This window comes from Nicotiana tomentosiformis, chromosome 2, assembly GCF_000390325.3.
Source record: "Nicotiana tomentosiformis chromosome 2, ASM39032v3, whole genome shotgun sequence".
NCBI classification, from domain to species: domain Eukaryota; kingdom Viridiplantae; phylum Streptophyta; class Magnoliopsida; order Solanales; family Solanaceae; genus Nicotiana; species Nicotiana tomentosiformis.
Window position 1 is genome coordinate 98,482,244 of NC_090813.1, and position 70,744 is coordinate 98,552,987.

The window sequence follows — 70,744 nt, forward strand, 5'->3', positions numbered from 1 at the left end:
GCACAATCGGTACCAATCAAAGATTAGGGTCGAAGATGATCAATTGGGGTTTGAACCCGCTGCTCGAAGGGATATTAATCGAGATACTGACCGTATAACGGAAATCATAGAATCAGTGAATTGATACATAACCTCGGACAAAATAACAAAAGAAGTGATCGAGGTCAAGGGTCCCGGGGGCTAATGATCAAAAGTAGGTTTAACAGGCCTGTCGGATCTAAGGAAGCGCCTCGGTTATCGGAGTATAACTTCAGCATCGACGCATCCGCCATCGTGTCGGCTAACGGACACATCAAAGACACTAAATGGCCTCGACCAATGCAGACTGATCCTGCCCAGAGGAATCCCAATCAAATGTGCGAATATCATGGCACCCATGGCCACAGAACGGAAGATTGCAGGCAACTAAGAGAGGAGGTAGCCTAGTTATTCAACAAAGGGCACCTTCGAGAATTTTTAGGCGACAAGGCGAAGAACCATTTCAAAACCAGGGATTTCGGCAAGCAGAACGAACAAGAAGAACCACAGCACGTCATTCACATGATCATCGGCGGTGTCGATACCCCTCAAGGGTCGGTGCTTAAATGCACTAAGACATCGATTGTAAGAGAAAAGCGATCTCGAACTCAGGATTATGCACCCATAGGAACTTTGTCTTTCAATGATGAAGATGCAGAAGGAGTCATACAACCTCATAACGATGCACTGGTAATATCCGTACTTATGAATAAAACTAAAGTTAAGCGTGTGTTAATTGATCCAGGTAGCTCGGCCAACATCATTAGATTGAAGGTCGTAGAACAGCTCGGTTTACGGGACCAGGTCGTACCTACAACCCTGGTTCTAAATGGATTCAATATGGCATGTGAAACCACTAAAGGCGAGATAGTTCTACCGATAAACGTGGTCGGAACCATCCAAGAAACTAAGTTCCATGTAATCGTAGGCGACATGACGTACAACGCCCTTTTTGGAAGGCCATGGATCCACAACATGAGAGTTGTACCTTCGACCGTACACCAGGTCCTTAAATTCCCAACATCGAGAGGAGTCAAAACAGTGTACGGAGAACAACCTGCCGCAAGAGAAATGTTTGCCTTCGAGGAAGCGAATCCAATATCCTCGCCTTCGCCAGTAAAGGGATCGGGCTCAAAAGGGGAACGAAATACCAAATAGCAATCACAGACATTGACCTTAACCCGACCAGATAATCAGAAGATCGATGAAGATGATGATCAAAGGATCCCCCGATCCTTCGTGATTCCTGATGATTCCGATGCTACCAAATCAACGATTGAGGAATTGGAGCAAATCACACTAATCGAGAACTGGCCCGAACGGAAGGTATACCTCAGAACGGGATTGACCCCCGAACTCAGGAAAAAACTTATTCAATTTCTTATCGATAACATTGATTGCTTTGCCTGGTCTCATTTAGATATAAGAGGGATCTCAACGGACATAACGACACATCGGCTAAGCTTGGACCCTAGGTTCAGACCGGTGAAGAAAAAGAGAAGACCCCAGTCCGAAGTAAAGCACGCATTCATAAAGGACAAGGTAACCAAATTTCTCAAGATAGGGTCCATTAGGGAGGTAAAATATTCCGAATGGTTAGCCAATGTAGTTGTAGTGCCTAAAAGAGGGAACACACTTAGAATGTGTGTAGATTATAAGGATTTGAACGAAGCATGCCCCAAAGATTCCTTTCCGCTGCCCAACATCGATCGCATGATCGATGCCACGGCCGGCCATGAGATCCTTACTTTTCTCGATGCCTATTCCGGGTATAATCAAATTCAGATGAACCCGGAAGACCAGGAAAAGACTTCGTTTGTAACCAAATATGAAACATATTGTTATAATGTGATGCCCTTCGGGCTAAAAAATGCAGGAGCTACTTACCTACGCCTAATAAATAAAATGTTCGAAGAACAAATAGGTAAATCAATGGAAGTTTATATTGATGACATGCTAGTTAAGTCCCTGCGCGCAGAGGACCATTTGACCCATTTGCAGAAAATGTTCGAGATTTTAAGGAAATACAACATGAAGCTCAACCCCGAGAAATGTATTTTCGGGGTCGATTCGGGTAAGTTCCTCGGTTTAATGGTGTCAAATCGGGGGATCGAGATTAACCCCGATAAAATCAAGGTCATCGAAGATATCACCATAGTGGACAGCGTGAACGTAGTACGTACAGAGGCTAACGGGATGGACAACGTGAAAGCCGTATAGAGGCTAACTTAAATTGACTAATATAATGATCGTTTTCATCTATTAACCATAAATGCGGGAACCATTTTTGATAAATGAATTGATCCAAAAATTGAAGTGGAGTTCAGTTTACATTAGATTGTCTAATTAAAATTTTACACTAGCAGTGAAGATTAATAGGTTGGAGCAAACAATTTGCTTGATTTTGTAGGTAATCCACATTTGCTATAAATAATTATTTTAATTTGCTTATAAGTGGATTAATAGTGTAATTACACGTCAATACATTAAATTTAAACCCAGAAAATAATGATATAATTATTGCATGCGACAGAAGGGTATTGCCGCTAAAGTAGAAGATGAGGAGAAGATAAAATAGAACGGCTGAAAACTTGACTTTACTTTTTTTTTTTTTTTTGACTTTACTAAAGTTAATGCTACGCATACGGAGGAAAAATTATAAGGAACAGAACCTGGTGGGCTACAAAGAAAATTATTTTTCCCCCTGTTTTAACTTCTATATTTTTCATTTGTTTATCAAGAAAATAGAAATTTTCCTACCTTTCAATTTTCTATCCTTCTTTTCCCTCTATATTTGCCTATTAAGAGTGTAGACGGTCAAAATAGATTTTGGCCTTAGTATGATTGATCGAGGTCAAAACGTAATAGATCGGAGTAAGACTTCGAGATGGGTTCCGAAGATGGTACAAACAAGCTTCGAGTCTGAGGGACCGATCAATGTCGAGCTTGATATCATTATCAAGCTCGAATCCAAATCGAACTATGATGCAAAGTAAAGTTATCGAGCTTATGATTCATAGACCGACCAACACTAACCCCGAATCAATGCAAGGATCCGAGTCAGAATCGAACTCAAGTCAAGATCGAGAGCTCGAGTCAAGACCGAAAACTCGAGTAAATATCGAGCTCATAGACAAGAGCCGTTGCAATCCCACTAGAGGAGAGAACCCTAATAGAAATTATGAAAAACTGATTTATAATGGGTCTCCCACTATATATTTTTAATTATATCTAAAGTAAGATCCCTCTACTATAAAGGGGATGGTTATTATTTCTATAAGGATCAAGTTTTTGCTTACATTGTAATTCAAACACCATATTCTCCTATAGTGAAGAGTTGTTCTTTTAAGCTTCCTAAATTGATTCAACCGTTCAGTCCTAAAAATCATCTTCTTTGCAACCTTGTTTACTTTGCACTCTTTGCAATCCATATTTGATATTTCTATTTATCCTTACGGTTTGTATTAAGCTATACCACATATCCTTAGAACTATGTAAAAATTTAACTCTATCCATTTTTTGGGTAAACAGTTTGACGCCCACCGTGGGGTAAGGATAACAGTGGTTATCTCATACGAATCTGCAAAAAATACACCGTTTTGCGCTTGTTTCCGAAAGTATCTCGGGTTTCAGATTAGCAACGACTAACTACCAATCAAATGGCCTTACATATCGACAACGAAGCTGGTCTTCAAGATGAGAACAACAACTTGATACCCAGTGCCAAAAGACCACTTGTTAACGCCGTTGGAGCTCGGATCGGAGTACCGATAGATATCAATTCACATGTGGCCATTAAGGCGAACGTACATTCTGAACCTGAAATTCATGGTGGCACTCGGTCTGCAGCTCGAAACACCCATAACGTCGAGGAAAGCGGCGTCAACTTGCGCATGATTTTCGAAATATTGCAAATTCAACAGGCAGTGATAGCTCAGTTGCAGAGCCAAACCCAGTTACCGAGCAGGCCAGAGCCCGATCCACTTTGAGAAATCGCTCACAGAACGGAGCCATCCATAGTGAGATCATATGAGCAAGAATCGGGGACTACTTCCAAAATTGCTAAAATGCTCGAGGAGCTTACAAAGCGAATCGAAGCCAACAATAAGAAAGTAGAAACGTATAACTCCAGGGTCGATCAGATCCCGGGAGCTCCACCAATGATAAAAGGGTTGGATTCCAAAAATTCGTGCAAAAACCTTTTCCCTCGAGCGCAGCTCCAAAACCAATCCCCGAAAAATTCTGTATGCCCGAAATTCTCAAATATAACGGAACTACCGACCCCAACGAGCACGTCACTTCTTACACGTGTGCCATCAAGGGCAATGATTTGGAAGACGATGAAATCGAATCTGTGTTGTTAAAAAAATTCGGAGGGACCATCTCGAAGGGAGCAATGATTTGGTATCACAACCTACCACCAAATTGCATCGACTCATTTGCCATGTTAGTAGATTGTTTTGTGAAAGCACATGCTGGCGCCATAAAAGTCGCAACAAGGAAATCTGACCTTTTCAAGGTAAGGCAAAAGGATAACGAGATGCTGAGGGAGTTCGTATCTCATTTTCAAATAGAACGAATGGATCTGCCACCAGTCACAGACGATTGGGTTGTTCAGGCTTTCACTCAAGGTTTGAACGAACAAAGTTCGACGGCTTCACGGCGGTTGAAGCATAACCTGATCGAATACCCAGCCATCACGTAAGCCGACGTGCACAATCGGTACCAATCAAAAATTAGGGTCGAAGATGATCAATTGGGGTATGAACCCGCTACTCGAAGGGATATTAATCGAGATACCGAACGTATAACGGAAACCGCAGAATCAGTGAATCGATACATAACCTCGGACAAAATAACAAAAAAGTGATCAAGGTCAAGGGTCCCGGGGGCTAATGAACAGAAGTAGGTTCGACAGGCCTGTCGGATCTAAGGAAGCACATCGGTTATCGGAGTATAACTTCAGCATCGACGCATCCTCCATCGTGTCGGCTATCGGACGCATCAAAGACACTAAATGGCCTCGACCCATGCAGACTGATCCTACCCAGAGGAATCCCAATCAAATGTGCGAATATCATGGCACCCATAGCCACAGAACCGAAGATTGCAGGCAACTAAGAGAGGAGGTAGCCTGGTTATTCAACAAAGGGCACCTTCGAGAATTTTTAAGCGACAGGGCGAAGAACCATTTCAAAACCAGGGATTTCGACAAGCAGAACGAATAAGAAGAACCATAACATGTCATTCACATGATCATCGGCGGTGTCGATACCCCTCAAGGGTCGGTGCTTAAATGCACTAAGACATCGATTGTGAGAGAAAAGCGATCTCGAACTCCGGATTACGCACCCATAGGAACTTTATCTTTCAATGATGAAGATGCAGAAGGAGCCATACAACCTCATAACGATACACTGGTAATATCCGTACTTATGAATAAAACTAAAGTTAAGCGTGTGTTAATTGATCCAGGTAGCTCGGCCAACATCATTAGATTGAAGGTCATAGAACAGCTCGGTTTACGGGACCAGGTCGTACCTGCAACCCTGGTTCTAAATGGATTCAATATGGCATGTGAAACCACTAAAGGCGAGATAGTTCTACCGACAAACGTGGTCGGAACCATCCAAGAAACGAAGTTCCATGTAATCGTAGGCGACATGAGGTACAACGCCCTTTTTGGAAGGCCATGGATCCACAATATGAGAGTTGTACCTTCGACCGTACACCAGGTCCTTAAATTCCCAACATCGAGAGGAGTCAAAACAGTGTACGGAAAACAACCTGCCGCAAAAGAAATGTTTGCCTTCGAGGAAGCGACTCCAATATCCTCGCCTTCGCCAGTAAAGGGATCGGGGTCAAAAGGGGAACGAGATAACAAATAGCAATCACAGACATCGGCCTTAACCCGACCAGATAATCAGAAGATCGATGAAGATGATGTTCAAAGGATCCCCCGATCCTTCGTGATTCCTGATGATTCTGGCGCTACCAAATCAACGATTGAGGAATTGGAGCAAATCACATTAATCGATAACTGGCCCGAACGGAAGGTATACCTGGGAACGGGATTGACCCCCGAACTCAGGAAAAAACTTATTCAATTTCTTATCGATAACATTGATTGCTTTACCTGGTCCCATTTAGATATAAGAGGGATCTCACCGGACATAACGGCGCATCGGCTAAGCTTGGACCCTAGGTTCAGACCAGTAAAGAAAAAGAGAAGACCCCAGTCCAAGGTAAAGCACGCATTCATAAAGGACGAGTTAACCAAACTTCTCAAGATAGGGTCCATTAGGGAGGTGAAATATCCGAATGGTCAGCCAATGTAGTTGTAGTGCCAAAAAGAGGGAACAAACTTAGAATGTGTGTAGATTCTAAGGATTTGAACAAAGCATGCCCCAAAGATTCCTTTTCGCTGCCCAACATCGATCGCATGATCGATGCCACGGCCGGCCATAAGATCCTTACTTTTCTCGATGCCTATTCTGGGTATAATCAAATCCAGATGAACCCGGAAGACCAGGAAAAGACTTTATTTGTAACCAAATATGGAACATATTGTTCTAATGTGATGCCCTTCGGGCTAAAAAATGCAGGAGCTACTTACCTACGCCTAGTAAATAAAATGTTCGAAGAACAAATAGGTAAATCAATGGAAGTTTATATTGATGACATGCTAGTTAAGTCCCTACGCGCATAGGACCATTTGACCCATTTGCAGGTAATATTCAAGATTTTAAGGAAATACAACATGAAGCTCAACCCCGAAAAATGTGCTTTCGGGGTCGGTTCAGACAAGTTCCTCGGTTTAATCAAGGCCATCGAAGACATCACCATCGTGGACAGCATGAAAGCGGTACAGAGGCTAAAGGGATGGATTGCAGCCTTAGGCCGATTCATTTCTAGATCGTCAGATCGAAGTCACAATTTTTTCTCTCTACTCAAAAAGAAGAACGATATCGCTTGGACCCCGGAATGCCAACAAGCATTAGAGGAATTAAAACGATATTTATCGAGCCCACCACTACTTCATACTCCAAAAATAGATGAAAAAATTTCTTATACTTGGCAGTATCGGAAATCGCGGTAAGCGGTGTCCTAGTTCGAGAAGAGCAAGGTACGTAATTTCCCGTTTATTATATAAGTCGAACCTTTGGAGAAGCGGAAACTAGATATCCGCACCTAGAAAAATTGGCACTTGCACTGATAAGCATCTCTAGGAAGTTAAGATCGTACTTTCAATGTTACCTCATATGCGTATTAACTATTTACCCGCTTCGTAATATTTTGCACAAGCCCGAACTATCAGACTGATTGGCCAAATGGGCCGTCAAACTCAGTGGGTACGATATCGAATATCAACCCCGTATGGCCATCAAGTCTCAAATTTTAGCAGATTTCATGGCCGATTTCACGCCAACCCTCGTACCCGAAGTCAAAAAAGAACTCTTATTGAAATCGAGTACGTCATCGAGGGTATGGACCATTTTTACGGACGGGGCTTCGAACGTGAAAGGGTCCGGGCTAGGCATCATTTTAAAGCCACCCACGGGTAACACTATTAGGCAATCTATCAAAACTACCAGGTTCACTAACAACGAGGTTGAGTACGAGGCCATGATTGCAGGTCTCGACCTAGCTAAAAGCTTGGGAGCAGAAGTCATTGAAGCCAAGTGTGACTCTTTGCTGGTGGTAAATCAAGTAAACAAAACCTTCAAAGTTTGAGAAGATAGAATGCAAAGGTATTTGGACAAACTACAGGTCACTTTGCACCATTTCAAAGAATGGAATTTACATCATGTTCCACGAGAGCAAAATAGTGAGGCCAATGCACTTGCAAATTTGGGATCATCGGTCAAGGAAGTTGAGTTAAGCTCGGGGACTGTCGTTCAATTCTCGAGATCTGTGATCAAAGAAGGTCACGCCAAGATAAATTCTACGAGCTTAACCTGGGATTGGAGAAATAAGTATATTGAATACTTAAAGAATGGAAAGCTCTTATCGGACCCTAAAGATTCGAGGGCCCTACGAACCAATGTTGCTCGATTCACGTTAACTACATATGGAACGCTATACCAAAAGACATTCGATGGACCATTGGCAGTATGCTTAAGTCCAGGAGACACCAATTACATCCTAAGTGAGGTGCACGAGGGCACTTGTGGGAATCATTCCGGTGCCGATTCATTAGTCTGAAAAATAATCAGGGCAAGGTATTATTGGATCGATATGGGCAAAGATGCAAAGGAGTTTGTTCGAAAATGTGACAAATGTCAAAGGTTTGCACCAATGATCCATCAACCCGGAGAGCAACTTCACTCAGTCCTATCCCCATGGCCATTCATGAAATGGGGAATGGATATCGTCGGCCCTCTGCCATCGACCCCAGGTAAAGCTAAACTCATTTTATTTATGACTGACTATTTCTCTAAATGGGTTGAAGCACAGGCTTTCGTGAAAGTAAGAGAGAAAGAGGTTATAGACTTTATCTCGGATTATATCGTATTTCGATTCGGGATACCCGCTGAAATAGTGTGTGACAATGGGAAACAGTTTGTCGGCAGCAAAGTGATGAAATTCCTCGAAGACAACAAAATAAAGAGGATATAATCAACACAGTATCACCCCAGTGGGAACGGACAAGCTGAATCAATAAACAAAACTATCATTCAAAATCTAAAGAAGAGGTTGAACGACGCTAAAGGAAAATGGAGAGAAATCCTACCCGAAGTTCTTTGGGCATATCGAACAACATCAAAATCTAGTACGGGGGCGACCCCGTTCTCCTTAGTATATGGCTCTGAAGCCTTGATTCCAGTCGAAGTCGGGGAACCCAGTGCCAGGTTTCGGTATGCAACAGAAGAGTCAAATAACGAGGCAATAAACACTAGCCTCGAATTATCGGATGAAAAATGAGAAGCTTCTCTCGTCCAATTGGCCGCCCAAAATCAGCGAATCGAAAGATACTATAATTGAAGAACCAAGTTTCGCCATTTTAAACTCGGGGACTTAGTGCTAAGGAAAGTCACCCTCAGTACCCGAAATCCAAACGAAGGAAAACTAGGACCGAACTGGGAAGGACCGTATCAGGTTCTCGAAAACATCGGAAAAGGATCATAGAAGCTCGGCATTATAAACGGCAAATAACTATCAAGCAATTGGAATGTGTCGCACCTAAAACGATACTACTGCTAAGGTACAACCCTCCCATATTCATTTATATTTCGAAACTAACCCCTGTAGGAGTCCGATCAGGAGCTAGGATGGATCCTTCAACACGAAGCCCTAGGTTTGAAAGCATGCGTTGCACTCTTTTTCTCTTTGACCGGTTTTATCCCAAATAGGTTTTTCGGCAAGGTTTTTAATGAGGCAACCAGTGATCGTGCTTAACTTAGAAACCATTCGACAGTATCCAAGGCCTCTTTACAATCAACCTCGAATACTGGGGGGCATTAGCCCTCAAAGATACTAAGCCTACGGGCTACTTTTATTTCGAGTTCGAGCAAAGCACTCACTCGACCATTACGCCTACGGGCTACATTACTTCGAGTTCGAATCATTCACTCAACTACTAAGCCTATGGGCTACTTTTATTTCGAGTTCGAGCAAAGCACTCACTCGACCATTACGCCTACGGGCTACATTACTTCGAGTTCGAATCATTCACTCGATTACTAAGCCTACGTGCTACTTTTACTTCGAGTTCGAGCAAGCATTCATTCGACCATTACGCCTACGGGCTACATCACTTCGAGTTTGAATCATTCACTCGACTACTAAGCCTACAGGATACTTTTATTTCAAGTTCGATCAAGCACTCACTCGACCATTATGCCTACGGGCTACATTACTTCGAGTTCGAATCATTCACTCGACTACTAAGCCTACGGGCTACTTTTATTTCGAGTTCGAGCAAGCATTCACTTGACCATTACGCCTACGGGCTACATTACCTCGAGTTCGAATCATTCACTCGACTACTAAGCCTACGAGCTACTTTTATTTTGAGTTCGAGCAAGCACTCACTCGACCATTACGCCTTCAGGCTACATTACTTTGAGTTCGAATCATTCACTCGACTACTAAGTCTAAGGGCTACATCACTTCAAGTTTGAGTAAGCGCCCACTCGGTTATAAAGGCTATGAAGTCCAAATTTGATCAAGCTTCCTAAATCCTTGTGAAAATATTCATAAGGTATGAATAAAAGCATCAGAAGACAGGAAACAGAATCGGCTTCGAGTTCTTTGGCCCTTTTAATCTCTTCAACGAGGTCGAAACCTGGAGCATGGATCTCCTCGAGGGTCTCCCTCCGAGATCGGCACTTAGCAATTTCAGCAACCCAATGTGCTCAAGTATCGGCGGTCTCGGCTGCCTCTCTTGCTTGGACCTGGGCAGCTTCAGCATCGGCCCGATAGACGGCCACGAGTGCATCCGCATCGGCCTTTGCCTTTTCGGGGTCAGATTCGGCCTTGGCAAGTTCAAAGGCCAACCGAGCCTCGAGCTCCTCTATTCTTCTTGCTTGGACCGAGCCTTTCTCCTTCATTTTTTGAAGTTGGTTTTCGGCCGATGACAATTGGGCTCGAGCAGTTTCTTTCTCTGCAGCAAAGCGGTCCATTCCTTCTTTCCACTTCAAAGACTCCACTTTTATCACATCGATTTCCTCACGGAGTTTTTTGATCATCTCAATTTTCTGCTGCAGCTGTGAGACCAAAAAATTAGCCATCATTCTGGTATCGAGCCTATAGGCTTTTAAAAGTATTATTACCTGCTCGGACAAATCGATCTGATCTTAGTAAGCCTTGGCCAACTCAGCTCGGAGGTCTTTTATTTCTTCCCCCCTTTGGCCTAAGAGGAGTTTTAGGGAGTTCCTCTCCTCCGTAACCCGTTGAAGATCGGCCTCGTAACGACGCAGCTCGGTTCGGGACCGAGAACATGATTCTCTGTTGCAGCCTGCAAAGAAAGAAGAAACGAAGTTAGAAAAGAAAAGCAAACTTAAAGGTAACACCATATAATTTAAGGCTTACCTGATTCAAAGCTTGCTGCACTCCGTGAAAAAGATTTGATGCGTCACTTATACTGGTAGTGTCCTCGACACCAATAAACAGGTCACGAAAAGGATCCTCTCCATCATGAGGCCTATCCAATTCGAGAGCCCCCAAAGCTTGGGCCTCCCGAATCGCCCATGCGGGAAAAGCAGGGAAAGGTGGGCGAGTCTTCGATTGCTACTGCCCCAAGTGAATCACCTAGGTCATTCTCTTCGGTTCGAAAAGATTCAAGAAGAGCCCTTTCAGGCATATCCCCCATCCATTGGCTTCGATGGGAAATGTCTTAGATCTCCAACAACTCGGGGACTCTGCCCGAATCTTTCTCCAATATATCCTCAATTCGAGGCGGAGCCTTATGAACCACCATCGATCCAGCTGCCTGTGGAATGTCGGTGGTCTTCTTCGTTCGGGCCACCAGTGTAGACCCGTCGTTCTCTTCTTCTTCTTCTTCATCCCTCACACGAAGAACTGATTCTACGGTCAAAGGAATGATATTCTTGTTCGGCTTACAAGCCGTCCTCTTCTTCGATTTTTTATCTTCGAGGACGGAGGCTCTTTTCCTCTTATTATCTTTCACCGGCATTGGGACAGAGGCCGAAGCCTCTTCCTCGACGGATGAGGGCCTCAAAACTGCATCTTTACCCACACCTACACACAAAATTTTTTATTAAAGTGTGTGAAAAGCATCTTATTCAAATTATCAAAAGATACGAGAAAGGTGCTTACCGTGATGTTTGGCCTCCCATCGGCCCTTCGAAAAGTCGTGCCATGAGCGCTCGGCGTAGGAGGAGGTCGAAATCAGATCACATACCCAGTTCTTGAGATCGGGCACTGCGCCGGGTATCCAGGGAACCGCTGCATCACAAAAGGGGAATATTGGTGAAGGAAATGAAAGGATAAAATAGTAGGAGATAACAGGAGAATTACACTTACGCTTCATGTTCCACTCCTCGGGAAAAGGCATTTTTTCAGTCGGAATCAGGTCCGAATCATTACTCAAACGAATCTGCCCATCCAACCTTGATCCTTATCCTTGTCTATACTCGAGAACAGAGCCTTGATAGCTCGACGTTGGAGTTTTATTAACCCTCCTCGAAAAGGGCGAGGACGGTATAATCGAACAAGATGATCGAGGGTGAAAGGCATCCCCTCGATTTTACTCACAAAATATCGGATCAAAATAACGATCCACCAAAATGAAGGATGTGTCTGGCCTAGGGTTATTAGGTATTTACAAAAAAAAATCTATGATAACGGGGTCGAGGGGACCTAATGTGAAAGGGTAAGTATACACGCTTAAAAACCCTCACACGTGAGTAGTAATATCCTCTTCGGGAGACGGCACTACCACTTTTTTGTTCTTCCGGTTACAATCTTTTTTTATCTGCTCGATATGCTCCCGTGTTATCGAACAAATATATCTCGATACGGGCTCACATCGGCCAGGAACCGGCGAATCTTTATCGAGTTTGAAATCGGAGGTAAGAACACACGCCGCCAGAACACACTCCTCAGGCCGTGGATCCACCGGTGTTTTGTCGGCGGCAGATTGGGAAGAAGAAGCTTTTTCTTTTTGGGGGACGGTTTTTGATGTCTTCACCATTTTGGATTTAAAGAAGGTGACAAAGATTTGGTGGTTTACAAGAAGAATCTTGCAAAGAAGAATCACAGATTTGCGAATAAACTCAGAGAGTACGAAAAAGAACTTGGGAAATTTGGAAGATTGAAGATGTAAAAGTGGTAAATGATAAAAGGAAGGGCTATTTATAGATTAAAGGAATAGCGGTTCAGTATCAGCGGTGGCCGACCACCGTCTGACATGCATTAAATGCCTTGAAAGACTAAATCGACGGGACAGCTATCACATGCGTCATGGTCGAGCCCAATGTAAATATCAGCTTATAATCCGATCGAGCCATTAAAAAATTATATCGTTTATCACCACATCCTTCCCGAGAAACGAGGGGATTATCTGTATACGGTCAAAATAGATTTCGGCCTTCGTACGATTGATCGAGGTCAAAACATAATAGATCGGAGTAAGACTTTGAGATGGGTTCCGAAGATGGTACAAACAAGTTTCAAGCCTGAGGGACCGATCAATGTCGAGCTCGTTATCATTATCAAGCTCGAATCCAAATCGAACTATGATACAAAGTAAATTTATCGAGCTTTTGATTCAGAGACCGACCAACACTGACCCCGAATCAATACAAGGATCCGAGTCAGAATCGAGCTCAAGTCAAGATCGAGAGCTCGAGTCAAGACCGAAAACTCGAGTCAATATCGAGCTCATAAACAAGAGTCGTTGCAATCCCACTAGAGGAGAGAACCCTTACAGGAATTATGAAAAAGCTGATTTATCATGGGTCCCCCACTATATATTTTTAATTATATCTAAAGTAAGATCCTTCTACTATAAAGGGGATGGTTATTATTTCTGTAAGGACCAAGTTTTTGCTTACATTGTAATTCAAGCACCTATTCTCCTATAGTGAAGAGTTGTTCTTTTAAGCTTCATAAATTGATTCAACGTGTTCATTCCTAAAAATTATCTTCTTTACAACCTTGTTTACTTTGCACTCTTTGCAATCCATATTTGATATTTTTATTTATCCTTACGGTTTGAATTAAGTTATACCATATATCCTTAGAATTGTGTACAAATTTAACTCTATCCGTTTTTCGGGTAAACAAAGAGAATGTAATTTTGAATTTTGTACCAGTTAGCTGCTCGTCAGAGCAAAGGAAGAGCAGAATTTCCAATCAAAGTTTTGCATGTATTGCTTTTCTTGGTTGACATAGCTTGACATATATAAGGGTCCAATGACTCTTATTTTTTGATCGAAATGAATATATGTACTTAAATATATAATCAAATATAAGGAATCAAAAAAATAATATTTCAAGACAAACTATCAAGAGAAAAACTTCCATTCCTTTTATAAAGTGAATTTGAGTTCATGTACTGAGTCTTTAATTTGCAAGTTATATGCATATTCCCTATAATGACAATGAATAACTCACAGAGCGTTCATAAGGAATATGAGATATTGCATAATATAAAATTTAAAATTTGAAAGTTGCTCCAAAATCATGGGAACAAAGTATTTGCTCTAAAATTGAAATTACATTTACCCCGTGGTTAGTTATTAGGAGTAGTAGCTAAAATCAATGTAACTGTTATACCAAAAAAACTGGCATATTATTTATCATATAGAATGGGGAATTATAGTTTCGGAATTATAATTCCGATAAGTAAAACCTCAAAATATCCTTATTCCGAACGAACGGCGCAAACAGCTTTACACCTCTATTGACAAATTCGAGATTCAGAGTTAACGAATAGATGAATTTAATTTATAATATAGATTTTATTAAATTTAATTTAAATATGTATAATTAATTCATATAAAAAGTTATGGGTTTAGTTGAACTCAGTCTAGATCTCATCCTTTGCTTGCAATGGATATTGTCCTTTTTTGTTATATATGGATTGATTAACGATAGTACTGACTAGTGAAAACCCATGTTGAGATTTTGGTAATGACATAGAAATGAAATGATGCTAATTGAAAAACAGTTACAATATACACTCGATTATGGATCCTCTTTTGGGTAAATTGTATTGATGGAAAAAAGGCGTCACACGTGGAATCTTACTAAGTTGACAAAGAATGATATGTGGAATAATAGTGAAGTAACAACTGGTGTATTTCATTAATGAAATTAATGGAGCAAGGAAGATGTGGAGTAAACACCCACGAGACAGTAAAGAATAAATGACCGAGCCTAAACAGTTGCTGAAGAGGCGCGGGTGGAATGAATCAAGACCAAAAAGAAAGAAGATTCATGAACCAGCAGTAAATAAGGAAAGGGAATCGGAGTCGTTACAAGGCCTTTACAGTTACGAATGTGTCAGTTATGATTATCAACCATAACGAGCAATTAATACCATTAATGCTCATAATGAATTCGTCATAAATAGGAAAAAACGTTATAATTGGATACTCCTATATAAGGATATAGAATCTCACTTGTAAGGACAAGTTTCGAGCACTATTGAAATATACTTACATTTTTCTTGCTTCAAAAAAGCCTTCTACGTAATTTCAGGGATAGATTATCATTCCATTCCTTATCTCTTTTTTGCTAATTCACATTGCTATTTTTATTTCTTTTCAAGCGAATTGTTGAGGAAGTAAGGTATTATTTGGTTATCAGTAGCCCGATTTCTTCTAAATATAGGCTTTGACCAAAGATCCTATTTTTTGGTTAAACAAATTGGTTCTGTTACCGGGAATATGATAATCTTTTTACTTTCCAAATCCTTCTTTCTCACAACTAAATTATGTCAACTGGTAACGAAAATAACCAACTGAACCTTCAAGAGGGAACATCACCACATCACTCTCCAACAGAATCACCTCGCCAGTCCCAAGGAGGATCACCTGAGAGATCCACGTCACACGCTAATGATCAACAAGGGGATGAACAAACCGTAGAACAAGACGTTCTAAAGCAGTTGATTGTGGAACACGTGAATAATGCTCTTCAGGCCTTTGTTAGGTGGTTGCCTAACATGCCGCAAACCCTTCCACCAGCCAATACGGCGACTTTTGAAAACTCACGCTCGGGGATCGATAATTTTGGAAGTGGAGGAGTTCCTAATGAATCCCGTGATGGGAGGTGAGGTATACCTAATAACTCAGATTTACAAAGTTTGGTACTAACTTTGCAGAAACAGTTGAAAGAGCAGAACAATCGCATAGAGCAAATACCAGGCGTACCTCCCGTAATATAAGGTGTGGATATTGATAAGTATTCGCAGCAACCTTAGAAGCCGAGTGCGGCTCCTCTGCCAATTCCTAAAAAGTTCAAAATACCTCATATTCTAAAATATGATGGGACAACCGACCCATAAGATTATGTAACTGCGTTTACAACTGGCGTAAAGGGCAATGATTTAACCAAGAAGGAAATTGAATCAGTTTTGGTCAAAATATTTGGAGAAACACTCATGAAAGGGACATTAACATGGTATTCTCTTTTACCTGAAAACTCTATTAATTCTTTTGCTGAACTTGCAGATTCATTCATAAAAGCACATTGGGGAGCTCAGAATATTGATAAAAGGATAGAAGACATCTTTAAGGTAAAACAAGGAGATACAGAGTTACTCAGGGAATTTGTGGATAGATTTCAACGTGAAAGGATGATGCTACCACAAGTACCAGATAATTGGGTAGTTATGGCGTTCGCAAGCAATTTAAATGAAAAAAGTTCAGAAGCCACGAGAAGACTTAAGAAAAGTTTGCGAGAATTTCCTGCTACAACATGGAATGATGTGTACAACAGGTATAACACAAAGCTGCGGATAGAAGAAGACACGGTTACACAGTCAAGGGTCGATGAAAGAACAAGTTTGAGACGTTCAGAATCTGAAAAAAGGTCCGGAAAAAATAGGTACGAACCTTACATGGGACCTGCGGGACGAGATTTGTGGTCTAAACAGGAAAACATACGGTCTGATCCTAGATCAAGGCACAAAGATGCGGGTTCATCATCCAGGTTCAGAAAAGGATGAGATGCGCGAGGTAGTGATTCTGACACAGACGTAAGGATTGGAGATTACAGTTTCAATGTTAGCACTTTCAAGTTGGTAGCCGTTTTAAGAAGTAAGGGAGAGAAGGTACGGTGGCCTAAAGAAATGAGATCAAACCCGAGCAAAAGAAATTCAGATTTCTGGTGTGAGTTTCACAACGATCATGGCCATAAAACAGCAGATTGTAGATTATTACAAGGTGAAGTTGAGCATTTATTAAAGCAGGGTTATTTAACTGACGTGTTCAGTGATAAAGGAAAGCAATCCTATATGAAGAATAGACAAGAGCCTCCAAAACCTCCATCTCCAAAGAGAACAGTCAATGTGATAAGCGGGGGAGAAGAGGTCAATGGTGTGACATATATAGCTGCAAAAAAGATGTCGAAAGTCACGGTTAATCATGGAAAGCGAGTTTGCCATATTTTGGATGAAGACAGTATAACGTTTGATGATGTAGATGCGGATGGCTTGTTAATTCCTCACAATGATGCACTGGTAATATCTTTACTTGTACATGATACTAATGTAAAACGAGTTTTGATTGATCCAGGTAGCTCCGTAAATATTATTCTTCTAAGGGTGGTGAATGAAATGCAAGTTCATGACAAGGTGGTACCAAAAGCACGATCTTTGTCTGGATTTGATAATTCAAGTGTTATCATGAAAGGGGAAATAGTGCTTACTACATTTGCAGAAGGAGTTATCAAGGATACGAAATTCCAGGTGATAGACACTGACATGGCTTATAATATAATTCTTGAAAGGCTGTGGATTCATGATATGGATGTTGTACCGTCTACCTTACATCAAGTTATTATGTTTCCTTCACAATGGGGGATTCGACAAATCCGTGGAGATCAGCAGGCTTCTTAAAGTATCACTTTAGTGGCGGATTCAAGCACAACAAATGATATTACAAATGAGAAATAGCAACTACAGAATTCAGTGGAGGATATAATAATACAAACCTCAGCTGAAAGCGTTTCAGGATAGACGGATGTAGATTCAAAACCCGATGTTATTCAAGAACCAGAAGAGAATGAACATATCAAAACAACAATTGAAGAACTCGAGGCTATCATACTATTCAAGCACTGGCCAAATAGAAAAGTTTACATCGGAGCGAAACTGAACCCGGAAATGAAAGGTAAGTTAGTCAAATTTTTAGAAGCTAATACAAATTGCTTTTCTTGGTCGCATTCAGATATGACAGGTATACCACCGGAGGTGATGACCCATAAACTGAATGAAGATCCATTGTACCCCCCAGTCAAGTAAAAGAAAAGGAAGCAAGGGTCCTTCAAAAATAAAGTGATTAAGGATGAGGTACAAAAACTTTTAAAAATCGGATCAATACGAGAGGTAAAGTTCCCAAACTGGTTAGATAATACTGTGGTAGTTCTAAAAAAGAATGAAAAATGGCGGGTTTGCGTAGATTATACTGATCTAAATAAAGCTTGTCCAAAAGATTCGTTTTCTTTACCGCATATAGATCAATTAATTGATTCTATTGCAGGTCATGAGTTGTTAAGTTTTTTAGATGCATATTCAGGTTATAATCAAATAAATATGGATCCTCTAGATGAAAAAATTTTATTTATTACAGACAGGGGGACTTATTGTTACAAAGTCATACCCTTTGGTTTAAAAAATGCTGGGGCCACGTATCAAAGATTGGTGACTAAAATATTTTAAGAACACCTGGGAAAGACTATGGAAGTCTACATTGACAATATGTTATTCAAGTCAACACAAGAAGGGGATCATTTTCAACACATTTCAAGCACTTTTGAAATTCTCCACAAATACAATATGAAGCTAAATCCAGAAAAATATACTTTTGGCGTGGCTTCTGGTAAATTTTTAGGCTTTCTTGTTTCTAACATGGGCATTGAAGTGAATCCTGTACATATCAAAGCCATTGAGGAGATACCTGACATACTCACGAGCAAAAAGAGGTGTAGAGGTTAACAGGGAGGATAGCAGCTTTGGGAAGATTTATTTCCAAATCTTCAGAGAAAAGTTTTAAATTCTTTTCAGTATTGAAAAAGCAAAACCAATTTGAGTGGACTGACGAATGCCAACAAGCTCTCAAAAATCTAAAATCATATTTGTCAAATCCACCCCTACTAGCTAAACCGAAGGATGGAGAAAGGCTACTCATTTATCTTGCCGTATCAGAAACGGCGGTAAATGCGGTATTGGTGAGAGAAGATAGAGGTAAACAATCTCCAATTTATTATGTTAGCAAATCTTTGCGGATGCTGAAACACGATATCCTCACTTGGAAAAACTTGCTTTAGCATTAATTATGGCATCTAGAAAGTTGAGACCTTATTTTCAATGTCATCCTATCTCTGTAGTAACTGCTTTTCCTCTAAGGAATATATTGCATAAACAAGAACTATCCGGTAGGTTATCTAAATGGGCGATAGAACTCAATGAATATGATATCATATACCAGCCTAGAACTGCAATAAAATCACAAGTTTTAGCAGATTTTGTGGCAGATTTCAGCACAAATATAGTTCCTGAAGCAGAAAAATAACTACAGGTATTTACCGGATCTAATTTGGGGACTTGGATCTTATTTACCGATGGATCCTCGAATGTTAAAGGAGAGGATTTAGTTATTGTTTTAATCTCACCCTCGGGGAAAATCATAAGACAAGCAATAAAATGCTATCCCATTACTAACAATGAAGCGGAGTACGAGGCTGTGATTGTAGGTTTGGAACTAGCACGAGAACTCGGTATAGAACAAATTATAATCAAAAGTGATTCACAACTAGTAGTTAACGAGATGCATGGGACTTATATAGCAAGAGAGGCACGAATGCAATAATACTTGGAAAAGGCACGGGAATTGATCAGACAGTTTCAGTCATGAAAAATCGTGCAAATGCCCAAGGAGAAAAATGTAGAAGCGGATGCATTAGCTAACCTCGCGTCTGTGGCGGAAATAACAAATGTAAAAAATGCTATAGTAATACATTTGTTTCATTCGGCGCTCGAGCAAGATAAAAATGAGGTAAATTTTAACAATTTGACTTGGGATTGGAGAAACAAATTTGTTAACTTTTTGCAGTACGGAATTTTACCTGAAAACAATAAAAAGTCTCAGTTACTTCGCCGAAAAGCTTCCTAGTACTGTCTGAGTCGTAGAAATCTATATCGAAAGATATTTGGAGGACCTTTAGCAAGATGTCTCGGACCTTCTCAAACGGAATATGTGATGAGAGAAGTACATGAGGGATATTATGGCAATCACGCTAGAGGAAGATCATTGGTGAAAACTCTAATAAGAGCAGGATACTATTGGCCAAAATGGAAGAAGATGTGCAAAGTTTTGTGGCCAAATGTGATAAATGCCAACGATATGGCAACAATATGCATCGCCCAGCGGAGCTATTACATTTGGTTATTTCGCCATGGCCTTTCATGAAGTGGGGAATGGATCATGGGTCCCTTACCTCAAGCTAAAGGAAAGGTACGGTTTTTATTAGTATTGATAGATTATCTTTCAAAATGGGTAGAGGCAGGAGCTTTTAAACAGGTGAGAGAAAAAGAATTCATGGACTTTATTTGGCAAAACACTATCTGCCGGTTCAGAGTTCCAAAAGAAATCGTGTATGATAATGTCCCACAATTCATAAGCACGAAAATCACAGAATATTTTCAGAGTTGGCAAATTAAACGGATAAGATCCTCACCTCACTACTATGTGGCCAATGGGCAAGCTGAGTCAACAAAAAAGTTATTATTAATAATTTAAAGAAGATATTAAAAGAGTCGAAAGGAAAATGGACCGAAGTGCTACCAGGAGTTTTATAGGCTTATCGAACGACAGAAAACAGGCACAGGAGAGACTCTACTTTCACTTGTTTATGGTGCTGAAGCCTTAATTCCAGTTGATATAGGTGAACCAAGTACAATGTATACACAAGCAACCGAGGAATCAAATGAGGAAGAGATGCGAATGAATTTGGATTTACTAGAAGAAAGGAGAGAAGCAACACTAATAAGAATGGCGGCTCAGAAACAAATGATTGAGCGATACTACAACAGGAAAGCTAATCTGCAATACTTCAAGATTGAGGACTTCGTCCTCAAAAATGTGTTTCAATCAACAAAATCAGCTAATGTAGGAAAATTGATTCCAAATTGGGAAGGCCCCTATAGAATTCGAGGCATCGCTGGAAAGGGAGCATATGAATTGGAAACCATGGATGGCAAGATACTACCATCAAATTGGAATGATGTTCTTCTGAAGAAGTATTACTTTTAGAAGAAGAAAGTACCCACAGACAAGTATCACTCAATTACAAATTTATTTTTTTCTTTTGAATTATACTAACAATTTTAGATGATAGGCAAACAGCTAGCCCGTGCCAAATGATGATATTAGAACCGAAAGACGCGCGGAATACTAAATAAATTCCCGGTCTAGGTTACAACCTATCTGATGGAAAAAGAGGTTATGTAGTCATCATCTAAACATATGTCTCCGAGTCCCGTTTTTATTTTCCTTTTCAGGAAATGGACCACAAGCAAGGAATAATCCAGTATTCGAAATTTCATACTTCAAAGCTCCAACACTAGGGGGACTACACATATAGAAGCCTGAAACTTTGAAGAAAACTTGGAAAGGCATAAGCTTGCAAAAAAGGACATGAATTATGAGTTTTAGGCTAAAAATTAATTACAGGATAATAGACCCGATTTTGAATTTCAAAAATCTGTTACAAAGAAAGCAGTTATGAAAGTGTTGTATGCATAAATGTTTTACAAAGTGTTATGTGCATAAATGAAAAATGATGTATGAAATTTGAAAGTTCAAAGCATAAAACTTCCTCAAATTATTTCTTTTTCATGTTTGCTTCATTTTTCATATATTTACACCAATATGAAGATGAGACGTCATCTTCATCAGTATCGTTAATATAAAAGGGCCCTCTTTTATGAATATCTGTATTTATTAAAGTCACTGACTGTTTAAGCATTTTTAAGTGCAAATAAAAAGCTCAAATATCAAAGAGCAAAATAAACGGTAAAAACAATCGAAACATATATTAAACCTTGGGGAAACAAAGGTATTAGTTTATCATTAAAACCCTAAAACAAGATAGGGGTAACCAAAAAACAAAACAACCTTTCCCAGAAACTTTCCACCAAAAAGTTGTGAACAAAACAACCAAATAAAAAACAGAAAAAACTAAGGAGAAGAGGAGGCTTGAACATCAGCTTCATCATGAACGAGTCCATCACCTCTGAGATCTTCAAATTCAGGGTCTCGAGGCGTGTATTCACAAAAGCCTAACTCACATCTAGTGTCAGCATATCCTCGAGAATCTCATAATCCTTCTCCCAATGGTTAATCTCGGCTCTCAATTCTTCTTTGTCTGCTTCAGAGGCATCATAGGCTGTCTTCAGAGGAGCAAGTGATCTTTCTAAGAACTGAATCTTATCAGTAGAGGCGCAAAGATCTTCCTGAGTTTGAGTAAGAGTTTGAACCAACCCTCCCGCATAAACCTCTTTTTGATTAAGAAGTTATTTCAAACTCCTTATTTATTCAGTTACCTCAGAAAGTTGTTCAGCAAAGGAGGACTCAAGGATATCCTTATCCTTACCAACTTGACTAGAAGAAGCTTTCTCAATCGCTAATTCAGCGGCATTCATTTTCATTTGTTGCTCTAAATCATTCTTCTCCTCTGCCAAAACTTCTTTCTCCAATTGAAGACCCTCAAATTGTCCTTTCCAATTATCAGCCTCGGTGCAGTATTCAACAACCTGTTGATCCTCATGAACAACCCTTTTCATGAGTTCTGTACTGATCAAGCTGATTTGCAAAGAAAGAGAAGGAGTTATGGATAGACAAAAAGAAGAGAAAAAGGAAATATAATTAAACTCGTACCTTCAAATAAGAATGAATAATATCATTCATCAAGGTCAACGAGCTATGACTTTCCAACTTTGGCTTCTCCGCAAGATCTAACAAAGGTTTCAATCACACATCGGCTTGACCCGATTTCCTCAATAAGCTCTCACCTTCACGAATCTCAACAACAATTTTCTTCATTGGCTTCTTGCTACTGGAAGTTTCAACTTCTACATGAGGAGTAGTAGCCACGGGGATGGCAGATGAGGTAGAAGCAGCCACGGGGGTAGCATTATAAGTAACTTCAGGTAAGGGCACGCGAGGATTAATGGGGACTGATATTGGAAAGGAGGCGAGGGGCAATTCCTCAAAAACAGGGCCAAAAGCTTCATCACCTTCGAAGCCACGAGAAAATAATTTTTCAACAGAATCTTGGGGGGATTATTAACTTCTTCATCAGAGATCACCAACAGGGCACTCACTGGCTCATTTGTGAGACTGAAGGGAATTGAACTTGGTAAAGGTTCATGAGAAGGAGTATTTTCATCATCAGAAATCATGCGTCTATGGGCACGTGGCCTTCGCTCCAAAGATCCCTCTATAATGTCTTCTTCACCATCAGAGCCACGGGCTCCATCAATCTTTCTTTTTGAAGAAGAGATCAAAATTCTTTCCTGAGCAAGAGTCACGGAAAGCCTTGTGGATGAAACAGATGCGGGACTAATACCACGAATGGAAAATCCTAGCAAAGAAAAAAGGCAAGATAAGAAACTCTTGAATCAATAAGGGAAAGGAGAGGAAAGATAGTAAGCGAAAAAAGCACCGTATGTCTTCACTTTCCAACCAAATCTCTGTGAAAAGTATTTCCAAGATCTTTTCTCCATAGGAGCAACAATTAGCAACGTATCTACCCAAGCACGGAATTTAGGAATTTCCTCAAAAACTTCCATAGTTGCTGAAAAAGTAGGGACGATCACATGAGTTTCTTTTAAAAAATAAAAAAATAAGGGGGAAAAACTTACGTGTAAAATTCTATTTTTCTGGAAAAGGCATACCTACCAGAGCACTAGTGGAAGCAGCAACAAAACGGGCATACCAGCCATGGTCTCCGTCATCTTTAGGGCTAACCAATACCCTCTTATTTCTAGCCACAAGGGAAAAAACTCCTTCATGAAATAGTTTAGGAGAGTAAAGATGAAGCAAGTGCCGGAAAGTAAAAGGCATAGAAGCCAGATCTGATAAATAACGAAAGCATGCAACAACCCTCAAAACAATGGGGCCAATTTGTCCAAGACACACATTGAAGTAACGGTAGAAGTCTATGATTATTGGATCGATAGGTGATTTAAACCTTAAAGTAAAGGGGTAAGTGTAAACGAAAGAATAACCAGCTTGGTATGAAGTTATTCTCTGGTTGGAACCGAGAACTAAGACTGGAAAATCTGATTTCCAATTACATTCTCTTCGAACCAGGGAAATAAGACTAGTGGTAATCAAGGTAGGATAAAGGTCAGCAGGATTAAGGGAAGTTATGGATGAAACTTGATTTCTCATGGATTCACAATCGGATGAAAAAGAAAATTTATGGGGAATAATCTCTGCAACTGTTGGTTCACGCACTGGTTCACTCGAGTCTCTATTCCTAGAGGAAGATCTAAGAGTTAAAGGAGCCCTAGGTTTAGAAGAGGAAGGTTTAGCAGCATTGTCATGAGAAGAGGAACCGTGGTTAGACAACGAGCCTAAACTACGGAGTCTACCACCTCTCCTACTTCTAGTAGGGACCGTAGAAAGAGCGAGCTCATCGACAATAACAACCTTGCGAGGGTCTGGTGTAGAAGAAGACATGATTATATGGAGAACTAACAAAGAGTAGATGCAGAAGTAAGAAGGAAGGGTAATATAGAGAATACTGTAGAAGAGGGACTTCGAGAAATCAAAGAAGAATGAAGTATTTATAAGAAGACACAATCATCATTAAAAGAAGGTCATTATGAAGCATCATAATGAAACTGTCACTTCGTGACTGACGCAGCTGCTGTAAAACTCTAAAAAGCGCTGAAAACTTGCAGAACCAATCGTCAAGAGCCATGTGGCATATGCATTGAATAGACGTGACATACGAAGAAAACGCAATGATACTCGAAAAGCAGCGGCAAAGAATTCCCGTCATAAATACTTACCACTTCCCGAATATTCAATTGAAGAATATTCAGAAAGTGGGGGGACTATCTGTATTGGTGGAAAAAAGGTGTCACACGTGAAACCTTACTGAGCTGACAAAGCATGATACGTGGAACAATGGTGAAGTGACAACTGGCGTATTCCATTAATGAAATTAATGGAGTAAGAAAGATGCGGAGTAAACACCCACGAGACAGTAAAGAACAAATGACCGAACCTAAACAGTTGTTGAAGAGGCACAAGCGGAATGAATCAAGACCAAAATGAAGGAAGATTCATGAACCAGCCGTAAATAAGGAAAGGGAATCAGAGTCGTTACAAGGCCTTTACAGTTACGAATGTATCAGTTATGATTATCAACCATAACGAGCAATTAATTAATACCATTAATGTTCATAATGAATTCGTCATAAATAGGGGGGAAATACTCCTATATAAGGATATAGAATCTCACTTGTAAGGACAAGTTCCGAGCACTATTGAAATATACTTACATTTTTCTTGCTTCAAAAAAGCCTTCTACGTAATTTGAAGGATAGATTATCATTCCATTCCTTATCTCTTTTTTGCTAATTCATATTGCTATTTTTATTTCTTTTCAAGCGGATTGTTGAGGAAGTAAGGTATTATTTGATTATAATTAGCACGATTTCTTTTAAATATAGGCTTTGATCAAAGATCCTATTTTTTAGTTAAACATAAATAATCTTGCGTTTAATTAAGACAAAAATAGGACGGGACGAACCAGTTGACGAGACGCCTGTTTTGTCCAGTGTATTCTTTTCCAGGTCAAAATGACACGTCTTCAGGATAATCGTGCATACTCCATCCATTCATGTCATACAGCATAACGTCAAAATAAGATGAGCAAAAATATTCTATATGTACAGCTGCAGACGATAAATTTTGCCCAACTTTTTAAGAACTGTTCGATAATGAAGTTGATTCTCAACAACTTTGAGAAAACAGTAATAGGAATTATGAGACAATTGCTTTGTTAAAAATGCATGATTACTTATTTCTAGCATATTAACTAGTTATGTGGAAGGGAGGAAACTGGTAATATAGGCAGGAATGTATGGGAACTAAAGAAATACTATAAAGTAAAATGAAGACATAATAGAGACATTGAGACTACGAGAAGATGTTTTCTTTTTATTCTTGGTAGGGAGAAAATTACTTTTTTCCTATCTCAATAAAGAAAAAAAGAAAAAAGAAAGAAACATTGGCCTAGAATATGGACTATTGACTATCAAGAAATGGTAAATTCCCACTCAAATTTGCAGTTTAAGAGACGAAGGCGGCTTCGGTGTTTGCTTAAATGTCAAACTTGTTAATCAAGTGGAGTTGATTTTGGGCAACCCATTTCATGAGTCTAGCAGCTGCCTTAAGCATATCCTATATGTTGCTCGAGTCCAACAAATTGTTCTTGGTTTAAATGACTTAAGTTATATATAGATACATTGTAATGCTCCTTTTCACGAACCTTAACTTGTTGGAAAACTAATTCAAAGTTGTAGTAGGAAACCTTAGTTATTTAGGATTTAATTTATTTAATTCACATCTAAATAAAATTTGTAGTCAGAATTAACATAGGAATAGGTTTTCATGTTTCTAGTTGACATAGATTTAGTACTATTATAAATAGGTTTACTATTTATTATACAAATTTATCTATATTTACTTTGTAATCGACCTCATCTTTTAGTACTTTGGGATTTGGCTACAAACCTGTACGTCCTTGAAGAATTAACTAAATAGCTGCCGACTCAACCACTTTAACAAAAAATTGTGTATGATATATATATATATACAAAAATAATATATGTCTAATCAGTATATAATCTATGTATATTGATTGAAAAAATAAGCCGTGAATTGGACGGGCTCTTTGTATAAAGATCTCACGTTTTTCAAACGTAGTTTGGGCTTTTATCACAAGGCCCATCTTGAGAGACCCAAAATGCTACTCCCTATCCTTTTATCAAAACAATCATGACTCAGCAGAAGTAACTTGCATGGATCAGCCGCCACGAATTAAGTGCCGGCGGCCGGCTTCTTTTTGGCTACAATTCGACAGGATGAAAGCCTTAAACCGTCAAAAGTGGCTCTGTCTTTTTTTCTTCTTTGTTGCTTCTAGACAACCTAATCATAATCATGACACGTGTTTCCCCAATCACAATTACTTAATGCTTATCAATTTAGTTTTTGATAATGACACATCTAAACTTGTAGCTTAAATAAACCAAACATTTTTACTCTGATTTTTCTACTTTTAAGATATTATCCAGCATGTGAAAGCATTTTCAAAAAAATCTAGTTGGTGTCAAAAAGTAGGCAAAAGTCAATTTTCACCCCAAGGGCGAGGTTTTAATGAAATGAAATAATTAGAATCCTTCTATTATTAATCAAAAGTTTTATTCGAGCACTAAACTAAAACCTTTCTTTATGGGGAGTGTTTTACAGCTCCTAAATGAATCTACCCGACACAAAATTCGAATTTGTATTAAATTTGTTTTAAATTTGTAAGTTGATGTATCATATATATTATTCTTAGAGATAGAGATTTTATGTATTTACTTTGAATGTAAATATGCAAAAGTTTCTCTTAATCCAAAGAAGGAAGCTACGACAAGCGTTCCAATAAATTTCTAAGTCCTTGTCAAAGGGGATTTGTCAATTTCCGATAGGGCGTATCTGGTTTAGTTTTTCTTTTGCCTACCTTATTAGCTAGTTGATCAAATCAGTTATAAAATCATAAACGACGTTTAGAAAAAGACCTGTTAACCAATAACTAAATACAACATTGAGGATACTGATTAATTATCTAATAATCTCTTAACTAAGAAACTAGAAATAGAATTAGAATCCAAACCAAACAGGCTTTGATGAAGTCTAGCTTCAAAAAAAAGAAAAAGAAGAAAAGCCTATGTTATTCTAAACAAAACAAAACCAGAAAAAAGAAGATGCAATTGAAATATAAAAAATTTCCTGCCAAAGCACCCTGTAATTCTTTTTTAAAAATAAATCTTATTAAGGTATCCACTTTATTGTTTGTTATTGCTGGGTAGAATTTAGGAATATCCACTAGCTAAACTAGTCCAATAAGCAAGCCTGTCGTTTTCGTCATATTAATTTATTGGTTTTGATTATGTTATTTTTCAACCACGAAAGAATGGTCAATGAGGAATTATGTGTCGCACTTGTCTACGCTTTTTAATAGACAAAAGAGCCCATGGAAATGAAATTTGATCTAAGACAATGAAAGAAACAACTGGGGTGGTAGTTGATGCCGTTCCTTTTTTTTCTTTCTATTTTAGAAAAAAGGTCGAAAATTATCACCCCATTAAAAATTGTTCAATTTTACATTTTGTTATACTTTGAGTTCACTTATGTCTTACTGCTAGTAAATTGGTTCGTATATGTATCTACTATTAATGCAATAGCAGCATAATATATAAATTTCACATGTCAAAATATTTGGAGAAAAAAAAAATTGGGTCTATCCTCTACTTTTGCTTACCGTTCAAGTTGGGGGTTCGTTAGTGGTCAAAGGCATAAAATGAAACTTTTCGAATACTCAATTTGGATGATTGTTATGTATCGTTTTAATATATAGTTCAATATCTTGATAGATTGTATTGTATTTCGTCGTTTGGTGATGGCATATACTAACAAATGAAGAATAAACTTGTAATATTATAAAGAAAAAGTAAGGTACAAGGTAAAATTATTATATAAAAAGGTAGGGTACATGATAAAATAGGATTATTTACTAATAAGGAATGGTAAAATGAGAGGAAAAAATAAGGTAGCAATGTGACCACACCAAATCAATAAAGTGGCACTTTTAACGATGAATTTGACAATACAATACAATAAAATTTAAGTAAAAATTAAAATAAATATTATATTTAAAATAACTATACTATGCAATATAACATGTAAACCATCCAAACAAGCTGTAAGATTAGACCCAAAATTGTTCAATTTTGACCAGTGAAGGAGTAAATTTGACCTTTTTTTCTTTTTCCGTTCAACGTTATCCCATGTTCTTTTCTTCTCTAAAATTGGGCGCGTCTTTAACTTTCTCTTCTGGGGGAGGCTTATAGTAAAGCATAAAAACTGAACAGGAAAAGAGAAGTTTTATTAAAGAATAGTATATGAGGAATTATGTGTCTCAATTATCAACAGTTTTTATTGCACAAAAAATCCCACGAAAATGGAATTTGACACAAGACAGTGAAAGAAACAACTAGCGTAGGCGTGGTGATTTGAATTTTCAATGCTGAAATAAAATAAAGCAAAAAAAGAAAGAAGTTGGAAGAAAGTGGGAGACCTTATACTAACTTGTTTCTTATTTGGCAAAAGAAATTAACGAATTTGACATTTTGACCAAGTATAAGTCTGCTACTAATATGCTGTCCTACAGAATCTACACAGAAAACCAAAAAACCGAAAAGAAAAAGCTGATGATCAAAATGATCATCACTATCTTTGCTCAGAAACAGAGTTTTAGCAACAGGGGTTTGTGATTTTGAAGAATTCACATCGTGGGTATAGCTCAAATTCCTGTCTTTAATATGAAACATCGTAAAAAACGTACGGTTTTGGCAGCCATCCAAATTCCTAGGAGATTTTTGTTCTGGTGTACTCTTCTTCTTGTCTGCTTCGCTGGATTCACTTTCTCTTCTGTTCGTCTTCTTTTTCGAGGTATTACTGCTAATTCTCTTTTAATTCAAGTGCTTTAAACTACTCTTATGTTAATTTCAGTTCCAAATACTGCTCTCTTTTTTTTGCTTTTTCCTAGCAATAAATACTGCTCAAAATTTAAATTTTATGTTTTGGTCACTGTACCAATTGCACTTAATTACAGTTTCAGAACATAATATTTGTTGCAATTTAAGTGATATTCCACCTATATAACTATGCTCCACGTAACCATTGAGTTTATGCTTCATCTGCCCTTGTATTTTGTTGCCTATTCTTTTCCTTAATTCAGTTTCGATATTTTGATTATTTGCTTAATTGTATGTTTTGACCTAGTTCTTATGATAGGAGCGGTTAATATTTTTGAAATATGATGATTGATTAACCTTTCTAAATATGGTAATTTGATTAAAGTATCAAAGTTAGATAATTAGTACCTTTCCATTTTCGAACTACAGGGTTCCATCCATGGCGGCTGGCGGCGAAGACAGCGATCTCCGGTGTTTTACCGGAATTCTCAATTATAGAAACCGTCGAATTCCCAGATGAGACGCTTGTTTTCCTAAAATACCCTCCTTTAACTCCCTTATTTACCAAACATGGCATCGACTGTCTCTACCTTACTCCTAATAATTCTTCTCAATCTCCACACTCAGTTGAAAATGATGAATTTTTTAGCCAACAAATAATCCGCTGTCCTCTGATTAAGCCACGTGGCATGCTGACGTCACTTTCCGTCAAGCCTACTGGTCACACTTTCCCGATTGGGCCCACACGCCGGTGGCATTCTTTGGCCTATGAGGCCATGATTGATCACGATAACACAACTATCGTTTTTGTCAAAGGCTTTAATCTTCGGGGCGGAAAACAATCCGACCCGTCAAAATTCAAGTGTGTTTATGGTTGGGATATTAAGAAGCCCAAGTTATTGTTACAATCAGATGTCATATCCATTGCTCAAGAAATTGTTAGATGTGAAACCCCATTGAGCATTTTGAATAGTCCACAGAGGTTTATTGGTAGTAACATGAATCAGCCCATTAAGATTTCTGTTAGAATGGTTGGTAAAGAGCCTTTAGAGTCCATAGCGAGTCCTAAACGTCGTCTTCAACTTAACTTGCCAGGTGAAAAACAGCATCAAATGTGTGTGTGCACAATGTTAAGGAACCAGGCAAGTTTTTTGCAAGAATGGATCATGTACCATAGCAAAATCGGAGTACAACGTTGGTTCATTTATGACAATAACAGTTTGGATGACATTGAAGATGTCGTTAAGGTATTATCAGTGGATCAGAAAATAAACGTGACACGACATGTTTGGCCTTGGATCAAGACTCAGGAAGCTGGTTTTGCTCATTGTGCGTTACGAGCAAGGGATGTTTGTGAGTGGGTTGGTTTTATGGACGTGGACGAGTTCTTCCACTTGCCTACTCGTCTGTCATTACTTGACATATTGAGAAATCAATCCCAGAATTCTAACAGTAATGTTGCTGAGTTGCGGGTCTCGTGCCATAATTTTGGACCGTCGAGTCTCAAACATGTCCCGACACAAGGGGTGACAATGGGTTACAATTGCAGGATGATTGCACCAGAGAGACACAAGAGTATAGTGAAACCAGAAGCATTAAATTCAACACTAATCAATGTAGTTCACCATTTTCATTTGAAGTCTGGGTTTAAGTATGCCAATATGGATAGAAATGTGATGGTGATTAACCATTACAAGTACCAAGTTTGGGATGTGTTCAAGGAGAAATTCTACAGGAGGGTAGCTACTTATGTGTCTGATTGGCAACAAGACAGAAATATTGAGTCCAAAGATCGTGCCCCGGGTTTAGGGACACGAGCTGTTGAACCACTGGATTGGTCTAGTCGATTCTGTGAAGTTATTGACACTGGCCTAAGAGATCGAGTAGCAGAGATGTTCACAGACCCAAACACAGGCAATTTACCCTGGCAAAAGTCACTGACATGATCTGAAGTTTTTGACTTTGTGGATATAGGGAGTGCTCATTTCTTTTTGTATTATTTGTACATGAAATAGTTGACATATTCTTTTTGTACATGAATATTTACGTCATACCCCAAAGATAATTTGACAATGAAAGTCGAATGTTCAATGTACCTGTACTTGTATCTGGTGAAAGTCAAAAGTCAAAACTCATTTTTAGCATCTTATGACGTGTATTTCTTTGTGATTCTGATCATGAAGCCAATAATTGAGCAACAATAGAATGTGTTCTGTAACATGAGATGACCTATATCCTCATATTATATGCATTTCTATACATTCACTCAACATTCTCTCATATTCCTCTCTGGAGACACCAAAAAACAAAACATGACTCAGCTACAAGAATATTTCATGTCCCAGATTATAATATTTCATGGCTCACCATCAATGTAACGGATCCTTTGACTTCATTAACAAGATGATGGCGTAAACAACAGCTATCATTCGTATGATCATAATCTAAAAAAGAGAAGGAATAACAAAACAAAACATACACACACACACACACACAAACATATTTACTAAGCGTCAATAAGTTCTTCAAACTGCGTATTGTCCTTTTAAGCTTGTTATAGAGATTAGTCCTTTTAAAATGTCAAGAAACAAGGCCTGACAAAGAAGCTTGCAACAGAGGCATTTGTTTTTCAAAACATTCCATTAGATTACAACTCACAGTCACAGGATTCACCCTACATCAGATTCTTTTACTATTTCCCCCCAGCGGAACCGCTTGTTATATAAACTTGCTTAGACTGGGATACCAAGAAAGCATCAATAGGAGCAAACGAGTTGTTTAATTCTAAAGTTCAACTATTAAAGACTTTAGTTTCAAGTTTCAAGCATCAGAACTCGATTAAAAAGTTACAACTAAATGGCTTATGGTACACCTCAGGTGTTCCAAGTGCAATGGAAAATATTATACAAAATTTATGTTCCACGGCCTCCTCTAACACGAATGTTAATGGCTCTTGATGCCATGGCCCTCAAATTTGCTCTGGCTAAAGCGAGCGAGCTCCTGTACTGCTCATCAGCAGAACTCCTTGTCCTAAAGGATTCCATGAACTCCTCTCTCTGCATTCTCAATGCCAGTGCAGCATCCTCGTCTTGGCTTGGTAACTCCCTCCTCGAGTTAATCTCTTGATTTCTGTTTGGTATTACAGAAGCTCGGACACTTTGTCTTCTCATGGAGCGAGAATTCCTTCTTTCTTGACTACTAGGACCAGATTCTGGACTGTTAAGCGCGAACACTCGTGATATTCTGCTGCTAGAGATGTTAGAATTAGCTGTAGCAGATCTTACTGGACTTTTGCGTCGAGCTTCTCTACTGTTCAAAGCTCCAGCAGCTTTTCTTGCTTCTATTTCTTTAGGAAAAAGAAGCTGAATTGTATTCCAAAGTACTGTGTTTACAGTGCAAGATCTTCCATTGCTGCAAATATCAAGTTTAACAGGAATATATCATACTTGAAACAATTGAAACACCAACTGAAATCCTTTTTAAGCTCCTCTAATTACATTTAAATAAAATATCATCCTAAGTTGTACCTTATAAGCTGCCTGCACTTGGGACATTTCTTTCCACATTTATCAGCAGCAGATCTCAGACACTTCTTGCAAAAACTAAAGACATAAAATTAACAAAATAGTCAGAGTCAATTAATTTATGAATGAATGTAACTTGATGAGAATGTCATTTAGATTCTACCTGTGACCACAAGGAGTGGTACTAGGTTCAAAACATATCTCCAAACAAATCTGCAAAAATTCAAAGAAATTATTTCTAAAATGAAATAAGAAATGCAATAAAAAAACACCCCTCTATCGATAAATGAAAAGGCACATCAAGGTTCAAGAATGGATTGACTCTTACAGCGCAAGAAAGCTCTTCACGAAGTCGATCAATGCATGGAAATGCCGATGAAGAAGAGGCTGAAACAGAACATCCCTGTTCTTCCAATCCTGCACCTCCTTTCTTCTCTGCTTTCTGAATAGATTTTGATTCTATATTCTTATCAGAAGATGAAGCAGAACATCTTGGTTCTTCTGATGCCTCAGCTCGTTTCTTATCTAAATTCTCAATGGATTTTGATTCTGCCTCCTTTTTCTCGCTTTCTACAGAGAACAACAACATCAGGAAACTATCCAATAGTCATCACTCTAATTCAAATCAGGGACTCATAATTTACCTTGTTTTGCAGTGTCATCCTCTTCATCCAGATCAAGAACAGTCACAGGTATGGACTCAGGGCTCCTCTTCTGAACCCTTCTTTTCCTGAAAAGATGCACAATTTTTTAACATTTCCCAATACCCCACAAAAAAAAGTGACTAATAATATAATCAGACTAGGTTTGATCCAAATCTGAATCCTGACATATAAGCAGTGATTGCACTATTTAGGCTTGGACTATATACATATAAATTACAACAACAACAACACCTCAGTTCCAAACAACTTGGGGTCGGGCAGTGGCGGAACCAGAACTTTTATCAATGAGATTCAAAATATAAAAAAGTAAACACATGGACAAATTAAGGGGATTCAACATCTATTACAGATCATACAAAATAATTTTAATCTTGTGTATACAATGTAATTCTTTGGCAAAGTGGATTGATCCCCTGGTTCCGCCCCAAGAGGTCGGCTATATAAATTCTCACTGACCATGTTTTACTTCATTCAAATCATTTCATGCCAATACTATGCACTATATACATATATAAATTTATTTTAAAAATTTACTGATATGTCTATACATATAAATAGTGCAAAGTACCTTCTGGAATTTGTTGGGGGAGTCTTGAAATGCAGCAAATCGGAACGTTTCTTTTGTTTAGGAAGGCGATCGGGAGTGTCTTCAACGACAAGACTGGCAATGAGAAGAGCTTCTTCGTCCCAACCAGCCATAGCAGCCACTGATCTAAAATTTGGGCTAAACATAGAATCAACTCTTTCTCCATTTTTGGGTTCTTCAGGTTGTTTCGTAGGGTCGCTTTTAGTGTTGAGGGGACTCTTGATTGAATCTTCGTTCACCATTCTATTTTTTCCTCCTACTCCCTCTGTGATGACGTTCAGAGAAAGAATAAAGAGAGGCTCTAGGGTTTAACGGTCATTTTTCTTTTGAATGAGATTCTGTAACGGTTATATTTGCGCCGATCGGGTGTGTTATGGTACATGCAGTATGCTGCACTCTTCCTTTTTCTTTTATTTATTTATTTATTTTTCCAGGAGGCTTTTGCTTATTTTTATTTTTATTTTGCTCCTTTGAAAAGGAAAAATATCCATTTAGGTCCATAGATTGTACCGAATTTCTTGTGCACACCTAAAAAAAACCATAGATATTAAAAAAGGGCAACCCGGTGCACTAAGCTATGCGTGGGATGGGGTCCGGGAAAGGGCCGGACCACAAAAAAACCAAAGATACTATCTTAGTAAAATGATCTATTGTACAGTAGCATTAAAAAGGAGTAAATACATATTATAACGGAAAAACTTTGAAGAAAAGTTAAAAGCCTGTTGTAGCATAATATAAGAACCTTTGCAGAAGGGAACTATTAAGCTATCCTAGCAATAGCATCACTCAGCAAACCATCTTTCGCACTAGAACAGGCAAAGTGATTTATGCTGAATAGTGTGAACGTGTTAATAGATAACAGTGAGACCAAAAGTCTGTCCATTTTGATATCATATTGAATCGTCTCATCTAAAAACTTAAATTATTAAAAAGCAACATTTTTTAATAATCCGTTAGATATCTGCAATGCATATAGTGATTTAATCGCATAAAAGCCAGAACTATCAATACAACCTGATGAAGATATCCTCAAAATTGTGGCATACTACACATTCAGCAACTGATAAAAGAAATCCTCAAAATTGTGGCACCAAAGCCATGTTCAATTAGTACAATCTCACTGAACATCCTGTACGTGGCAATATTGTACAACAATGGATTCTGTTCGAAAAATCATTGCTTACATGAGAATATTTTTTCAGTGTTTATGAGAGTGTTTTCTATGGCGAAGGTATATTTCCCCCTTTTCCCTACTTCTCTTCTCTATGATCCTAAAAGCACATGAAATAAATCCAATGGCAGCCATGGGATAAAATGTTCTGTAAGGAGCCAAGGCTAAGCCAGAAATAAAAGAAAAGTATCCAGCTAGAAGATAGGCAAAGCTCAGGTTTATCTCCCATCCTCGGATGCCCGGCAAAGGAAACAAGAAGAAGTTGAACTCGGGCTTTGAATCACATATACCGTGCAGCAAAACACCAACGCAAAGTACAGAATCCACAAACCATGGCAAGCTCTGACTGATTCCCATTCTCTGTGTGCACGCATACACCAAAAAAGAATGTTACAGTACTTCCAATTATTTCGAGCAACCAACAGTTTTGAGCCATAGAGATAGAGGTTCGACAATGACAAAAAAAAAATGTAAGGTAGCAAAAACCTCTTGCTCCTAAAGAAAGATAAAAAATACCTGGAGCCATGCTATAAGTGAAGGGACAAACATAAGTGTCGCAAGAAAGTGTAATACAAGCAAACCATGCCGATGGTTGAAGATCTCTAGTTGGGTTTCACCATAGCTTTTTACTGAGTCCAGACTATTAGAATTATTCTCCTGAGTGAAATGCTTGTTGATTTCACCATCATATCGGGGTATGAATTGCTCAGATCCACTCTGACTTCCGTTCCCAGATTCTATTAACTCCTTAGTCTGGGTATGGCTGCGAAATGAAGCCATCAAAAAACTGTTTACAGACAAGAAGAATTGGTTTTAGACTACCTTTGTCATAACAAAATATCAAAAATATTAGCAGGCAACAAGTAAATGTAGAGCAATTGTGAAAATTAATGTGTAATGCTGCATCTTTCATTTATGAAGATAAATGTACTTAGAAAAAGCAGTACAAGCACAGAATTTATGGCTTCTGCTTTCTTTTTGAATATACATCTCATTATTCCCAATTTATTTCTTTCCTTATACTTTTCTTTCCAGGGTGATTAATTAGATCACCCCTCTGTTCTAGTGGAACTTATTGTACCTACCTTTAGTTTGTGAAATATCTTATACCTCCACTCTATTTTTGTATGTCACCTTCCCGACACCACCCTCTTTTTCGGTTGAGTTATTACACAGACCTTCCCTTACAAGACCTTTCCTATCATTTTAGGGCCTCATAAGCAATGATAACTTGTCTACCCAACATCTTGCCACCAATTTTATTGTATTTACCTAAAACTTACGGGAAGATAAAAAGAGAAATTTGGATAAGTTTAATTACTGAAAGTGAATACTGAATAGAGACTGAGGCATTGGTTTTGTTGTATTATACCAATTAGTTAAAGTTGCTAAAAGATTCATTATACAATAGGGCCATTTTGGTAAAAGTACGCCAGAAATTAATGCAAGGAACTTCTATCATTAACAACGGGAGGGTCTATGATAATTCTAAAACTAGAAGGAAGGTCTGTTAAGTTTTGCTAAACTGAAGAGGTCAAAGTAATGACTTTTTCTTTTTTCACTTTGTCATCTTTTTACCCAACCAACTAGCACACTTCATGGCTTTTTGTCTGGTTGCCTTCAGCTTTGGACCATTTCCTCCCACTATCAATTTTGATGGGCAAAATTCTTATTTAGTAGAAGGACGTTTACGCTTTTGGCTCTAATAAAGTCACTTCTCCTCCACAACGCTTTCCCATGAAAAGGAAGAAGTATTTTCTTTTCAATTTGTTATTTATTTTGTTCAATGACTTGTGGCCAAATGTTTTATCTATTCAAAAGTTCTGAATAGGTCAGAATTCAGTTAGGAGTCAGCACACAATATTGGATATGGAGAAAAGCTTTCGGCTGGACAGGAGGGCCACGATATCAATAGTCAAGAAATGGTCCCTAGTTCTACAGCTCCAACTGAACAGAATTTTAATTTCTGGAGAATCCAGCCAAATTAATACTCCCTTTGTTTCAATTTATGTGAACCTATTTCCTTTTTAGTTCGTGCCAAAAATAATGACCACTTTACTTATTTGGAAACAATTTACCTTTTTGCAATGATTTATAGCCACACAAAATATATGTGCCTCATTTTACACAAGTTCAAAAGTCTTCTCTCTTTTCTTAAACTTCGTGCACAGTCAAATGGGTTCACATTAATTGAAACGGAGGGAGTACACAGTATAAGACCACCACAGAAAGTGGAGAAAGGGTGATATAGTTAGCACTGTACCTGGACAGAGCATTGTGGCAACACACAACATGAGAAAAGAGCAACAAAAGAAGACCCAATGCTGGATGAGTGAAGCACATTAAGGTGAAAGAGGCCAGTGTCATAACAAATAATGGATTGAATCTTATGATCCTGACAACCTGTTTCAATAGTGAAAACTTATATTAAGAAAACAAGCACAATGCCAAAAATTTAATTAAATATTGGAATTTCGACAACCACTAAGATTAGAGGACAAGGAATGCAGAATACATTCAATTTCATTTCCGAAATATAAGTACAAAGACAGCCTTCTACAAACTTATGCTTTTGCAAGTAGCAACTAAACTTACCTTGGATGATAGGAAGGCAGCGGAAAGATTAAGAAACCAATGGCCAAATAGAAAAGAGAAATTATTTCCCCGAGTTTGCGACCTGCAAAACATTATATTGCCGTTAGCCATCACATGCGGAACTAACCGTTTCTTGAAATTTCAGGTAACCATTTATATGAAAGTCTTTAACAACATAAATGCGGTATATATATTTAAGAGAGGAGCTAACCGTTTCTTGATGAATACATGTAAAGATGCACTAACGTAGAATAACAATTGGGAGGCTGATATCACCACAACCACCACTCCATTTGCACAGAAGTAACAGATTGTTGAGACAATGATGAAGCTTATGGCTGGAGGAAGGGGTAGAGAAATGAGGCAGGAAAGTACTAGAGCAAATAAGATAGGTAGCAGAGCAAAACAGAGAAAGGGCAATGGCATCCTCAAATTTGATTCCACAGCTGAAATGAGTGAAGGTATAGGCTGGTCGAGCTCCCATTGCCGTGCTTGCCGCATTAAAGCAAAAAGGACAACAGCAATTGCGAAACCAGTAATCTGCACAGGCCCATGACAGCAAATAACAATGAGCCCAATAATCAGAAAATGCACAAAGAAGCAATACCTGGACAGAGGATCATGCTGAAAAGATCAACACCAATTGTAAGAACTACATAGACATCCAGCAAACAAATAAACCTGATTCACACTACAAAAGATGGGGGCATGGAGTAACTGAACCACTGATAATACTTTGATATATCAGTCAGGAAACATGCACGGACCAGACTTCGGATGATCATAGAATCATATTTATCTGAAGAAAAGGAATATATGATTCGTTATTCCATTTACTCAGTGCAAATAAGTTTTGCGCTACATGCTTGACTATTTGACGAAGGATCGTAGACGACACCATACTTCATTCTTCCTTCATTTTTTGATAAGGTCATTCTTCCTTCATAAATGAACCATGTAACAAAGTGCTCAAGAGTTTGGGAAACAAACCACTATTGAATGAAAAATCAAAGGCATCCTAAATCCATGAAGCTTTACGGTTTCCGTTTTCAAGTTTGGCATTATGTATGTAAATGAGTAATTTAAAGTATATTATACCTTCGGCGTTTTAATTGTCCTGAGATTGAGTAGCCACAAGAAAGATTTGCAGTGGAGTATATATGAAATTTATCACTGGATGTCTGCGGGTAAATTTTAGTTTGATAGAGGAAGGTCATGCCACAGCCTAAATCTGAAACCTTGAAACTTGTGAAAGGTTTACCGATCAGTTTCATTTGTAAGTGCCGAAGAAGGTTTTAACTTAAATCCACACAGACAGAGAGTTATAAATAGCTCAAACAGCAAGGAAGGAGGACTGTTGAGGACTAGACTTTTGAGGTATAACGGTAGAATGTAGCTTAACTGAATGGAACATAGAAGAATCTCTTAAACATGAAATATTTAAATTGTTGGGCGTGACAATCAAATGGGAGATTCTGTGCCACCATCAGTATCCTCAAATGGTATTAAAGCAAAGTCGCCAGTGAAATGCAAGAATTATATGCATGAAAAGCAAAGTCTCTGGCTGCATGGTATAAAAAACTTCCAGACCCAATGAGATGGAATTAAATTTGCATTCACCTCTGAGAAATATAGAAGCAAAAATCTTTGAGCTGCAGCAGTGACATTAACACCAATGCTTGTTTTGTATGAACAATGTGGATCAATCTGTACATAAGATGGAAAAATATTAAAATAAAGTCATGACAGAGCTAAGAACAGAGCAGCAGTCTATATCAACTTTCTGAGGGAACAAGAAACTAACGGGTTTGTTATAATACCAGCAACAAAACGTTGGTCTTTTCTGAACCTAGGCTGGAACTCCAGAGTGCTGGAGAGGAATCCACAAGAATCGTTTCCGAGAATAGATTAGGAAAAACATGGAGACCAGATGTGACATCCCAAGCAAGTGCTACAGGAGGGAAACAGCGAAGTTTACACAGCCCTACATCCAAAAGAATAAGTTACATTAGCAGCACAAATAAATAACAGTAACTGAGACATTAAATCTTCTATAAGAAACTCATTGGGTTAGATTAAAACTCAGCTGAATAAACTAAAGGGATACTTTTGACTTGGTTACTTCGTCTGCAATTATATATGAAGGTGGCAAGTTGAAAGTGTGCCGGATACATGTGATTTACCAGTTATTATACAACAATTTCTATTCAAAGATCTCTTAAATGGGGAAGATTGAATAGCAGTTAAAGGGAGGTGAGAAAACATAAACCTCCTTACATTGGTATTGCATTTACTTAGAAAAGGTGTGGAATTCAAACATAAAATTCCCTCCTAGAAATTCCTCATACATCAATTCCACCAATAATTACAGGAATTAGGAGGGACTGGTGGAAGACTGGAAAGTAACAGAACACCAAGTAAAAGAGTACAAAATGCTTTACTGGTTAAAAGAAACAGTACAAGATGCGTTTTGCTAAAAGGAAGAAAATCTTACTGTCAATTTCCATCTCTCCAGATTCATCAGAAGTGAACTCTGACTTTCTTATTCCACAACCAGTTGTTTTGACTGACAACGTCACAGGCATGAGGCCCAAGCTAACAGAGAAAGACAGATTAAGTGCAAGAGGGTGATCCTCCTTCAACATCATCTCCTGCAAATTTTGAACCCAAAAAAAAAATGTATTCAAAGGTAAATATAATTCGAACTTTCCTTGACCCTTTTTAGTAAGTAAGATGCACCCATACAAACCTTTGAAAAATACATAGCCTGAATCAAGGACTGAGAAGATAAGATTGTGTCCCCATCCTCTGGATTGAAAAATTGCCCAACTCCCATGGAAGTGGCCGGTGGAGGCCTTCCTGAAACAGCCTGAAAATCATAAAGTCATCATGAGAATGTTGCTCGAACTAATCAGTCAAATTAGCAACCCAGGAGCTAAGCACAATTAACAGTCAACAGAAAGAGAAACAGAACTTTCCATCTGAAATTTTTATTCCAAGACCAAATTTGCACATTGCACTGCAAAAGCTCATGAATATGTATAAAATACTGCAAAAAGGATCTGTCGGCAACTATACCATAAAAGGAAGAAGACAAGTGTAATTTTCTGTTTAAAACACATTGAGAGAAAAAGACGGTTCCCTCCCTGTATTCTACATCTTTTTCAACATTTAGTATGCGTCTCTCTGCAGTATTTGCCCCGTTACCAATGTGATTAGCAAATATCCTTAAAAAACTAGAAGTGGATAGACTAGCAAGAAGAAAGCCAGAGAGTAGTGACTCATGACCGCAATAACCAATCATTTGTACAGAAAATATTTTATTCAGAAAAGTGATAAAAAATGGAAGTACAAGCAACTATTTCACTGAGTATCTCCAGTTAAAAAAAGCAATCATTCAAACAACTAACTTAAAGGGTGAAGCTATGCAGTTCTGAAAGTTAATGCTTTGTCAAACCGGTCGCAGAAGATTATACACCAAAAAAATGTTTAATATGGTTATTGACAATTTGAACTCTGTATTTGCAACAGAACCTTCTAGCTTCTTTTTACCATTACAAGTAATGTAACTAGCATCAAAAGATTGAAGACTGGTTTAAAAACCCGAAAAAAACAGAGATCCGAAGCTCCTTGTATTACTCAGTAATCAGTTCCAGGGGCTAAACAACAAACAGGAAGAAGGAAAGGCATGAACTTCAACACCATTGATTCTCTCACGCATCAATTTTGTTTTTCCAGATGCACTCCACCATATAATAAAATACAAAAATCTTTATGGTTTTCAATAAAAGCCTCTCATGTAAGTGGCAAGGCAACCTGAAATCATGCATAAGCTCACTCGTCGACGACAGAACCTGCATCTTAAGAAGATACTGATTTTTTTGCCCATTTTTTAATAGTAAAAACCTACTACATGGAGCAGTTATCACGAAGGGAAGAAAAGAGGGAGGTCTGAAAAAGGTTTGGCACAACAAGCCTCTAGAAGTAGCTTTGTCGCTTCGTGTGCAAGCGGAATGCTATCTCCAAAGGTAGATAATTTAAGAAAAAGGAGAATATCTGCTAGTTGGTGTTGCATGCGAAGATTTAGAGAATACTAATCATCTCTTATTGCATTGCAAGTTGGCTTCACAGATCTAGGCCCTTGTTTTCTCATGTGTGCTATCAAGAACAGTGAAGGAACCAACCATGAGGTGGAGAATGCAGAGATTGGAAGTGAAAAAAAAGCAACTGGTATACATTACCATTGTGTCTCTTTAGCATATGGAATGAACGAAATAGAAATTTGTTTTAAAATAGTGAGAACAAGTAGAAAACATTAAAGATCTTCCTTGTTTCATTAGTATTTTTTGGTCTAAGGAGAGAATTCCATGCTGTATACAGTGGACAAACTGGTCATGAAGAAATGCTGAATAAGACACTTCTGGAAAGGAAAGACGAAAGTTAAATGTACGGAAAAGGCCTAAAAATGCCACTCAACTAACATGAATGGCCTATCTATGCCATCCGTTAAAAGGTCGCCCTATTCATGCCACTAACGTTATACTTTTGGCCTATTTATGCCACTAGCGATATACTTTTGGCCTATTTATGCCATTGTCTACTAACAGTTCCAAAAGGCAATGGCATAAATAGGCCAAAAGTATAACGTTAGTGGCATAAATAGGCCAAAAGTATAACGTTAGTGGCATGAATAGGGCGACCTTTTAACGGATGGCATAGATAGGCCATTTATGTTAGTTGAGTGGCATTTTTAGGCCTTTTCCGTTAAATGTATAAAGCATTTCTGGAGCGGACATTGTGAACTGAAATCTTAGGCCGCATAACATGGCGCTAGAAAGTGAAGTTCCTTTAACCTTTATTGGTAAAGTACAGAAAGTAAAGTCCTATCTCACATTATAAAGATGTGACGGGAAATAACTTCTAACAGATACGAACACCTACAAAGATTTCCCAAGATAGCAGGTCTCATGACTAAACAGAATCTAAAGCATATCTGAAACCCTGTGAACAAGTACCAGGCGAGATGCCACTGAGATGGTCAGAAATCTGAAGCCACGCATATCCTTTGGATGCAGCCAAAATACAGCAGAAGGAGGTGCCTGCTCAGTCTGAGTACCTGGTTCAACCTATTGAAAAGACACCACCCTTTAGGAAAAATTTCAATCAAACTAGCTCATAATAACATCACAGAGCATTTGGAAGACAGTGTACATAACCAAGTACCTGCCTTGGAGCTGGTCCAGATGGAATTTGCACCATCTTTGATGTAACTTCTAAAACCCGTTTATTAGTCGGTAACGTGGAAACTGAAGATCCTTTCTCGGGCCAAAGGTGCAGTCGTACACCGGAACATGGAGAAAGATTTGTGACAAAAACAAAGTGGTTTTTGCCATTAGATCCCTGAGTATGCAAGTAAGTTATGTTATAAACTGGACAAGAAGCATCAAATTTTATGCTACACATTCTTGGTTGCTGCATCCAAGCTATCAAAGCAAGTTAAGGAGTCCCTCAAATAATTTACATTTGACCTTTTCCCAGAAGAGTACAAGCATTTGTCTTGAAGATAGAAAACACAACGTAAGCAAGCACCCTATGAAAGATATGAACAGCGTGAACTTTTTATAAATGATAAAAGGAAGCTGACCAACTTCTCAATATCCAACCACCGCCTCCTCCCATCCATTGCTAAAACTGTAACAGTGGTTGTCTCGATGTATAAATCTCTTTCAAGTGCATCATCACTCCAATGAATGCTACGGGGGCAAGCATACATGCTGTGCGCCTGAGATCCTGCACCACAATCCACCCAAATTGTTGCCCAGATACAAGAACACATGTAAGCATGTAAATGCATCTTTATATATTTTAACACTATATAAGGATCTGTTCCTCTGAATAAAGTAGATATAGAGAGTTGGTCTGAGAATACCAGATTCAGCTTCTCCAGTTTCGATTGGTATATGGGGCAGCTGCGGTTGCTTTAACCAATTAAAATTTGGAGGTATTCCACTGTGAAGCATTTTTGTGAAGATTGTCAGCCTCGTCCGAACATCAGATATAGGCTGACCGGTCTCCTGGTCTATCAGGCTAAGAAGAGTATGTGATACCTGAAAAAGTTGATGTTGAAATTCAAAGCTATTCTATTACAAATTTAATTGGGGACTCTTGGGAAAAATTTCACTTACTTGGACCACGAGCTGATTACACCACAAAATAACCTGGTGTTCCATTGATAACCACACATTTTTCATGCCCGTGCTACTAATCATAAGGCCATGGGTAGGAGGCACAATACCATCAAGTGATTGTAACTTTGACCGAACCTAAAAATGAAAAGTTATTGAAGCTAATGGTAAATATTTAGTCAAGTAATACGTAACTGTTAGCTCACATAAAGGGCATTGGTGGGGCAAGAGAAAGTACAACATCCAAAGACCAAAATACACAAATATCAGCCGGAGATACTATCTGGCTCATTGAAATAAAGTATACTTAAATCATTATAAGGGTCTATCCGTTTAAATAAAGTATGCTTTAATCGTCATATGGAGACAAAGGTTAAGGATAAGTCAAAAGTGAAAGTTAGCAAACGTAGAACCATTAGAAAGAACAAAACTCTACTATAAGTTAACATTAGTCCAAGATGGAGAATAAGTTCTAGAGCTACTTCTCTTTACAAGCTAATAGAGCAGTGCATTCAACAGCAATAGCATGGCAGTTACTAAGTTAAACCCCTGAACATAAAAATATTTTGTTTACCAATCAAAAAGAATTTTATGTTTAGTCAGTTTCCTCTAAAAGTAACCAACAACCATTCACTTCAAAAATATTTGATTGAAGATCAATAACTGCGGTTTCCTACTGGAATTGCATGGAACGGAAAGAAGGGAAATGAAATTATACCCGTTGTAAGCCTTACATTTTTCTTTGCCAATTATATTTCAGATTTTCACCATCATGTACTTGAAACGTAAAAAATCAAATAGAAGAAGTACCTGGTAATCATGATAACCACCAGAAACTGAGACGACAACAACATGAGAAAGTGCTGGATCAGACAGATAATGTCCTGATCGAGAAGTTTGGACCTCATATCCTTTCCTCCATGCGTAATTTACAAGTGCATAATACTGACCAAGTGATGGCTGCAAAGCCAGAGGAGGCGACCTGGATAAGGCACAAAAAAGAATTAGTCATTTATAGCATAGAAGTGTAACGATATAATAGCCTTCCAAGAGTAGAGCAATTTACTGGTGCGGAGAAGAAAGTGTCAGAACAGTTTCAACAGCAAATTTCCTCAAATGTGGGTGGACAATCGCAGCTCTAGCAACAAAACCACCCATTGAATGACCAACCAATATTACACTTCTCGGAGGACTCCTAGACGCAGCAGCACCTTCCTTAACTCGTGCATCGTAGGACTCTTTATAGTGATCCAAAATCTAAAAGCAGGAAGATGTAAATAGAAACACAGACATGAAAAATTCAAGGCGATAAAAGGGGACTGAGAGCAAAAGAGGAGCAGGAAGGAAGTAGAGAGGAATATAAAACGTAGAACTGTAAGTCTTCAATCTTCACTGAATTTATTAAACAACAATAACCATGCATATAAAAGATCTAGACTAGTAGAATGCACCCAAAAGGGTAGAAAATGACGACGCTTTCCAAAAGATGGCAAAATCAATTCAAATGAGGAAGTTCTAAAACTTCCAATATTAAGGAACAAACTCAAATAAAGCTCCCCATCACTTAAAAAATCTTTTTTGATCTCTTGCCTCACCCACCAGACATGTATGTGTAACGGAAGCCCCTGCTTAATACTAGAGTACCAGAGGTGTCAAACAGTCCAAGACTAGATTAATCTACATTACTGGCAAATAAATTAGTAAATGACAATAAAACCAAGTCAAGTAACCTGACACAAAATATTTTCCAAAAATAACTTCCATCTGGACAGCACTTCCAAGCATGTTTATCAGTATCAAGTTTGAGCTATATGCTATTACTGGTGTTTCCATTGTCTGAGGCATTAAAGTTGTAAACATATATGTTTAACATTGGATCTATCTGGTTAAATGAGCTATAATCTGTCTTTGCTTATCATCTAGTCATTGTTCCAATGAGGATAGGAAAAGCATAAACTTCATAGGTATTATCATATTGATATATTCCTCAATTTTCACTTTTGATGCTTTATGCAGCTTTACCTTAGCAAGGATTCGTGAAATTCTAGACGGCATTTCTAGATTCTTATATTAGTTCTTTTTCTTTCGTTTTCCCTGCTAAATAGTTATACAGACCCGCAAAAATAATGGTTTCTCTTTCTCAATGGAAGCACTTGAATAATAACTTATAGACTTGCAACTCTAAGAAAACTGTCTCAGCACTTCCAATCTGAAAGGACAGCATATTTTTTTTCATTAATGTATTCCCAGTAAGTTATGTCCTTTTTCTCCAGACTTGCTTATTAGCAAATGTAAGTATCATCATCCATGCTTAGTGGTTAGTGTTACTGTTAATAAGCAACCAGAAGATAAGACTAAGCACGTAGATTCTAGTTTCTCTCGTTTTATGGGAAATCTAACCATGCATCATCAATCTATAAGAACCCACAGACTTGCAGATATCCTTTAAAAAGTTCTTTAAGATTGTCACTGTCAACATCAAATAATCCAGTCTATTTCCTACAGAAAGAAAACCATAGTAAAACGCACAAAAAGAAAACGGTGAATCATATTAACTTAAGCAAATTGGTATTTTACATTCAACTTTTAATTATATCTTCTCCCTTTTCCAGGAAAGCATCCTGTATTCATCTCTGTGTTACATTGGATAAACTATGGAATCACGCAACAAAGATTGTCAACACATTCCCTCAAATTAATGCCAATAAAGAGACACTCTACTTGAGCAAGAAAAGCTATACCCTGTGAATGGCATATACAACATAATCAGTGTGTTCTTCAAGAATTCGGCCATCCATTGCAGAATGTTCACCTTCAAGATCCACGGTAAACCAGTCAAGCATGGATGTATATTGATAGGGCAAAGGAGTGTTGGTGACATCAGAATCTACTCCCTCTCCGAGACTTAGAGAGGCTTCTTGGTAAAAACTACGTTCAAGAGGACCTCCTTGATAAGCCCTATCAGATTCTGCAGCCACAGATCTCACCTGTAAAAGTGTTTAAAAAGGATTAGAAGCAAAGCCAATAAAACGAGAACAAGTAATGCATTAACATGTCTTGCACTCATCTTATGATGCCACATACATTCACATAACAAGCAGTTAATATTCAATCACATGATCCCCCCCCCCCCCACCCACACACACACACACACACTCTAGTGAAAAAGCACAGGTGCAACCTCCACATCAGATTTTCTAGAATAAGTCAATCAATCAGCAGTTGTCGCAGTAAGAACAGTAGAGAGAAGGATGAAAGGTGGAAACGAACGAAGAGTAAATTAGGGGTTTTCTTTCAAAAAAGGTAATTCAAAATTACAAACAATATTAGGAATAAAATAATAAGAATCTTGGTCAAACCAAAAGTGCTTATAAGCTGAAACGCCACCCTGATTTTGGCTTATAAGCATTTTTGGTGCTTACCTTGGTATCAACTGATTGATGTCAGCCCCCAACAGAAAGGTAAGATCCATAACTTGTTAGCTATTTCCACTATTATAATCTTTTACTTGTACGTGAAACAAGATGTTCAATTGGTTCACACATATATATACCATTTACTTAGACTTCATTAATTACTACTTCTTTCTGGTTTAATTTGATGCAGTCACAACTCGCAGAGAAAACAAATATAACGTTTTAACATCACTTTTGTTGTCTTTAAGACAAGTAGAATTACTTTTTATAGTATATAGTTTTAGCATCCGTGAATCAAAGTTGACTTGTGTTATGCTTTCAAAGTGCCAGAAGCATATGAGAAAACAGTTCCAAGGATATAAGATTTTTCTTGTGTTTTCAACATTTTATGTTCTGTATCTGCTCATCTGTCATGAGTCATTACTAAATGCACACATATGACACCTCGTTCGATCTAAATGGAATTGGTAATGCACTAATAACATTCCCAGATGGAAAATTTGACGCAAAAAAAGCTAATAAGAATAGATACTACACTTGATCTAAGCCAAAAGACCAAACAAGGTATAGATTTGACAATAAACATAGGCATATGATGGAAATACTGTTTTGAAACATTTGAGGTCATAAATAAGAAACTTGCCTGTTTGTAGCTACCACCATTGCCAGGGATAAAAAGAACAGGAACCCCAGTAAGCTTCTTAAGATGATCGTTGAAATCAATCTTTCTCCATCCTTCATGGTACAGATGTAATCCGTACTTTGTGGACGACACATTTGCCGGTGTAGGTATAGGTATGTAAGTAGGATACATGTATGTCATGGTACAACCATTAGATATGGGTTTTATCATGCCATAAAGACCAGCTAGACCTATCCATAACGCAAGTAGAACCATCGCAGCCACTCTGAATTTCGCCCTAAAACCTTCCATGCTTTGGCTCACACTCCCCCCCATCCACTTCATCTTGATCCTTCAATATCCTACCAAATAAATTAGCACATTGACCAGAAAACTTAGTATTCTTAAAGAGTTTAAGCTCTATGTGTTAACGGTATAAAAAATATTTGCACAATCAGCTCACTTAAAAGTTAATTACAGGTAACTCTAGTTAATAGCATTGATTGGTAAGCTAGAATAAATGGACAATAAGCTACTATAACAGGTTGAGTTACACTATGGTGTAAAAATCATTGCACTGTACATAACTCAAATCCATTCTCAAATTGTACAAGATATAACGACTTACTCCATTACACAGATCTTTCACCAAGAAAGTAAAAGGTTTGAATTGGGTCTTGGGGGTTTTAGTCTTTGAGAACAACTTACAAACATGATATGTGCATTGAAGCTTTCTACAGTGCAAAGAAGAAGAAAGGTACTAAGATGTACCTGATTGGAGATCTACAGTTTCAAGCGTTGGACTCTTTACAAACTCGAGCGAACAAGAATCAACACACACGGTACAGAATGAGTGTGAAGTAATAGAAAAGTCTGATTTATTTACCTTCCCAGAAAAGGAGATAAAATCCAATTTTAGGAAAGGCGTGTGTACTGGTCTCACTGTATGTAACTGGATGAAACTACTGGAGTCTTCACTTGAACTTCCTTATGTCCATTTATTTCATGTACAGGAAAATCAGCTCATCCGATTGGATCTTGCCATAACAAGAACCAGATCGGGAGAGAGGGAAGAAGATTTAAAAACCCACAAAGAAAATGGAAAGGGGTTAGAAAAGAAAGTGGAGTGAATTGGAAAGGGGTTTAAAAAGGAAAGTATCTAATGATTGTAATTTCAGATACTGCGGGTATTTTTTGTACTAGCTCTTTTGCTTTTTCGGAGATATACGTGTATCAACGATAATAATAATAATAATAATAATAATAATAATAATAATAATAATAATAATAGGAGCAGACTTAATAAAAACAATGAAGAAAGATGAAACAAGAGATTTTAAAGACATTATCATTTCACATCATTACTTTGTGATGTTTTACCATTTTCGTCCTGTCCTGGAATATTATTTATGTTATCTTAATTACTCTTTCGGCCTTAATTTATTTAATACTTTTTACTTAATTATTTTTTCGTCTTAATTTATTTGACACTTTTTAGTTATTGAATATAATCTAACTAATATTTGCAGCTAAATTAAACTGGATAAAACTTACTTTTCTAAGTTAAGAAGATGTTTAGAAAAAAAAAAAAAGTTCCGTGTCCATTAGTCGTTATTTTCCTCACATCAAATTGGTGAAATAACATATTTTTAAATTTTAGTTAAAATTTATTTAGTTTGAATCTCGAAAATAAATAAAAAAAATAGGGATAAATTCTTCTATCTAAGTTAGCAGGCAACCGGACGACATGACTGCTTGCTGAACAGGGGTAAAATTGAAATTTTCTCTTTAACATGTTGTAATTATGGTACCCTCCAATAGGGAATACTTTTAAGTTCCCTATGCGGCGCATCACCTTACCTTTTGAAAATGCTTTTTGCAACTTGTGGGACCCATTCATCTATTTTGTTACACCAGCACATCAATGTTCTTCCTTTGTGTTAGATTATGTGACTGCCACGTTTTTGTAAGATGGTTTTATTTGTTAATAGCCATAGATATCACCAAAAAAATTGAAATAAAATAAACATTACTTCATGACATATTTCTTTTGTGAGCAAAATTTTTTGCCTAAATATTTTCTACGTATATTAAAACTGCACTCCTTTTGCCAACTATTTTTCACGTATATAGCAATATTATTGCACTCCTTTTTTTATTTATGTATTTTAAAGTATGATTAGATGTAACTTATATATATATATATATATATATGCATAATTGTAAGGATAGCATACTGCATCGGATTAAATCCTCAATATTATAATTTTACAAGTTAATTTATTTAAAGCCAAATTAAATTCAAATTATGCAACTAAACTTATACAAATTTACGTAGCTTTTTTTTAGGAAAAACTGATGGAGTTATAGAGATTAAAAAAGAAAATAAAAAAAGGTTAAAATATATGCGTTAATGTTCAATTTAAAACAATTTTAATTTTGAGGGGTTATTCTCATTAATTAAAAATATAACACAAACTCCTAAATATGCTCTGAAGAATAACTATTAGTTAGATTATCTAATATGGTAAATGATTGCAAGTAAAGATAAAGAAATTATGAAGAAATAAAATTCTATCCTACAAAACTACATGACCAACCCGACAGATGAGGTGAGAACTTGCATGGTTAGTTACTTGATTAATATTATTGAAGTGTAGATGCTTGAATATTATACAAAATTTGTAGTGCTTTTAGACCATTTTTTGGCAACTTGGAGTATATTTCAAGGATAATAGCAAATGTATCATAACTTTACAATCTTATAATTTTAAACTTTTAATTTGTTTTAATTGGAGCATAGACAGTTGGTAGATACTCTTGATAACTTTGTATTTTTCTTTTATAAAGTTATCTAACTATCTATGTTGATTGATCTTGTTAATCTTTTACGCTCTAAAGTCTGAATTTACACCATATAAAATATGAATAGTGTAAGCCTAAATTCTCTTATACTTATAATTCTTTTAGTCTTCTTTGTATTCCCTATGGTTCATTTTTTTTTTTATCTTGACCTGTTAAATATTCGACTTTTGATTCAATAATTATGTATTAGGGTAGAGTCGATAACTCAGGAAGACGTGTACAATTCAGAACGATTTGAAAAATTTCCGTGTAGTAAAATATTTTTCTTTTAATGAGAAGTCAAATTAAAAATATTAATTTAGGATATTCAGAAAAATACTTGACATAATTTTTGTCATAAATTTTGATGGAGCATAAAAAAAATTCAATATTATGATTGAAAAAATTGGTGATTGTCAGAATTTTTTGGTGGCGTGAGCCTATTTTCACAAAATATAAACGGTGGTTTAGAAAAAGTCCATCGTACATAATTTCTTGCTATTAGTAAGGGATAAAAACATACTTGCATATTGGGCACGTGCTGGCACGGGTAATCCATCATCTAGTATTTTTAGAAAGAAGAGTAGTTAGTGTGCGTTATCTCGACAATGAATGCAAACATTCATTTCTTTAGTTTTTGTTAATTGGTTGGAATGTTAAATCAAATTCAATGATATTGAAAATAACTAAAAACACATCATCGGGAACATCGAACTCCTTTCTTCACACCAACAGAAACCAATTAAGTATACGAATGCTACGTCAAGCTTCATAGTTTAAAGTAAAAAGGTTAAATATACCCATTTATTTTTATATATTGTTTATATTTAAACTCTTTTATACTATCGTACCAAATTTACCTTTATCGCTATACTATCAGGTCAAATTTACCCCTACAATCAGCAAACTTTTAAAAATATCCTTTCATTTGTTAAGTAATCCAAAATCTCCTAAATGCCTTTTATTTAAATCACTCGATCTTCTTCTTGGTCCACTATTTTTGAATTAATTGGCATTTACCTGCTTTCTGAATTAGAGAAAAAAATAAGATTAAAAAATATTAAATAATACAATCGAATAAACAAAGTATAGTAAATTAAAAAATCTAAATTATGTAGCTTTTCTAAATTCTAAAAGTATTTACAACACCCCGAATTTTAATGAATTTGTTGCACCAAATGTATGGAGACTTTGCAAGTATTAGTGAGTGAAGTTGAAGTTTCTTAGAGACTTTACATTGTCTAATTCAACTTTGCTTTAATTAAATGTCATATATTTTGCACTCTTAAGTTAGTCGATCGAACTCTATACTAACCAGGCAATGACAAAATATATTTGAATATACATGATGATCAGCTACATATCATACACAATAAATAGACCCACTAAATTCTACGCTATGTATATGATTGAAAAATAAATAAAATTTTAAACCAATTTTATTTATTACAAAAAGAGGAATGGGTGCATTGATAATAAAAAAAAAATTATGAATAATTTGTATAATCTAGTAATTTTAGCATTCACATCAATAGTAATTTTTAAAATTAAAATAGTGGACCAAGAAGAACAACAAGTGATTTAAATAAAAGGAATTTGGGAGATTTTGGATTACTTAACAGATCAATGGGTATTTTTAAAAATTCGCTGATTGTAGGGGTAAATTTAGCACGATAGTATAATGATAGGGATAAATTTGGTCTGATAGTATAACGGAGGTTAAATACAGACAATATATGAAAGTAGAGGGGTATATTTGGCCCTTTTCCCTAATTTAAATGAAAATTGGGAACTCATTTGACTGAGCACGCCATAGTTTAAATGCTACGTCAATTTATGTAAACCCATTTGACTGAGCACAGAGTTTAAGGAAAAAGAAAAAACTTTTGAACTTGTGGTGTAAAATGAGACACATATATTTTGTGTGACTATAAATCATTGCATAAAGATAATTGTCTCCAAATAAGGAAAGAGATCATTCTTTTTGACAAATACTAAAAAGTAAATAGGTTCACATAAATTGAAACGGACGGAGTATTTATTACATATAATGGTTTTACCTCGTTGACAAGGCTATATTATATATAATCCATCTCCTCAAGCTTTGGGACACAATCTCTCAATGGCCACAAGTAAAAGACAACGTAAACATATGCTTGAATACGAAGATTAAAAAACAAAAAAAATAAAAATAAATAAATAAATAAAACATTACCTCCGATTAAACTCCTGCTTTCAGAACTATCTCCTTGACAATACAGACTCATCAAGAACTTGTTAATACACAGTCAAAAGTTCCTTAAATCCAAATACTGCTGAAGTCCAACCATACAATATAAAGGGTAACGCTAAGCAGAATACGTCTCTTCCTTTATCTACTAATAACAGAGAGAAAAATGTTTACAAGGATAACATACATGCTCAAATAAGAGGAATTCGTGGCTCAAAACTCAGCTAAACCCTAATTTCTGGCAAGTGACATCTATTTTACAAAAGAAACATCCCAAGGAAAAAAGAATGTGCGATGGAACTTGAAGGCCATATATGGTGAACCTCAAACCGCAAGGATCGTTTGTCACAAAGATGCTGCTATACAAGACCATCTGTCCAACTCAATACGAAAACTCGTGACCTCGAAGTGAAATGTACTTCTTAACCCAGATAGCAATATCCTCAGCACAAGCCTGAGACTGAGGGGTCTTGAGAAGCATGTCAAGAGTAGCAAACTCATGAACAGCATCCTTGTACTCAAGAACAGGAGCATCAACATTTACTTTCCGGAGTTCTTCTGAATAAGCAATAGCCCGATCTCTCATCCAGTCATGCTCTGCTACAATTGTTAAAGTTGGGGGCATTCGCTTTAAGGGAGGTCCTCCTCTCCCAGGAACTAGTGGGTTAGCAGCAGGGTGATCCAAGTCAAACTCTCCTTCAGGTAAAAATAATTTCCACGCAAGTATGCACATAGCCTTGTCATAGAAATAGGAATTTGCTAGCTTTATCTCGGAATGAGTTGGAACATTTCCAATGAAAAAAGGATACATCAAGACCTGTGCCACCACCTTGACTGGATCCAAAAGCTTACCTGCTTCTACTGCCTTCCGGGCTACATAATCAGCTATATTTCCTCCACAACTCACTCCAAGGAGAACACACCTAGTTGAACATATAAAAACAAACAAAAAAATTTTAAAAAGGGAAGTTATTAATTAGTATATCTAACATCGCAGAGAAACAAGGTGGCGGAGGAGATCTAGCCTATCATGGTAAAAGCATAAGAAAGTAGTATTTAGGCATGTAGGGTAACTATATAGAACCAGAACATGAGAAAGCGACTTCATTCAACTACGGATGTCAAGACGTCCAGCACAAGTTACTCATCAAGCAAACACAAATCTACCAGCTGTATCCACCTCATTCTGTGACACATGGAACTTAATAACCATGTGACTTATAGCCTCGTCCCGCCCCAAAGAATTAGCTCTTGGCTCCTTGCAGACTCCTGCTCCATTTATACCCCATGAGGCATGCTACATTACCCTCTAAGGTTCGAAGGAATAACCTCTTTCTGGAAGATGCCAAGGGGTGCCCCCTCCCCTTTTTGATAAGGGAAGTCAAGAGGTGCCATGTCATTTGATCTTAATGGAAAACAGGGTTTCTCTAACTAGACCACTTGCAGGCTTAAGGACAGACACTAGCCTCATCACTATGAAACATAGAAACAGAAAAAGGAGGAAGATCTGGCAGATCTGCCCTAAATAGCAGGGATGCAAACATGAAGAGATATATCTAAAAGTTTGGGAACGTGAGAATACCATCCAAAGAGAGCGTCTTACTTTAGACTATAGTGGTCAAACTGATACTCTCCAATACAGCATTGACTGCAATAAGTTGTAACAAGAATAGTAAAATGTAGGGAATATTGCTAATTTGGTCCCTTAATTATTGGCAAAGTCTAGTTTTAGTACCTGTGAATTGTGATATCCTAATGAACATATTTAACCTTCAATTAATGGAGTGGGAACGTGTTCAGTTATACAATTGTCTCACATGAGTTGTTTAAGGGCTTTCAAAACAGTCTAGAAAGGTCTTGTACTACTCCATCCATTGGTTTGGGCTTTGGATTTGGATGCTCAAATTCTTTTTTACACGGTAATAGAACCAACATTTGGCAAGCCCATTTCTCAGATTAGAAACTCTACTTTCAAGTCCACCTGTGAGCCAAAAGATCTAGTTACATGTGCTAGAAGGAGTTGAGTTATATAATTGCCCCACATGGATTGTGCAAGGATTCTAAAGGAGATTATATCTAGAGAGGTTATATAAGGTTCTGGGTTACTCCACTCATTAAATCTTAAATTGGATAATAAGTTCTTTCACAAATGGATTTTACATCAAATTCAATAAAGTATACAGCGTTAGCTTAATTCAATATAAATTTATCATTTTAGGATGGCTGAAAGAATATAGGTCATTTATGTTGGGACTCAAGATAGCATGACCAAAGAATAAGACCATAATAAGCTAATTTCATCAATGTTGTAGATTTAGAAATAACAAAATCAGGCAACATTTTTAAAACCTATAAAAAATGAGAAACGTTCACAAAGCATTCAAAACAAGTCCGAAAGACACAAACCCGAACCAACATCAAAAACACTTCTATTCACAAACTAAATTTGGCAGTCGTATCTAACATAATCAGTAGATCACAGGAAAAATCAGCACAAGAACACCCTCTACTAAACTGTTTTCCCTGCCAGGAAAGGATCTAGCTATTTAGCATTGAATCTCCTAATATTGCCCAGAGGACTGTCGGAAAAATGACCCATTTATAAAACACATTGCACCTGTCTATCTATGGAATTCAACTTGTAACCACATTATATCATAAAGAAAAAGTAAGAAATTTACCAGGTAAAAATCCCACTAGTCGTAACAATAAAAAAAAAATCCCACTAGTCATGAGACCCAAAACTAAGCATTTGTATTAAAAATAAAGGTGTGCATTTGTATTAAAAAAAAAAGGTGTTGCTTTGCCCTTCCTAGTCACTGCACCTACTTCGAACAGATAGAATCGCAATGTCCAAGCCTAATAATATGGATTTCCCCTCCATTATACAAAATCATATTTTCTGCTATATTAACTTTTCATTCTTCACAACTACACTTGTGACCACATTTCAGATTGTTGAAGATATAATTCACTAAATAACAAAATGTGTTCTCTTTGATAGCTTAAGCTTTTAGATGAGATGCTCCCACACTTCAAGACAAATCAACCAATTACTGAAACATGTAATTATCCACATCTAAAACTTCCTCATCTAAACTAAAACTAAGGCAACAACTATTGAATAAGACAATAAGACCAAAACCAACCTCGACGGATCTCCATGAGCAGCCAACCAAGGCTCCGCCATTGATGCTCCAAAGGCATCCGCTATGTGCCCGTGACTATCAGATTTCTTCATATCCCCACCTCCACCACGTCTGTTCCCCAACGACTTACTACATTCGGCCAAATTAGCCTGCTTCGCCAGCCAATGTAGCACCTTCAACCCATCCTCAAACGCTGCTGGGTACCGATCCTCAGGCGCTAGCCTGTATCCAACTGCTATTACAATAACATCACAGAGCTTCGCGATTCTTCTACAGAAGAAATCATTCGAAGCAGAATCATTACTCCCACTCACAAATCCCCCACCGTGAAACTGTAACATCACAGGCAACTTTCTACAATTTTTACTAGACGGAGAATATCCTCTATAAACTCCATTTTCAGATTTCAAAGCAAGATCATCCGCATTACATCCATAGCTATTTCTCCTATGATTGAAACTATGGCCATTTTTATAATGCGTGTCGGTTACATTATCAGTGGTAGCAGCACCATAGCTGTTTCGACGTGGATCGGATCCTGAATCAGGTAATCGGGTCGAAGGCTTAACCCTAGATTTAGATTGTGCCCTTAAATCGGAATCGGGCGAGCCGAGACAAGTCTCGGGAAGGAAGATTCGGATAGAAACGGAGGTGGTGGGATCTATATGTAGGTCCTTGGTGGCAACGCCGTCGGTGAAAACAGGATTTGAAGCAGCAACTGATTCCTCATCGGGACGCGATGTGACGCCGTAAGAGCTTCCGCCGGCATTGGTTCGGTTTTGCAACCGATGCTTTAACATGAATTTGAAGAACACGCTGTATAATTTCACAGCCACGCTTGGCATTTCCCCCCTAACTCCCTCCCCCTCGCTCGAAGATTTCTAGGGTTCCGTCTACCTCCGCCACCTCCGCCCCTTTGTTTAAGTGACAATTTGTTGATTTAATTAAAACTGATTTGAAGTCACAAAACTACGTCGATATTCAGCTGAGATTTGAATTTTTAAAGGGAATAAAATGGATTTCATTCTTTATCTTTAGGGTTTTTGGGGGGGATGGATTGAGATTGAGGAAAAGGTAGACGGAGATTAGATTGCTTGAATTAGAGGAAGGGGGAGAGGTGAAAAAAAGAGCAAAATGCCTGATTTCGAAATACTGTAGTAGTCAGTAAATATGTTGGAAATTGAAAGAGGAGAAGGGGAGCAGCAAATATGTTGGATGTACGGTTTGATTAGGTGGAGCTAGTGGCGTTTCTAGAAAATTGGGACAAATCAATTGTGGCGCCTACCAGCCTACAGTAGATTTGTCTCATAGCCTACTAATTTTAATTTTATTTTCTCCTTGCTTTTAAAACTAGCTAAATGTTGAGAAGTGTTATGATTATATTATATTATGGATGTTAATTTAGTACTTTATTATAAATAATGAGATTCCGTCGTAAATATGTTTATCTATTTAGTAGTTTATTGAAAATAAGTCTTCTGAAAAAACTTATACTTTCGGTACTCCGTTATGAATAAACATAACCCCGTAGAAAATTATCTATATTTGGTACAGTGAGCTTATCCTTTTGGTACCCCGTTATGGATAAACATCACCCCCGATAGAAGATTATCTATATCTGGTACAATGAGCTTATCCTTCTGTACTCCTTTATGGATAAACATCACCCTCGGTAGAAGATTATCTATATCTGGTACAGTAGCAGCTTACAAGCAGTTTACACAGCAGCTTGTAGAAACAGCTTACACAACATCTTCATTTCTTCTATAAATAGAGGAGATTTCAGTTCATTATGTACATAAATTTGAAGTTGAATAATATATCAGTTTTCTCTTTATACTTGTCTTTACTTTACAGTCTTTAGTTTATAACACGTTATCAGCACGAGACTCTGCCATCTCGAGCAAATACTTTAAAAGTATCATAGGTACGAACTTTTTTTTTCTAAATAATGTCAAATCTTTCTAAACTTGAATTTGTAGCCCTGGATATATTAGGCAAAAGCTACATGTCTTGGGTGCTTGATGCTTAAATTCATCTTGATGCGATGGGTCTCGCAGACACCATCATAGACAAAAATTAAGCATCAAACCAAGAGCGTGCCAAAGCAATGATATTCATGCGTCATCACCTTGATGAAGGTTTGAAAATAGAATATCTCACTATTAAAGATCCAGTCATAGTGTGGAATAATTTGAAAGATAGATATGACCACCTGAAGATGGTCGTTCTTCCACACGCATGTTATGATTGGACTCATTTAACGCTACAAGATTTTAAATCTATCAGTGAGTATAATTCTGCTATGTTCAGAATAATTTTCCAATTGAAATTATGTGGTGATAATATTACCGATCATGATATGTTGGAGAAAACTTCCACCACTTTTCATGCCTCAAATATGCTCATGCAGCAGCAATATCGAGAGATGGGATTCAAATAGTATTCTGAACTTATTTCACATGTTCTTATAGCCGAGCAACATAATGGGCTATTAATGAAAAACCATGAAAGTCGGCCTAATGGTTCTTGTCCATTTCATGAAGTGAAGGAGACGAACTTCCACCAAGCTAAGCGTGGAAGAGGTCGTGGCCCCAATCGTAGTCATGGCCGTGGTCGGGGAAGAAACTCTAATTATGGTAATAATAATGCACCAAATAACCCTCATCACCACCAGCAGTGGAAAGAAAGGAATAAAAGCATGAAGCGGTGCAAGCAGCAAAGGCAGAAAATGCATGTTATAGATGTGGAGGAAAGGGGCACTGGTCACGTACTTGTCGTACGCCAAAGCACTTGGTTGAGCTGTATCAAGCCTCCTTGAAGAACACAGATAAAAATGCTGAAGTAAATTTTATTTCTGAAGATAATTAGACTTCATGCATTTGGATGTAGCTGATTACTTTGCACTCCCGGAAGGAGAAACAGGTCATGTGATCGGTGATGAATTTGTAGAAATATAAATATTTTAATTTTTGTTGTTTGTAGTAGATAATATGGTTATGTAATTGTTGTACATAAATAAAAGTTATGCTTTGATAATGATGTTTACTATCATATTTATTTTTTATATCGTTTTTGAAGAATATGGATAATCCTTAAATTATGTTTGGATCAAAGACCAATCATGAAGATATTTGTGTAACTGATAGTGGAACAACTCATGCCATATTCAAAGATCAAAAATACTTTTCTTATTTGCATAAGGAAAAAGCAAATGTTTCAACAATTTCTGGTAATATAAGTTTAATTGAAGGCTCCGGAAGAGCCACTTATTGAGTTTTATCAATATCCGCCGAAATAGGTATCATGTTGAGACGATAGATGAAATGAATATGGAATATCTTTATATTACAAAGAATGTTCCTGGCCATAAGCGCACTGTAGAAAAGTTACCAACTTTATCTTCTAGCTTATACTATTCAAAGATTAGTACAGTTGAAGCACACTCTATCGTAAACCAGAAGTTTACTGATTCAAATATTTTTGTGCTCTGGCATGGCCATTTGGGCCATCCTGAATCAATAATGATGAGACGAATTACTGAAAATTCAAGTGGGCATCCATTAAAGAACCTGAAGATTCTTACAAATAATGAATTTTCTTATGATGCTTGTTATCAAGGCAAAATGATCACTAGACCATCACCAATGAAGGTTGGTATTGAATCCACTACCTTTTTAGAACGTATACATGGGGATATATGTGGACCTATTCACCCACCAAGAGGGATGTTTAGATATTTTATGGTCCTAATAGATGCATCTTCAAGATGGTCTCATGTGTGCCTGTTATCATCTCGCAACCTGGCGTTTGCAAAGCTATTAGCCCAAATAATTCGATTAAGGGCATAATTCCCAGATTGTCCTATAAAGGCTATTCGCCTTGATAATGTTGGCGAATTCTCATCTCAAGCTTTTGATGCTTATTGTCTATCTGTTGGGATAAAAGTTGAACATCATGTAACTTGTGTTCATACTCAAAATGGCCTTGCAGAGTCATTTATCAAATGCCTGCAATTGATAGCAAGACACTACTTATGAAAACAAAATTGCACACTACTGTTTGGGGCCATGCTATCTTGCATGCAACATCACTTATCCATTTCAGACCGACACATTATAATAAATATTCTCCGTCACAATTAATTTTTGGTCATGAACCAAATATTGCTCATCTATGAATTTCGGATGTGCTGTATATGTGCAAGTAGCACCACCACAACGCAGTAAGATGGGTCCACATAGAAGGTTAGGAATATATGTTGGGTTTGAATCGCCCTATATTATTCGCTATCTTGAACCATTGACAGGAGATTTATTTACTTCTCGATTTGCAGATTGTCAGTTTGATGAAACAAATTTCTCACCATTAGGGGGAGAGAAAAAGGAAATCAAAAGAGAAATTGTGTGAAAAGTTTCATCATTAACTTATTTTGATCCATGTACCCCTATATGTAAGCAAGAGGTCCAGAAGATCATCCATTTACGAAATATAGTAAATCAAATGTCAGACGCATTTACTGATTTGAAAAGGATAACTAAGTCACATATCTCTGCAAAGAATGTGCCTATCTGAATTGATGTCCCAACAGGACAATCTACTAGCATGAGAGCTAGTGAACCTAAGGCACGCTTGAAGTGTGGTAGGCCTTCGGGTTCTAAGGATCGAAATCCTCGAAAAAAGAAAATCGACAAATGATCAAGATGATACTATAAAGGGATCTCTTGAGGAGACCCAAGATCTGATTAGTTCTGAGATTCCTGAAGAAATCAATGAACCCGAGACTCAAGTGAGCGAGGAACTTTTAATAAGTTCAACTGATGATGGGATTAATTTAAATCGATCTGAAATAGCGGTGGATAATATTTTTGCATATAATATTGCACTTAACATTATGCAAGATAGTGAGGATTTTGAACCCTGATCTGTCGAAGAATGTCGACAAAGATCTGATTGGACAAAACGGCAAGGGGCAATTCAATCAGAATTGAACGCACTTGCTAAAAGAGAGGTCTTTGGACCAGTAGTCCAAACACTTATTGGTATAAAACTAGTTGGTCATAAATGGATTTTTATGCGAAAAAGGAATGAAAAAATAAAGTTGAAAGATACAAGGCTCGCCTTGTCGCACAAGGATTCTCACAACAACATGGAGTCGATTATGAAGAAACATATTTACATGTTATGGATGCCGTAACATTTCGATATCTCAGCAGTTTAGCCTTACGTGAAAGACTTGAAATACATCTGATGGGTGTGGTTACAACTTATCTGTACGGGTCAATTGATAATGAGATTTACATGAATATCCCTGAAGGATTTAAAATGCCTGAAGAAAATTCAAAATCTCGAGAAATGTATTCAATCAGACTACAAAGATCTTTGTACGGTTTAAAGCAATCTGGGCGCATGTGGTATAATCGCCTTAGTGAATATTTGTTGAAAGAGGGTTACTTAAATGATGTTATTTGTCCATATATTTTTATAAAGAAAATGTCATCAGAATTTGTTATACTTGTTGTTTATGTTGTTGACATAAATCTTGTTGGAACTCCAGAAGAGCTACAAAAGGCAATTGAATATCTTAATAAAGAATTTGAGATGAAAGATCTTAGAAAGATAAAACTTTGTCTTGGTCTGCAAATTGAACATTTAGCAGAAGAAATCTTTATACATCAATATGCCTATACAAAAAGGGTCTTAAAACACTTTTACATGGACAAAACGCACCCATTGAGTACATCAATGGTTGTTCGATCACTTGAAGTGAATAAGAACTCGTTCCGACCTCCAAAAGAGGACGAGGAACTCCTTGGTCCTGAAACACCCTATCTCAGTGCAATTTGTACACTTATGTATCTTGCTAATGCTACAAGGCCTGACATAGTATTTTATGTTAATTTACTAGCGAGATATAGTTATTCTTCTACACTGAGACATTGGAATAGGATTAAGCATATTTTGCGATATTCAAAAGGAACTCTTGATATGGGTTTGTCTTATGTTAACAAAGGTAGTGCGGATCTTGTTGGTTATGCAGATTATTTATTTGATCCCCATAAAGCTCGATCTCAAATCGGGTACGTGTTTACATGTGGAGGTACTGTCATATCCCGGCGCTCCACAAAGCAATCTATTGTTGCTACTTCTTCAAATCATGCTGAGATAATAGCCATTCATGAAGCAATTAGGGAATACGTATGGTTGAGATCAGTGATTCATTTTACTCAAGGAAAATGTGGTTTGGAATGTGATAAAAGACCCACAATTTTATACGAAGACAATGCTGCATGCATAGCCCAATTAAAGAAAGAATTTATAAAAGGAGATAGAACGGAGCACATTTCACCAAAATTATTCTACACACATGATCTTCAGAAAAATGGTGACATTGATCTGCAACAAATCCGTTCAAGTGACAATTTGGCAGATTTATTCACTAAATCTTTGCCAACTTCAACTTTTGAGAAGATGGTATACAAGATTGGAATGTAGAGATTCAAATATTTGAAACAAGGTTTTTATCAGGGGGAGTAAAATATGCGCTATACTCTCTTTCCCTTACTAAGGTTTTTCCCGCAGGGTTTTCCTTTTAAAGTTTTTAATGAGACAACTAGTTATGCGTATTACTAAATATGTGTACTCTTTTTCCTTCACTAGGATATTTTTTCCCATCGGATTTTTTCTAGTAAGATTTTAATGAGACACATTATCTTTTAATGAACATCCAAGGGGGAGTGTTATGAATATATTATATTATGGATGTTTATTTATACTCCGTTGTAAATAAACTTCTTGAAGAAGCTTATCTATATGAGACTCCGCCGTAAATATGTTTATCTATATAGTACTCTATTGGAAATAAGCCTCCTGAAGAAGCTTATCCTTTCGGTACTCCATTATGGATAAACGTCACCCCCGGTAGAAGATTATCTATATTTGGTACAATGAGCTTATCCTTTTGGTACCCCGTTATGGATAAATATCACCCTCGGTAGAAGATTATCTATATCTGGTACAATGAGCTTATCCTTTTGGTACCCCGTTATGGATAAACATTACCCCGGTAGAACATTATCTATATCCGGTACAGTAGCAGCTTACAAGCAGCTTACACAGCAACTTGCAAAAGCAGCTTACACAAGAGCTTCCTCTCTTCTATAAATAGAGGAGATTTCAGTTCATTATATACATACGTTTGAAGTTGAATAATATATAAGTTTCTCTCTATACTTGTCTTTACTTTACGGTCTTTAGTTTATAACAAGAAACACTTTTGTTATTATTAAAATAACAAAAACATTACTCTTAGAAGGTCTCCCATGTTATTTTTAAAGATTGTCTGTATTATTTTTTACTGATCTTATATGAAAATAATTATACAATTAAAATAATATTTGTAATAGACTACAACCTCAAATCTTCCCATAAAAATGTAATTTTACAACGAGAAGGATGAAGAAAAATAAAATAAAATGGAGAGTTGTGGTAAAAGTCGTAATGATAGAGGAATCGTTACTGAAAAGCATATATGGGGAGGTCATAAGTGTTTATATAGTAAAATCAATTTTCGAAGGACTGAATAACACATACATGATAAAATCGTAACCATTAAAATACGACCTTAACTCTTGATTTTGATCAAGAAAGGATATTGCAAGGATTACAAAAAATATGAGAGATAAAATACTAAACTCCTGATCAGACTAAAAATATAAATTAGGATTGATCAACTTACAACTTTTGGATAATTTTAACTTATGAATATTTTTGGTGTTTACACAATTACTCTCTACAACCTCGGGAGAACCAAGCATAAATTGCATTTTTCGTCCTAAACTTTGGTCTAACTATCCAAAGGTGTCGTTGCCGGTCCCTTCTTTTTTTGAAATGGAGTAAATGTTTAAAACTTCAATTATTACTTTTATTTTCGTCATTCTGGATTCATGTGCCGTTTCAGAGATAAAGTTAACTAAAGGTAAAATTTGGAGATTAGTTGACGTTAACAAGAAATATCGGTAAATCATTTGAAAAGTTAAATTTTCATTAATTGTTTCTTCCGCAATGTTTCTTTTTAATCTATTAAAATAATTCTTTCTCTGACTTTTTACTTTTGAGGTGAGCTGACATTTGAACGAAATTACAAAAAAAAATAATCATTTAAGTGGTGTAGATTTCAAGATATTGTTATCCATTTACCTAAACAAAAAGTAAATTTGAAGTTTACTCTGTCAAATAATCAACTATAAGCATAACGTCGAACTCAAAGCTTCTACATTTGTTCCTTGCTTAACCATTATCCCTAATATAATTATTTTAATTATATTTATCAACACTCTAGGTAAATTAGCAGTTTAAATTGCACAATTTGGTAATTCTTTTCTTAATTAGTTACCATGTTTAAAGAATGTGGATTGATTCAAACATTCAGAAAGTTTTCCAGGTGAAGCATCGTATGTTAGCTAGGGACATAGATTTGATTGAAAATTGAAAAACGAATTTTTGAAGTTGTGTTGAAATATAATTTTTGGAAGTTAAAGTTATATTTGAACATGTGTTTTATTTGAAAAAAAGTTGAAATTTTATGAGTGGAAGAAGAAATTTCACCCAAAAACTACTCTAAACCAATTCTTGGATTTTTTTTCTTCTTCAAAAACTATCATATTCCAGAATATGAACAAATATTGTTTTCAAAATAAGTCGCCAAAATCTATGGCGAAACGGATCATTAATGTCTCAAATGGAACAATCCAATAAACTAAGAAGTCACAATTCGAGCTCTAGTGTTGAAAATTTCAATACTTAAATTTGCGCTTCTCCTATTACAATGTTAATTATGTGCAGTGTCACAAATTATAATACTTACAATTTGAATTAAAAAAAAAATACCTTTGCAAATATTTTTTATGTGTAATTTTTAGATCTCTAATATATGATCGGAACAAGCGGTGATATCCACAGAGAATTATTTGTGCCAACATGTATGCCACCTCATGTTTCCTTTCTCCGTTGGCAGTCACATGGACAGATATACAGCTTTTATCGAACAACCGTAACACTCCTAAACCGAAAGAATAATTAATAATTAATTTGATATTATATACATAACATATTACATAGCCGACCCAACTAATTTTTCTTGATTAAATCCTAGGAATATGCTTAATCAGTTAATCTTAGTCACACAATTTGTTCATTATGTTGCGTGTGTCTACTGCATGTGCATTAAACTGGCTACCCAAAAATTTAGAGAAAGACTATTCAGTTTCACGGAGTATTTAATGATCGAGAAATCTTGAGGTCCAAGTAGCACATGATTTGAAACTCAATGGATAATAAAATCGTTTTTCTATCCATCTCCACTTAAATATTGAACTTTAGTCCGCAACAAGGTTCAAACTCGTGATGTATGCCTAACTCACATATCACACGTCGTGCTTATCATTGAACCAAAGACGTGGGAGAAAATTTCCGCTATGCATGTTTTCTCCTGCTCTTTTCAGTTATTTGATCTGTCCATTCGTTGAACTACTGTCTCCAAGCAGAATAAACAGAATATTTTTTGGTGCTCTAACAGTGACAAAAATAGCAACTTCACTAAGATCAAGTTATTCTTTTTTTTTCCGGCCCCAAAAGAGAAAAAGAAAAATAAACTTCTAAGAAACTAATTTCAAGCAGTCTGAATTCAAAAAAATTGGTTCTTAAACATTGCAACTATATCTTAATTTCGATATTCTCAAGGTTATCTACAGGGACATTTCATGCTAAGCTGCAATGTCAAGTGCAGCCTAAAAGGAACTTAGACGGAAAAAAAAAATTAATAGATACCTGAAGAATGATGCTTTTCCAGTCTCATCATACAAATTCCAACAAAGCAAAGATCAAATGAACTTAACCAGATTAATTCCAGCAACATGTGGACTGCACACTATAAAATCTTGAGGTTCTCCAGTTGCGCGATTCCATATGTACAGTCCTTGCCTCTAAATGAGCACAGAGTTGGTATCCAACTCAATTTTGCGTTATCACACTGTGAGCCCTGGGAAAACAAAATTTTCAGGTTGTATTGGAAACCTGTAACACGGTTCATTGGATCCACCTCCTTTTCGCAATTTCCATCCTCAGTTAGCATATTGATCAGCTCATCAAGGAAAAAGCAACAGTAACAAAGATATCCAGTCTCTAGCCAGACGGCGAATGAGGCTTTGTCCTAGGAGAAACTAGTACTGGCTCATTGCTTGCAGCTTTCATTCCAGCAAGCTCCTCTAACCGTCTCCAAGTTGTTTCACGTTTCATCTTTATCTCCTCTTCGTTGGCCTGATCCTCTTCAAACTTGTGCAAACACTCTTCAAAGAGTTCAGGATCAACATCAGAGAAGATCTTGCGGACGTTTAATGTCAAGCTTTGCACCGCCTGATTCCAGTGGCCTCTTGCATTCTTCTCCAAGGAAGGGAAAATTATCGGCAGTATAACTTTACGATTCTGTTTGATTAGGCTCTCAACATGATCATTGTTCCATAGGAACAAAGCCCTTTCAGCCACCTGCAGATGCAAAGTTAAAGAGAGTTATGAAGTTAAACAGAGAACAAACCTAAACAAGCTTCATTCAAAGTACAAACTTGATGCAAAATAAAGGTTGCAGTAGATCTAATGAAGTGCTAATCATTCATCTCGAACCTGATATTTCTTATTGATCTTTTTCTGATAAAAATATATAGAATAATATTCAAAAAGTCAGAACCAAGAGGGTACTGCCAAGATGTTTCTCATTGATCTTATGGCATCTGATCTACTCTCAACACAACTAGAAAAATACACACATTTGATCACAAATTTGATCTATACCAACGAATGGAGTAAATCAACTAGAGCTACTCAACAAATCTAATGACAAATCTGTCCACTGAAATTACATATCTGTGTATCTAACTGATGTCAGGAACAGCTAACGGTAGGAATGCCCAAATTGAAAGAGGTAATAGTGATTTTGATGCGTTGACACCAAAATGGAAAGGAAGACAACAGCAATGATGTCGAGGTAAGATGGAACTTCGACAGCGGAATGTTTTGATCTGGTTCAATTCATGATCGCATCTGCAAACTTTGTCTCATGGGCCTCAGCGGACGTTTTTCATTCTTCACCCGGTCCTTAGTTGCCTTTCCAAAGTCAACCTAACCGGTTACCTTTTCCAAGGCGCTAAATAGGCCTTCGCCCTTACGCCTTAATATATAATAGAAAAATTAGATAGCTGTATAAAGAACAGAACTGCCTTTGTTCTGAAGGCCTAGCGAGTTCCTTTGATAAACAACATTACTGCTGTTTGTTGGCTAATAAAATTCACCTGCAGAGTCCACTTTCCTAGTACTCAATCAATACAGTACTTTTGATACAAGGAGGTATTGATTAAGAGCACTCTGCTAAGCATCCATACATATTACATGTCTCTCAGGCATGCGCCCTCTAGTGTCACCCAAAAGTTGAAGACGCTTCAAAGAAACTTTTTGCGGGAATACAAATGATGGGATAAAGTGGGAGGTGGTCACATGTCTAATAAGGTGGCCTTGGAGGTTTGACATGAGGTATAGGCTTTGTGGAGGAAAATGATCACATACAAGTACGGCACACATATATGTGGATAGAGGACCACAAACATCTCATTACCCTATGGGCATGGGACATGAAGAAGAGTTCAATGACAACATCACTTTTAGGTTTGGGAATGGAATAGGATTAGTTTATAGAAGCACAAGCCGTTTGCCATGATTGTGAGAGTTGCCTTCCCGAGGCAAAACTTATTGGCATTTGAGGTTCAGGATAACTATACAAGAGCTGGATATAGATAACTCCAGAACCTATATCCAAAACCTGATGGCATACTTTACAAACGAAGCATCACAGAGTAGGAACAGTACACTTGAAAATGGAATGTAAAGGGAAACAGATTGTTCTCGATGAAGTCGTACTAACAAGGTTATTTCAAAAGAGAGGACGCAGGATTTCTACACCTAATAGTTTCAATTCTCAGCTCCAAGAAAGATATGTTTGTTCTCCTAATTGGAAGTAAGAGTGGCAATCTAATGGCTGAAAAATCTAACCAAAAGGGAGTTAGCTTATGTTAACCAGTGTTTCATGTGCAAACGGTAGAGCTAGGATGTGAATCACTCATTAGTGCATTGCCAGTTACAGTTAATGACGTGATGCACGAAGGAGAGGAAGATGCTGAGCTTGGGATGCAGCTCCTTTGGCCCTTACGCTGATACTTTGGGGAGAGAGAGAGAGGGATGGAAGAACATTTGAAGGGATGAAATAGATTTTCCAAGTTAAGGCTTGCCTTCTGTTTTTGTGAAATAAAATACAAAATAACTAAAACCACTAACCTGAAAGTGTGAGCTGCTCAAGCAACGGCTGATTTGACGAAACAAAGGCACCATACAACGCTGAAATTCTGGAGGCTGAGTAGCTTCTAGAACCTCCTCCAGCTCACCTAAGAACATTACTTCCTTGGAACTGTTTGTGATGGGCCAATATTTCAACAAACCTCTTATGACAGTATCAGCGAGTTTGCAATCCTTTTCCACAAACTGTGTTATGCAGTAAGATAACTGCTGATGATACATTTGTACACACTTTGGTTTATGAAGTGGAATCAGAGCTCGAACTAGGAACAACTTGTGCTCTTCCTTCAGTGGAAGGGCAAATCCATTGATTATACTGCCCAAAATTTCTAAAAGTTCTGCTATTCCATTATGCTTCTCAGTTTCAAAAATAAACCGGTAAAATATATTGTTGATTGATTTCCTAATGAAAGGGCGGTGCACCATGAATTTTCCATATATACGGTGCAAAACAGTCTTCAAGTACTCCCTTTCTCTCGGATCTTCTGAATCAAAGAGATCTAATAACCTTAGAACAAAAGAGTGATCAACGTATCTCTTAGCCAGTTTCGCATCCGTCTCTGGTGATGCCACAAATCTGAGAAAAAACTCATACACAATTTGCAAATGCGGCCATGCGGGATCCATCAAGGGTTCATCTTCTTCTAAGTCAAAAGCTTCCAATACTTTGTTTTCACGAGGCTGAGGAGTAAGAGGCCTAAACAGATTTGAAGACACCATTTTAACTATTTCTTGAATGACAGTTTCTGTGAATTTCCCATTCGCAGAACTAACATAATCAACAAGCTCCACTAGTGTTTGTCGCTTGATGTCTTTTTCTTTCAAGTGTTTTGTTGGATCAGTGAAGTCAAACATTAGACAGCATAAGTTCAGCTTTTTGATGAACAAGTTTTGCTTCTCAGAACTTGGTACATCTTTAAAACTAGGTAAGGTCTCATACGGAAAAACCGCTGCACTTCCATTCACCTTAGCATTTACAGACTGTGGTAGCCTATTTCCATGATTCAGTCCTGGAGTTGATGAAGAAGTGACTCCTGAAACAGTAGTGGCACTCGAATTTCCAGTCCGTGAACTAGACAAATCACTGCTTCTTGAACTAGTTGAAGCATTTGACGGTGATGCAGAGCTTCCTCCATCACGATTGTCTGCTGACTTGGATGGCTTCTTAGGGAGCCTATTGAGTAGCTGCTTGATCATCACTTGAAGATATAATCTTGTGGTTGTAGTGCTTTACTGATTGAAACACTCTCAAAACGGAACTTCCATCAATCTGAAAGGTCTAAGCAGCAAAACCAAGATGATCAAACCAATTTTTAGCGAACCAGTGAAGATCTCATCCATCCAAAATCCTTATCTTCCACCACCCTAAAACAACATACAAGCTCAATATGATCCGCATTCGTGCCTGCCTAAACGAATAAATATCTCCTTTTCAACTGAAAAAAAATAACAAAAAGGCAAGTAAAATGAAGAAATCCCAGAAATATAGTGAAGTTAAATTTCCTTTCTATCGTGGAGAAAAGAGCTAAAAAATCAACTCTTGTTCCATAATCGTTTTCCTTCTCTTTTTCTTGATAAAGTGTGTAATTTGTATTATAAACAACTCAGCAGTAAGAAGACAGCTGTGAATTACAAAATTTTCAGGGATCAGCCTATTGCAACTGAAGGGAGCCTATAAAATCCAAAAAGTTATTTACCAACAAATCCACATGATGCACATTCTCTCTCATTTAACAATATGAAAGGTGTATTCTTTGTGAACTAAGTAGTGCAATAAAGCAAAACCCAGATGCAGACAAGCATCAAAATTTCCGAATCAAAGATATGAAATTTTCTACCTATTCAGATAACTGTCTCAACAAAAAAAAAAGAAGGGCATTAACCT

At 37.3% G+C, this 70,744-nt stretch overlaps 8 protein-coding genes across 14 annotated transcripts in view; 4 read left to right on the forward strand and 4 right to left on the reverse strand.

The window, feature by feature from the left end:
• The first annotated feature begins 16,093 nt into the window (after window positions 1-16,093).
• LOC138905298 (uncharacterized) lies at window positions 16,094-16,660 on the forward strand. Its single transcript, XM_070193807.1, has one exon. It carries the CDS (start codon window positions 16,094-16,096, stop codon window positions 16,658-16,660), a length of 567 nt encoding a protein of 188 aa, XP_070049908.1.
• A 123-nt stretch (window positions 16,661-16,783) lies between these two features.
• Window positions 16,784-17,551, forward strand: LOC104087319 (uncharacterized). The gene has a single exon (XM_070193809.1). The coding sequence runs from the start codon at window positions 16,784-16,786 to the stop codon at window positions 17,549-17,551; it is 768 nt and encodes a 255-aa protein (XP_070049910.1).
• A 1,011-nt stretch (window positions 17,552-18,562) lies between these two features.
• LOC117274422 (uncharacterized) lies at window positions 18,563-20,966 on the forward strand. The gene is made up of 3 exons (XM_070193810.1): window positions 18,563-18,644; window positions 18,719-18,898; window positions 20,578-20,966. The coding sequence occupies exons 1-3, from the start codon at window positions 18,563-18,565 to the stop codon at window positions 20,964-20,966; spliced, it is 651 nt and encodes a 216-aa protein (XP_070049911.1).
• A 7,977-nt stretch (window positions 20,967-28,943) lies between these two features.
• On the forward strand, window positions 28,944-31,620 carry LOC104087317 (glycosyltransferase family 92 protein RCOM_0530710-like). Its single transcript, XM_009591739.4, has 2 exons — window positions 28,944-29,450; window positions 29,906-31,620. The coding sequence occupies exons 1-2, from the start codon at window positions 29,321-29,323 to the stop codon at window positions 31,420-31,422; spliced, it is 1,647 nt and encodes a 548-aa protein (XP_009590034.1). The 5' UTR covers window positions 28,944-29,320; the 3' UTR covers window positions 31,423-31,620.
• A 630-nt stretch (window positions 31,621-32,250) lies between these two features.
• LOC104087316 (putative E3 ubiquitin-protein ligase RING1a) lies at window positions 32,251-34,704 on the reverse strand. Its single transcript, XM_009591738.4, has 6 exons — window positions 34,234-34,704; window positions 33,645-33,730; window positions 33,329-33,570; window positions 33,164-33,213; window positions 33,004-33,078; window positions 32,251-32,887 (listed from the first exon to the last, which is right to left on the reverse strand). Exons 1-6 carry the CDS (start codon window positions 34,491-34,493, stop codon window positions 32,389-32,391), a joined length of 1,212 nt encoding a protein of 403 aa, XP_009590033.1. The 5' UTR covers window positions 34,494-34,704; the 3' UTR covers window positions 32,251-32,388.
• A 608-nt stretch (window positions 34,705-35,312) lies between these two features.
• LOC104087315 (uncharacterized) lies at window positions 35,313-49,394 on the reverse strand. 4 transcript variants are annotated; one of them, XM_009591735.4, is made up of 19 exons: window positions 49,127-49,394; window positions 48,262-48,602; window positions 46,944-47,189; window positions 45,269-45,459; window positions 45,013-45,184; window positions 44,203-44,340; window positions 43,947-44,124; window positions 43,662-43,807; window positions 43,241-43,417; window positions 43,033-43,143; window positions 40,767-40,886; window positions 40,512-40,668; window positions 39,838-40,001; window positions 39,638-39,724; window positions 38,229-38,557; window positions 38,018-38,099; window positions 37,686-37,825; window positions 35,939-36,209; window positions 35,313-35,782 (listed from the first exon to the last, which is right to left on the reverse strand). In XM_009591735.4, exons 2-19 carry the CDS (start codon window positions 48,583-48,585, stop codon window positions 35,450-35,452), a joined length of 3,366 nt encoding a protein of 1,121 aa, XP_009590030.1. In that variant the 5' UTR covers window positions 48,586-48,602; window positions 49,127-49,394; the 3' UTR covers window positions 35,313-35,449. The 4 variants fall into 4 exon arrangements, with proteins under 4 accessions (XP_009590030.1, XP_009590029.1, XP_009590032.1 ...); XM_009591734.4 differs by having other exon boundaries at window positions 48,262-48,592; window positions 49,012-49,394; XM_009591737.4 differs by having other exon boundaries at window positions 35,939-36,185; window positions 49,012-49,394.
• A 3,964-nt stretch (window positions 49,395-53,358) lies between these two features.
• Window positions 53,359-57,684, reverse strand: LOC104087314 (probable carboxylesterase 16). The gene is made up of 2 exons (XM_009591732.4): window positions 56,464-57,684; window positions 53,359-54,237 (listed from the first exon to the last, which is right to left on the reverse strand). Exons 1-2 carry the CDS (start codon window positions 57,306-57,308, stop codon window positions 53,697-53,699), a joined length of 1,386 nt encoding a protein of 461 aa, XP_009590027.1. The 5' UTR covers window positions 57,309-57,684; the 3' UTR covers window positions 53,359-53,696.
• An 8,463-nt stretch (window positions 57,685-66,147) lies between these two features.
• Window positions 66,148-70,744, reverse strand: part of LOC104087312 (serine/threonine protein phosphatase 2A 57 kDa regulatory subunit B' theta isoform-like) — a 5,054-nt gene continuing 457 nt past the window's right edge. Inside the window, exons 2-4 of one of the 4 annotated variants that reach the window (XM_009591731.4) lie at window positions 70,743-70,744; window positions 68,842-70,224; window positions 66,148-67,005 (exon numbers count right to left, since the gene is read on the reverse strand). The exon at window positions 70,743-70,744 is cut by the window's right edge and continues 107 nt beyond it. In XM_009591731.4, the coding sequence (XP_009590026.1) occupies window positions 66,646-67,005; window positions 68,842-70,056 (1,575 nt within the window). In that variant the 5' untranslated portion in view covers window positions 70,057-70,224; window positions 70,743-70,744 and the 3' untranslated portion in view covers window positions 66,148-66,645. The other 3 variants (XM_033653694.2, XM_009591728.4, XM_018767765.3) reach the window with 3 other exon arrangements.

What these genes read in the sequence shown, in the direction of transcription:
- LOC104087316 (XM_009591738.4), bottom strand. Translation starts at nt 34,493, where the DNA reads ATGGTGAACGAAGATTCAATCAAGAGTCCCCTCAACACTAAAAGCGAC. An exon ending in GGATGACACTGCAAAACAAG is followed by an intron (nt 33,571 to 33,644) that starts GTAAATTATGAG and finishes TGTTCTCTGTAG; the next exon opens with AAAGCGAGAAAAAGGAGGCA. An exon ending in AAGTGCAGGCAGCTTATAAG is followed by an intron (nt 32,888 to 33,003) that starts GTACAACTTAGG and finishes TGATATTTGCAG; the next exon opens with CAATGGAAGATCTTGCACTG.
- LOC104087319 (XM_070193809.1), top strand. Translation starts at nt 16,784, where the DNA reads ATGAGATCAAACCCGAGCAAAAGAAATTCAGATTTCTGGTGTGAGTTT.
- LOC104087314 (XM_009591732.4), bottom strand. Translation starts at nt 57,308, where the DNA reads ATGCCAAGCGTGGCTGTGAAATTATACAGCGTGTTCTTCAAATTCATG. An exon ending in GCTCATGGAGATCCGTCGAG is followed by an intron (nt 54,238 to 56,463) that starts GTTGGTTTTGGT and finishes ATGTTCAACTAG; the next exon opens with GTGTGTTCTCCTTGGAGTGA.
- LOC104087315 (XM_009591735.4), bottom strand. Translation starts at nt 48,585, where the DNA reads ATGAAGTGGATGGGGGGGAGTGTGAGCCAAAGCATGGAAGGTTTTAGG. An exon ending in AGGCTATGTATTTTTCAAAG is followed by an intron (nt 40,669 to 40,766) that starts GTTTGTATGGGT and finishes CAAAATTTGCAG; the next exon opens with GAGATGATGTTGAAGGAGGA. An exon ending in TGCCACAATGCTCTGTCCAG is followed by an intron (nt 36,210 to 37,685) that starts GTACAGTGCTAA and finishes GTCTGTAAACAG; the next exon opens with TTTTTTGATGGCTTCATTTC.
- LOC117274422 (XM_070193810.1), top strand. Translation starts at nt 18,563, where the DNA reads ATGGGCATTGAAGTGAATCCTGTACATATCAAAGCCATTGAGGAGATA. An exon ending in GAGCAAAAAGAGGTGTAGAG is followed by an intron (nt 18,645 to 18,718) that starts GTTAACAGGGAG and finishes AATTCTTTTCAG; the next exon opens with TATTGAAAAAGCAAAACCAA. An exon ending in ATTGGTGAGAGAAGATAGAG is followed by an intron (nt 18,899 to 20,577) that starts GTAAACAATCTC and finishes ATGGTGCTGAAG; the next exon opens with CCTTAATTCCAGTTGATATA.
- LOC104087317 (XM_009591739.4), top strand. Translation starts at nt 29,321, where the DNA reads ATGAAACATCGTAAAAAACGTACGGTTTTGGCAGCCATCCAAATTCCT. An exon ending in TGTTCGTCTTCTTTTTCGAG is followed by an intron (nt 29,451 to 29,905) that starts GTATTACTGCTA and finishes TTCGAACTACAG; the next exon opens with GGTTCCATCCATGGCGGCTG.
- LOC138905298 (XM_070193807.1), top strand. Translation starts at nt 16,094, where the DNA reads ATGAAAGGGACATTAACATGGTATTCTCTTTTACCTGAAAACTCTATT.